Here is a 71,151-nt window from a genome sequence, read left to right as displayed (position 1 = left end):
GGCGTTTGTGGTTTCACTAGTAGTCTCTAGGGTTTTGTGTGCGGGGGTTGGAGGTTTCACTCTGTCCGCTTCCCCCCACCTAGAAAATATCCTTTTCTGTATTTTTAAAGAAAAAGAAAAAAAGCTATTTTTGGTTTTTGTCCATTTTATTTTTTTTAAAAAACATCAAATTGATCAGAAATACAGTTTAGTTTTGTAGATTCAAGTGTTAGTGTAATAGATGTTGTCAGACATTGTTTAAGTTTGTTGGGTTTCTGTAAACAAAGGAATATTGTAGCTGGAATCAACGGTCTCCTGCCTGGCATTACCTGACTGCTAGATATTTTTAATTGGAATAATATCTGCTTAGGCCGTACCGACCGTACAGAAGAGGCCCCCCATTCAATTTTCCCATAAGGACCATTTAGAGGCCAATTCCCATTCCATTACCATTTGAGAGAGGGACAGAGTGGCCCATCTCACATTTATTCCCCCTTTAGTGAGGGGCCCCCCCAAATTTATAAATCACATTATTATCAGCAAACCATATCACTACTGTGTTCAAAAGGCCCATGTTGTTTGTAGGTCTATCCAAAGTTGATCATTTTTTTAAAAGGCTACTACAATTGATAGTGATCATTAGAAAAACCCTTTATGGAATTATTGTTTAGGGCATAGCACAGTGACTTGAACTGTTTGGATGGGCTTGACATCTCCTGCACTTGTTGCTGTGATGAAATGAATCTGTGAATGGAAGAATGGATTGAAATTGCTATGGTTTTGGGAATGACTTCTGATGGACTTGGAGGGAATGTCCTGAGTGATGATCTGGTTGTGAAGGCCTGCTTGAATGTCCTGTGAATGTGTTTCTGGTGAAGGAATGGAAGAAAGATGAATGTTTGAAAAGGATTGGTGAGAAGATTGCTGGGGAGAATTGGGGTGGGTGCTGGGACATTGAACTGGCTGAGAGGAATGAAAAAACTGCTGGGAACTGGAAACCGTCTTTTTCCCTCGTTTTCTGATTTTTTTTTAAAGAAGGAACCTATTAATTATAAAATAATAATAATTGAGAGGACGGAAGGAGAGGAGGGGGAGAAGGGAAAGAAGAAGGGGAAGACGAAAGAAGAAAATATTATAAAATTGAGAAAATGGAAAGAGGGGGAACAAAGAAAGAAACCAGACTCCCAAACTCAGAATGGCCAATAAAAAGAAAAAGAATTAAAGATTTTAGATGGGCACAAAAATCAAAACAAAATAAAATAACACAGGACACGGACAGAAGGCGAACTCTGCCTAGAAGGCCAAGCATACCCGGAAGAATGTTAGGTCTAAAAAAGTTCTAGTCGCCTCTTAACTGCTTGACGTTGAGGCTGGGTTGGTTGTGTTGTTTTGTGGGTAATTACTACTATTTAATGAAGCTGCAGTAGTTTTGGGTTTGAGGGACTTGTGTTGTGATGGCCGTTCACTAAGTTTTCTCCAACTCGACACTCGAATGAAATGTACATATTCTAACGTGTGACCCCTTTTGAAAGGGTAGTTAGAGTGTTTGTAGAGAGTAGAGTCTTGTCAGAGAACAGTGGAGTTAAAAAGTTATCGAGCGGGATATAAGGATTTAAAAAAAAACTGGACTAATGTGGGGAAGGTGTTTTGTCTTCTCTGTTCCTCTGTAGTTATTGTGTGTCGTCCTGTCTGTCTGTACCCTGTTCCATGTGTGTTGTTTAGTAATGTTGTCTGTCTTCTGGGCTTGTCTCGGTCGTCCTGCTGTGTTTGTGTCCTGTCTGTCGTCTGTTCTTCCTATGTTGCATTGTCGTGTTGTGTCCTCGTTCTGTCCTGTCTGTCTTCATCTTGTGTTGTGTAGTCCTGTCTCTGTCTGTCTTCTGTCCTCTGTGTCGTGTCTGTTTGTCCTGTCTGTATGTTCTGGCCTTCTGTGTGTCGTTGTTTTTGTCTCCTGTCATTGCTGTCGTCGTACTGTCTGTTGTCTGTCGGTCGTCTCTGTCTGTCTGTTGTTGTCTGTCTGTCTGTTTTTTGTGTCCGGTCTCCTGTTCTGTGCTGTCTGTGTTCTGTCTGTGTCTTGTCTGTGTCCTGTCTGTCTGTGTTCTGTCGTCGTGTATGTCTAGTGTATCTGGGTGTGTGTTTGTTGGTGGTTTGTGTGTTGTGTGTTGGTGGGGGTGGGGTTGGTTTTTGTTGCCTCGCGTTTTCGTGTGTGTCTCTCACCCTTTTTGGGCAGCGGGAGAATTGTGAGCAGGGAGAGGAAAGTTCGTTTGGAACTGACGGCTCAACAACATGCCTGCATCATGTGCTTCACCTGATTGGACTCACAGCTGTCAATCAAGTCATCCAGAGCCAATAGACGCTCAGGACCACTCCACGCTCCTCCCTAACTCCTCTCTAAAGGATTTTAGTGTTGGGGTGTAAGTTGGGGTTGGGGGAGGGAAAGTAAGAGGGAGAGAGCGGGGAGAGAGGGAGAGAAGAGAGGTAAGCAGAGAGAGATGGCGAAGCAGAGAAGCAGAGAGACGAGAGGTAGAGCAGAGCAGACGAGAGGAGCCAGAACGAGTGAGAGTGGAGAGGGGGGAAGGGCGCTTAGAGAGAAGAGAGCGGAGGAGAGGAGGGGGGGGAGGAGAGAGAGAGCGGAGGGAGAAGAGAGGGAAATGTGGAGGGGAGTGGACGGAAGGAGGGGGAGAGGAGAGAAGATGAGCGGAGGGATGGGAGAAGACGAGGGGAGAAGACAAGGAAAGAAGAAGAGAATGGAAGAAAAAAGAAGAAGGGGAGAAGAGAGGGAAGTGAGTGGAGAGGAGGGCGGAGAGAGCAGAGGAGCAGAGAGGAGGAGAGGAGGGAGAAGGGAGAAAGGAAAAGGGGAGAGGGAGAAGAAGAGGGAGAGGAGAGGACGAGGGGGGGTGAGAGAGGGAAATATAGAATACATTGATTGAGGAAGAGAGACGGGAGCAGGATAGGAGAGAGTAGAAAAGAGAGAGGATAGACGAGGGTAGTTAGGAAAACAGTTAGGAAGAAACAGAGGGAGAGAGAGGGGCGAGAGGGGAGAAGTAGAAAGGGAACAGCAGCAGAGAGCGAGAGTGAGCAGAGAGAGAAGAGGGAGCAGAGAGCAGAAGAAGAGAGTGAGATGAGGGAGCAGGCGACGAGAGGGGGGGAAGAGAGCGACCCCGCATGCTGAAAGTTTTTGAGAGAGGGGCACGACAGAGCGGATCTGAGAGGGGAGAGACGGGAGGCAGCAGCGAGCAAAGCTGACAGCGAGGAGAGGATCAGCGAGAGATTCGGGGAAGCAGAGATGAGTAGGGGGAGAGAGGGGGCAGCGACGAGAGAGACTCGATGAGGAGAGCGATCTGATCGGGGAAAGCAAGCGAGCTGAGAGAGGGAAGCAGCCAGGAGAGGTAGCGAAGGAGAGAGAGGAGGGAAGCAGCCGAGAGACGGGAAAAGCATGAGGAGAGAGGGGAGGGGGAGACGAGAGGGTATGATGAGAGGGAGAGAATGGGCAGCAGAGAGAGGAAAGCAGGAGAGAGAGGGGACCGATTGAGGGCAGTAGCGAGCAGAAGCGCGAGAGGGAGCAAGACAGGAAAAGCGAGCAGAGAGAAGCCAGCAGCGAGAATGGAGATGAGAGATAGAGAAAGCAGATGATGGACGAGGGAGGGGAGTGAGAAGAGAGAGGGAAAAGCAGGAGTGGAGAGGGAGCAGATAGAGAGGGAAAGAGATGGGAGCAGCATCGAGAGATGGGGGAGGAGGATGGAGATGAGAGCTGAGGTAGATGAGAGGGAGCAGAGAGAGAGTATCTGGAGAGGAATGAGAGGGAGCAGAAGAGGAGAGAGAGAGAGAGGGAGAGGGAGAGGAGAAGAGAGGGAGCTGGGAGCCAGCAGCGAGAGTGAAGCACAAGCAGCGAGGAGATGAGGGGAGATGAGAGCGAGGCGCGACTGAGGAGGAAGCAGCGAGAGAGGGGGAGAGGGTTATTAATAAAAACAGACTGGGAGGTAGGGAAAGAAAAAAGAGAGGCCACAGAGAGAGAGGGAGCAGAAAGACAGCAGAGAGAAAGAGCAGAGAGTAGGCCAGAGGAGAGAAGGGAGAGATGAGAAGCGAGCAAGCAAGAGAGAGAGGGGAGAACGTGTGAGGAGAGGGAAAGAAGGGAGAAGAAAGGGGTAGCAGCGGAGGGAGAGGAGAGAGAGGGGAGAAGGGTAGCAGCGGAGGGAGAGGAGAGAGAGGGGAGAAGGGTAGCAGCGGAGGGAGAGGAGAGAGAGGGGAGAAGAAGGGTAGCAAGCAGCGGAGGGACGGAGGGAGAGTTGAGAGGAGGGGAGAACGGAAGAAAGAAGGGTCAGCAGCGGAGTAGGAGAGGGAGAGAGGGAGGAGAGAGGGGATGAGAAGTGGAAGATGATAGAGGGTGGGGAGAAGGGAGACGAGGTTAGCAGCGGAGGGAGAGGAGAGAGAGGGGAGAAAACAGAGTGAGAGGGGAAGAGACCAATAAATAAATATTTGATACAAAACCAGGGGGTTTACACACATACACAAACAAATAGTATATATATATATATATATATATAGACAAGTGAACATCTTGATCACGTCTTCTGTTGAGGAGACCTGCCAGTGGTCTATACAGGGGTAACATCTTGGATCCCAGTTTCTTCTGTTGAGGAGACCGCAGCTGTCTATCCACGGTCAAATCCTTGTGATTCCATTCTGGGTGATGCCAGTTGGAACACGGGGAATCAGAAGGATAAACATTACTTCCCAACGGCATTACGGTCTGTTCCTTAATACTCTGGAACCACAGAGAGGAGAGGAGAGGAGAGGAGAGGAGAGGAGAGACAGAACCCTCGAGCAGTTCACCAGATCCTGTTTTCTGGCAGGAGGAGAATGAAAAGAGGGGATGGAGGAAATATGGGAGGAGGGGATGGAGGAAATATGGGAGGAGAGGAGAGGATGGATGGAATATGGGAGGAGAGGATGGATGGAATATGGGAGGAGAGGAGGGGATGGAGGGAATATGGGAGGAGGGGATGGAGGAAAAAAATATGGGAGGAGAGGAAGAGGCCATGGATGGAATATGGGATGAGAGGAAGGGAATGGCATATGGGGAGGAGACGGAGAGGATGGAGGGAGAGAATATGGAGGAGAATGAACAGAGGAGGGGAGATGGAGGGAATATGGGAGGGAGAGGATAGAGTATGGAGGGAATAGGGAGGAGGAGAGGAGGGGATGGACGGGAATAAAGGAGGACGAGGAGAGGAGGGGATGGAGGGAATAATGGAGGAGAGGAGGGGATGGAGGGAATATGGGAGGAGAGGATGGGATGGAGGGAATATGGGAGGAGAGGATGGATGGAGGGAATATGGGAGGAGAGGATGGATGGAATAGGGAGGAGAGGATGGATAGGAATATGGGATGGACGAGGAGGTGAGGGATGGAATATGGGATGGTGAGAGGACCGAGGAGAGGGGAATATGGGAGGAGAGGAGGGGATTGGCGGGAAATATGGAGAAGGGGATGCGGGAAATAAATATGGTGAGGAGAGGAGAGGATGGAATATGGGGGGAGAGGAGAGAGATGGAGGGAAATCTGGAGGAGGAGGAGGATGGAATATGGGAGGACGAGGAGGGGGATGGAGCGGAATATCGGGAGGAGGGGAGAGGGATGGATGGGAAATAGGGAGTGAGAGGAGGGGATGGAGGGGAATATGGGAGGAGAGGAGGGGAGGGAGGGAATATGGGAGGAGAGGATGGAGAGAAGAGAATAATGGGAGGAGGAGGAGAGGGGATGGAATAATGGTAGAGAGGAAGAGGATGGAGGGACTATGGAGGAGAGGAGCGGGATGGAGGGATATATGGGAGGAGAGGGAGGGAGGAAATATGGGGAGGAGAGGAGAGGATGGATTGGAAATGGGAGAGAGGATGGATGGAATATGGGAGGAAGAGGAGAGGATGGAGGGAAATGGGAGCGAGAATGAACAGAGGAGGGGCCTGGAGGGAATAGGAGGAGAGTGAGAGGATGGAGGGATATGGGAGGAGAAGGAGGGGATGGATGTGGGAATAATGGAGGACAAGGAGGGGAGGATGCGGAATAATGGAGGGAGAGGAGGGTGAGAGGGAAAAATATGGGAGGAGAGGATGGGATGGAGGGAATATGGGAGGAGAGGATGGATGGAGGGAATATGGGAGGAGAGGATGGATGGAATATGGGAGGAGAGGATGGATGGAATATGGGAGGAGAGGATGGATGGAATATGGGAGGAGAGGAGAGGATGGAGGGAATATGGGAGGAGAGGAGGGGATGGAGGGAATATGGGAGGAGGGGATGGAGGGAATATGGGAGGAGAGGAGAGGATGGAATATGGGGGGAGAGGAGAGGATGGAGGGAATCTGGGAGGAGAGGATGGATGGAATATGGGAGGAGAGGAGGGGATGGAGGGAATATGGGAGGAGGGGAGAGGATGGAGGGGAATTATGGAGGTGGAGACAGAGGAGGGGATGGAGGAATATGGAGGAGAGGAGGGGAGGGAAGGGAAATATGGGAGGAGAGGATGGAGAGAATATGGGAGGAGAGGAGAGGATGGAATATGGGAGGAGAGGAGAGGATGGAGGGACTATGGGAGGAGAGGATGGATGGAATATGGGAGGAGAGGAGGGGATGGATGGAATATGGGAGGAGAGGAGGGGATGGAGGGAATATGGGAGGAGGGGAGAGGAGAGGAGAGGATGGATGGAATATGGGAGGAGGGGATGGATGGATGGAGGGAATATGGGAGGAGGAGGAGAGGATGGAGGGAATATGGCGGAGGGGCTGGAGGGAATATGGGAGGAGAGGAGAGGACGGGGATGGAGGAATATGGGAGGAGAGGAGAGGAGAGGATGGATGGAATATGGGAGAGGAGAGGAGAGGAGGGGGATGGAGGGAATATGGGAGGAGAGGAGAGGAGGGGATGGAGGGAATATGGGAGGAGAGGAGAGGATGGAGGGAATATGGGAGGAGGGGATGGAGGGGAATAGGGAGGAGGGGATGAGGGAATGGGAGGAGAGGATGGATGGAATATGGGAGGAGAGGAGGGGATGGAGGGAATATGGGAGGAGGGGAGGGGAGGGAGGGAATAGGGAGGAGAGGATGGGGAGGAGGGGACTATGGGAGGAGAGGAGGGAATATGGGAGGAGAGGATGGGATGAGGACTATTGGAAAGGAGAGATGGATGGATATGGGAGGAGAGGAGGGGATTGAGGAATATGGGAGGAGGGGAGAGGAGAGGAGAGGATGGATGGAATATGGGAGGAGGGGATGGATGGATGGAGGGAATATGGGAGGAGGGGAGAGGAGAGGAGAGGATGGAATATGGGAGGAGAGGAGAGATTTGGAAGGGTGAAAAAAAAACAATAAAATCCAATATGGGAGGAGGGGATGGAGGGCGTAGGGGAGAGATGAGAGGAGGGGATGGAGTGGAGTATGGGAGGAGAGGGAGAGGAGAGGATTGCGAGGAATAGGGAGGAGAGGAGAGGAGGGGATGGAGCGGAATATGGGAGGAGGGGATGGAGGGAATATGGGAGGAGGGGATGGAGGGAATATGGGAGGAGAGGATGGAGGGAATATGGGAGGAGAGGAGAGGATGGAGGGAATATGGGAGGAGAGGAGAGGATGGAGGGAATATGGGAGGAGAGGAGAGGATGGAGGGAATATGGAGGAGAGAGAGGAGGAGAGGGCAATGGGAAGGAGAGGAGGGGAGGGGATGGAGGGAATATGGGAGGAGAGGAGGGGATGGAGGGAACTATGGGAGGAGAGGAGGGACGGGGATGAAGGGAATATGGGAGGAGAGGAGAGGAGGGGATGGAGGGAATATGGGAGGAGAGGAGAGGATGGACGGAATATGGGAGGAGAGGAGAGGATGGACGGAATATGGGAGGAGAGGAGAGGAGGGAGGGAATATGGGAGGAGGGGATAGATGAGAATATGGGAGGAGAGGAGGAGGATGGATATGGGCGGAGAGGAGAGGATGGAGGGACCTATGGGAGGGAGATGGATGGAATATGGAGGAGAGGAGCGGGATGGAGGGAATATGGGAGGAGGGGAGAGGAAGGAGAGGAGAGGATGAGGAATATGGGAGGAGGGGATGGATGGATGGAGGGAATATGGGGGAGGGAGGAGAGGAGGAGGCAGAGATGGAGGGGAATATGGAGGAGGGGAGAGGAGGAGGAGAGGATGGAATATGGAGGATGAGGAGAGGATGGGAGGGAATATGGGAGGAGAGGAGAGAGGGGATGGGAGCGGAATATGGGAGGAGAGAGAGGAGAGATGGATGGAATATGGGAGGAGAGGAGAGGATGGATGGGACTATGGAGGAGAGGAGAGGAGGAGGGGAATATGGGAGGAGAGGAGAGGATGGAGGGAATATGGAGGAGAGGCAGAGGATGGAGGAATATGGGAGGAGAGGAGAGGATGGAGGGAATATGGGAGGAGAGGAGAGGAGGGAGGAGGGAAGTATGGAGAGAGGAGAGGAGGGGATGGAGGGAATATGAGGAGGAGAGGAGAGGAGCGGGATGGAGGGGAAATGGGAGCGAGAGGATGAGGAGAGGGATGGAGGGAATATGGAGGAGAGGAGAGGATGGACGGAATATGGGAGGAGAGGAGAGGATGGACGGAATATGGGAGGAGAGGAGAGGAGGGAGGGAATATGGGAGGAGGGGATGGAGAGAATATGGGAGGAGAGGAGAGGATGGAATATGGGAGGAGAGGAGAGGATGGAGGGACTATGGGAGGAGAGGATGGATGGAATATGGGAGGAGAGGAGGGGATGGAGGGAATATGGGAGGATGGGAGAGGAGAGGAGAGGATGGATGGAATATGGGAGGAGGGGATGGATGGATGGAGGGAATATGGGAGGAGGGGAGAGGAGAGGAGAGGATGGAGGGAATATGGGAGGAGGGGAGAGGAGAGGAGAGGATGGAATATGGGAGGAGAGGAGAGGATGGAGGGAATATGGGAGGAGGGGATGGAGGGAATATGGGAGGAGAGGAGAGGAGGGGATGGAGAGGAATATGGAGGCGATATGGGAGGAGAGGATGGAGGAATATGGGAGGAGAGGAGAGGGATGGAGGGAATATGGGGGCGGGGAGAGGAGAGCGAGGGATGGAGGGAAATAGGGAGGAGAGGATGGAGGGAATATGGAGGAGAGGATGGAGGGGAATATTGGGAGGAGAGGAGAGGATGGAGGGACTATGGGAGAGGAGAGGAGAGGATGGAGGGAAAGGGAGGAGAGGAGAGGATGTGTGAGGAATATGGGATGAGAGGAGAGGATGGAGGGAATATGGGAGGAGAGGAGGGGATGGAGGGAATATAGGGAGGAGAGAGAGGAGAGGGAGGATGGAGGGAATATGGGAGGAGAGGAGAGGATGGAGGGAATATGGGAGGAGAGGAGAGGATGGAGGGAATAGGGGAGGAGAGGAGAGGATGGAGGGAATATGGGAGGAGAGGAGAGGATGGAGGGAATATGGGAGGAGAGGAGAGGAGGGGATGGAGGGAATATGGGAGGAGAGGAGAGGATGGAGGGAATATGGGAGGAGAGGAGAGGATGGAGGGAATATGGGAGGAGAGGAGAGGAGGGGATGGAGGGAATATGGGAGGAGAGGAGAGGAGGGGATGGAGGGAATATGGGAGGAGAGGAGAGGATGGACGGAATATGGGAGGAGAGAGCGGTAATGACGGAATATGGGAGGAGAGGAGAGGATGGACGAATAGGGAGGAGAGGAGAGGATGGACGGAATTGGCAGAGGAGAGGAGAGGAGGGAGGGAGGATTGGGAGGAGGGGATGGAGAGAATATGGGAGGAGAGGAGAGGATGGAATATGGGAGGAGAGGAGAGGATGGAGGGACTATGGGAGGAGAGGATGGATGGAATATGGAGAGAGAGGAGGGGATGCGCCGGGAATATGGGAGGAGGGGAGAGGAGAGGAGCGGATGGAGGGAATATGGGAGGGGGATGGATGGATGGATGGAGGGAATATGGAGGAGGGGAGAGGAGAGGAGAGGATCGGAGGGAATATGGGAGGAGGGGAGAGGAGAGGAGAGGATGGAATAATGGAGGAGAGGAGGGATGGAGGAATAGGGAGGAGGATGGAGGGATATGGGAGGAGAGGAGAGGGAGAGGATGGGATGCGTAATATGGGAGGAGAGAGAGGATGGGGGAATATGGGAGGAGAGGAGAGGAGAGGATGGACGGGAATAGGGAGGAGGGGAAGCGGATGGGAGGGACTATGGAGGAGGGGAGAGGATGGAGGAATATGGGAGGAGGGAGCGGATGGAGGGAATATGGGAGGAAGGAGAGGATGGAGGGAATATGGGAGAGAGAGGAGAAGGAGGAGGAAATGAGGAGAGGAGAGGGATAGGGAAAGAGGACGAGGTTGAGAGGAGGGACAATGGGGGAGAGGAGAGTGATGAGGGAAATGGATGGAGAGGAGAGGGAGGAGGGAAAGGGGAGGAAAGAGGAGAGGTATGGAGGAATAGAGGAGAGAGGATGGAGGGATGGGAGGAGAGGAGAGGGAGGGATGGAGGGAAGGAGGGAGGAGAGGAGCGGATAGGAGAGGAAGAGCGATGGTGGAACTATGAGGAGAGGAGGAGGGAGGAGGGAATGGAGGAGAGGAGAGGAGGGGATGGAGGGAATATGGGAGGAGAGGAGAGGAGGGGATGGAGGGAATATGGGAGGAGAGGAGAGGATGGACGGAATATGGGAGGAGAGGAGAGGAGGGAGGGAATATGGGAGGAGGGGATGGAGGGAATATGGAAGGAGAGGTGTTTAATTATGTAATTTGCTGCCGTTTGTTTTCCTCTCCTCTAATCGCATCACTCCATCCCATAATACTACTCAGAATGCTTCTCTATGTCTGTAAAGCGCTTGCAGCTCCCAGTGCTTCCTGGCTGCAGTTAATTGCAGGGAGACGCACCACCAGTTTGTTTACGAGAGAGGGGCTGGTAGGACAGACGTGACTGTGTTCTAGGTGTGTGTGTCTCTCACCTGGAAGGTGTGCAGCCAGTCCTGAAGGCCGGAGGGAGGCGGGCCTAAAGTCACACGTCTCCGCTGAGCTGAATGCCCATTGGCTGCTCGCAGGTCCCCAAAGGTAGTGGGCGTGGTCTGGAATGGGACGAAACTGGAGGGACTAGACGGACGGAGAGGGGGGGAGAGAGAGAGAGAGAGAGAGGGAGAGGAGGCGAGAGAACAGAGAGACGAGAGACAGAGAGAGACAAGAGAGATGAGAGAGAGAGAAGGAGAGAGAGAGGAGATTACAGAGAGAGAGATACAGAGAGAGAGAGACAGAGAGAGAGAGAGAGAGAGAGGATGGAGACAGAGAGAGAGAGCGAGGGAGAGGGGGTGAGGGGGAGGGAGAGAGAGAAAAGGAGATTTGAAAGGAAAGAGGGAGGTAAAGTATTAGTAATTAGCCAGAGTTTAGCTCAATGTTACTCTGCTTCCCACAGTACCTGAATAAATGTTCAATATACCAGACTTTCTGCTTCCCACAGACACTGAATAACTGTTCAATATACCAGACTTTCTGCTTCCCACAGTAACTGAATAAATGTTCAATATACCAACTTCTGCTTCGCACCCAGTACCTGAATAAATGTTCAATATACCAGACTTTCTGCTTCCCACAGTAACTGAATAACTGTTCAATATACCAGACTTTCTGCTTCCCACAGTAACTGAATAAATGTTCAATATACCAGACTTTCTGCTTCCCACAGTAACTGAATAAATGTTCAATATACCAGACTTTCTGCTTCCCACAGTACCTGAATAAATGTTCAATATACCAGACTTTCTGCTTCCCACAGTAACTGAATAAATGTTCAATATACCAGACTTTCTGCTTCCACAGTACCTGAATAAATGGAGTTGATATGACTCACACTAGAGACGGAATTATATGGAGTGAGTGTTTTACCTGAGTCTGTGTGTGTGTGTTACCTAGGTGTGTGTGTGTGTGTGTGTGTGTGTGTGTGTGTGTGTGTGTGTGTGTGTGTGTGTGTGTGTGTGTGTTACCTGAGGTAGTTGGAACCTTTGCAGTGTTTCTTGCCTGAAGAGAACGGCCTGACGTCTGGTCCATGGTCCAACTTCCTCTTCATCTGATAGGGAAGAGAGAGAGATGGAGGAATGAGAGAGAGAGAGAGAGATGGAGAGAGAGAAAGAGAGAGAGAGAGAGAGAGAGAGAGAGAGAGAGACAGGGAGGTTGGGAACAGCCAACAGACAGATATACAGACTGTTCCAGGTTGGGAATAGCCAACAGAACGCTCTACTATACATGCTGTTCCAGGTTGGGAACAGACAGAACTACTATACAGACTGTTCCAGGTTGGGAACAGCCAACAGACAGCACTACTATACAGACTGTTCCAGGTTGGGAACAGCCAACAGACAGCACTACAGACTGTCCAGTTGGGAACAGCCAACAGACAGCACTACTATACAGACTGTTCCAGGTTGGGAACAGCCAACAGACAGCACTACTATACAGACTGTTCCAGGTTGGGAATAGCCAACAGACAGCTCTACTATACAGACTGTTCCAGGTTGGGAACAGACAGAACTACTATACAGACTGTTCCAGGTTGGGAACAGCCAACAGACAGCACTACTATACAGACTGTTCCAGGTTGGGAACAGCCAACAGACAGCACTACTATACAGACTGTTCCAGGTTGGGAACAGCCAACAGACAGCACTACTATACAGACTGTTCCAGGTTGGGAACAGCCAACAGACAGCACTACTATACAGACTGTTCCAGGTTGGAACAGCCAACAGACAGCACTACTATACAGACTGTTCCAGGTGGGAATAGGCCAACAGAAGCTCTACTATACAGACTGTTCCAGGTTGGAACAGACAGAACTACATACAGACTGTTCCAGGTTGGGAACAGCCACAGACAGCACTACTATACAGACTGTTCCAGGTTGGGAACAGCAACAGACAGCACTACTATACAAGACGTGTTCCAGGTTGGGAACAGCCAACAGACAGCACTACTATACAGACTGTTCCAGGTTGGGAACAGCCAACAGACAGCTCTACAGACTGTTCCAGGTTGGGAACAGCCAACAGTGGAAGAGAGGACAGTAACAGGAGACACTATGAGCTGAATTTAAGGAAATATTTCTTATAGTTACAGAAGATAAAATACTTTATCCAAAAGTAAATACAAGTATTGATATTAGTTGGCTGGGGTCTTTAGGTCAGCAGTATTGTTGATACTAGTTGGCTGGGGTCTTTAGGTCAGCAGTATTGTTGATATTAGTTGGCTGGGGTCGTTAGGTCAGCAGTATTGTTGATATTAGTGGTTGGGGTCTTTAGGCAGCAGTATTGTTGATATAGTTGGCTGGGTCTGTATTACGTTATGTATTTATAATCTCAATCTGGTCAGGGTAACCGTTATGTATTTATAGACCATCTCTGGTCAGTGGTAACATTATGTATTTATAGTCCCAGCTGGTCAGGGTAACGTTATGATATTTATAATCCATCTGGTCAGGGTAACCGTTATGTATTTATAATCCATCTGGTCAGGAAGGGTAACGTTATGTAATTTATAGAACCCATCTGGTCAGGGTAACATTATGTATTTATATAATCCATCCTGGTCAGGAGTAAAAAAACCATCCCCTTATGTATTTATAGACCTGATGCTGGTCAGGGTAACATTATGTATTTATGAGTCCATCTGTGTCAGTGTAACGTTATGTAATTTATAGTCGGCATCTGGTAAGTGGGTAACGTTTATGTATTTATAGGCCATCTGGTCAGGGTAGACTGTATATGTATTTATCATCCATCTGGTCAGAGGTAACGTTATGTATTTATAAATCCATACTGGTCAAGAGGTACGTTTATGTATTTATAGATCCATCTGGTCAGGGTAACGTTATGTATTTATAATCCATCTGGTCAGTGGGTAAACGTTAGGTATTTATAATCCATCTGGTCAGGGTAACGGTTATGTATTTATAGTCCATCTGGTCAGGGTAACGTTATGTATTTATAGTCCATACTGAGTACAGTGGTAACGTTATGTATTTATATTCCATGCTGGTCAGGGTAACGTTATGTATTTAATAATGTCCATCTGGTCAGGGTAAACTATTGGTAACAGTCATGTAGTTTATAGGTCCATCTGGTCAGGGTAAACTAATTGGTAACGGTCATGTATTTATAGTCCAGCTGGTCAGGGTAAACTAATTGGTAACGTCATGTATTTATAGTCCAATCTGGGCAGGGTAAACTAATTGGTAACGTCATGTGATTTATAAGGTCGGCGATACTGGTCAGGGTAAACTAATTGGTTAACGTCATGTATTTATAGTCCATCTGGTACAGGGTAAACTAATTGGTAACGTCATGTATTTATAGTCCATCTGGTCAGGGTAAACTAATTGGTAACGTCATGTATTTATAATCCATCTGGTCAGGGTAAACTAATTGGTAACGTCATGTATTTATAGTCCATCTGGTCAGGGTAAACTAATTGGTAACGTCATGTATTTATAGTCCATCTGGTCAGGGTAAACTAATTGGTAACGTCATGTATTTATAGTCCATCTGGTCAGGGTAAACTAATTGGTAACGTCATGTATTTATAATCCATCTGGTCAGGGTAAACTAATTGGTAACGTCATGTATTTATAGTCCATCTGGTCAGGGTAAACTAATTGGTAACGTCATGTATTTATAATCCATCTGGTCAGGGTAAACTAATTGGTAACGTCATGTATTTATAGTCCATCTGGTCAGGGGTAACGTTATGTATTTATAGTCCATCTGGTCAGGGTAAACTAATTGGTAACGTCATGTATTTATAATCCATCTGGTCAGGGTAAACTAATTGGTAACGTCATGTATTTATAGTCCATCTGGTCAGGGTAAACTAATTGGTAACGTCATGTATTTATAGTCCATCTGGTCAGGGTAAACTAATTGGTAACGTCATGTATTTATAATCCATCTGGTCAGGGTAAACTAATTGGTAACGTCATGTATTTATAGTCCATCTGGTCAGGGTAAACTAATTGGTAACGTCATGTATTTATAGTCCATCTGGTCAGGGTAAACTAATTGGTAACGTCATGTATTTATAGTCCATCTGGTCAGGGTAAACTAATTGGTAACGTCATGTATTTATAATCCATCTGGTCAGGGTAAACTAATTGGTAACGTCATGTATTTATAGTCCATCTGGTCAGGGTAAACTAATTGGTAACGTCATGTATTTATAATCCATCTGGTCAGGGTAAACTAATTGGTAACGTCATGTATTTATAGTCCATCTGGTCAGGGTAACGTTATGTATTTATAGTCCATCTGGTCAGGGTAAACTAATTGGTAACGTCATGTATTTATAGTCCATCTGGTCAGGGTAAACTAATTGGTAACGTCATGTATTTATAGTCCATCTGGTCAGGGTAAACTAATTGGTAACGTCATGTATTTATAGTCCATCTGGTCAGGGTAAACTAATTGGTAACGTTATGTATTTATAGTCCATCTGGTCAGGGTAAACTAATTGGTAACGTCATGTATTTATAGACCATCTGGTCAGGGTAAACTAATTGGTAACGTCATGTATTTATAGTCCATCTGGTCAGGGTAAACTAATTGGTAACGTCATGTATTTATAGTCCATCTGGTCAGGGTAAACTAATTGGTAACGTCATGTATTTATAGTCCATCTGGTCAGGGTAACGTTATGTATTTATAGACCATCTGGTCAGGGTAAACTAATTGGTAACGTCATGTATTTATAGTCCATCTGGTCAGGGTAACGTTATGTATTTATAGTCCATCTGGTCAGGGTAACATTATGTATTTATAGTCCATCTGGTCAGGGTAACGTTATGTATTTATAATCCATCTGGTCAGGGTAACGTTATGTATTTATAATCCATCTGGTCAGGGTAACGTTATGTATTTATAGACCATCTGGTCAGGGTAACATTATGTATTTATAATCCATCTGGTCAGGGTAACGTTATGTATTTATAGACCATCTGGTCAGGGTAACATTATGTATTTATAGTCCATCTGGTCAGGGTAACGTTATGTATTTATAGTCCATCTGGTCAGGGTAACGTTATGTATTTATAGTCCATCTGGTCAGGGTAACGTTATGTATTTATAATCCATCTGGTCAGGGTAACGTTATGTATTTATAATCCATCTGGTCAGGGTAACGTTATGTATTTATAGTCCATCTGGTCAGGGTAACGTTATGTATTTATAATCCATCTGGTCAGGGTAACGTTATGTATTTATAATCCATCTGGTCAGGGTAACGTTATGTATTTATAGTCCATCTGGTCAGGGTAACGTTATGTATTTATAGTCCATCTGGTCAGGGTAACGTTATGTATTTATAGTCCATCTGGTCAGGGTAACGTTATGTATTTATAGTCCATCTGGTCAGGGTAAACTAATTGGTAACGTCATGTATTTATAGTCCATCTGGTCAGGGTAAACTAATTGGTAACGTCATGTATTTATAGTCCATCTGGTCAGGGTAAACTAATTGGTAACGTCATGTATTTATAGTCCATCTGGTCAGGGTAAACTAATTGGTAACGTCATGTATTTATAGTCCATCTGGTCAGGGTAAACTAATTGGTAACGTCATGTATTTATAGTCCATCTGGTCAGGGTAAACTAATTGGTAACGTCATGTATTTATAGTCCATCTGGTCAGGGTAAACTAATTGGTAACGTCATGTATTTATAATCCATCTGGTCAGGGTAAACTAATTGGTAACGTCATGTATTTATAGTCCATCTGGTCAGGGTAAACTAATTGGTAACGTCATGTATTTATAGTCCATCTGGTCAGGGTAAACTAATTGGTAACGTCATGTATTTATAGTCCATCTGGTCAGGGTAAACTAATTGGTAACGTCATGTATTTATAATCCATCTGGTCAGGGTAAACTAATTGGTAACGTCATGTATTTATAGTCCATCTGGTCAGGGTAAACTAATTGGTAACGTCATGTATTTATAATCCATCTGGTCAGGGTAAACTAATTGGTAACGTCATGTATTTATAGTCCATCTGGTCAGGGTAACGTTATGTATTTATAGTCCATCTGGTCAGGGTAAACTAATTGGTAACGTCATGTATTTATAATCCATCTGGTCAGGGTAAACTAATTGGTAACGTCATGTATTTATAGTCCATCTGGTCAGGGTAAACTAATTGGTAACGTCATGTATTTATAGTCCATCTGGTCAGGGTAAACTAATTGGTAACGTCATGTATTTATAATCCATCTGGTCAGGGTAAACTAATTGGTAACGTCATGTATTTATAGTCCATCTGGTCAGGGTAAACTAATTGGTAACGTCATGTATTTATAGTCCATCTGGTCAGGGTAAACTAATTGGTAACGTCATGTATTTATAGTCCATCTGGTCAGGGTAAACTAATTGGTAACGTCATGTATTTATAATCCATCTGGTCAGGGTAAACTAATTGGTAACGTCATGTATTTATAGTCCATCTGGTCAGGGTAAACTAATTGGTAACGTCATGTATTTATAATCCATCTGGTCAGGGTAAACTAATTGGTAACGTCATGTATTTATAGTCCATCTGGTCAGGGTAACGTTATGTATTTATAGTCCATCTGGTCAGGGTAAACTAATTGGTAACGTCATGTATTTATAGTCCATCTGGTCAGGGTAAACTAATTGGTAACGTCATGTATTTACAGTCCATCTGGTCAGGGTAAACTAATTGGTAACGTCATGTATTTATAGTCCATCTGGTCAGGGTAAACTAATTGGTAACGTTATGTATTTATAGTCCATCTGGTCAGGGTAAACTAATTGGTAACGTCATGTATTTATAGACCATCTGGTCAGGGTAAACTAATTGGTAACGTCATGTATTTATAGTCCATCTGGTCAGGGTAAACTAATTGGTAACGTCATGTATTTATAGTCCATCTGGTCAGGGTAAACTAATTGGTAACGTCATGTATTTATAATCCATCTGGTCAGGGTAAACTAATTGGTAACGTCATGTATTTATAGTCCATCTGGTCAGGGTAAACTAATTGGTAACGTCATGTATTTATAATCCATCTGGTCAGGGTAAACTAATTGGTAACGTCATGTATTTATAGTCCATCTGGTCAGGGTAACGTTATGTATTTATAGTCCATCTGGTCAGGGTAAACTAATTGGTAACGTCATGTATTTATAGTCCATCTGGTCAGGGTAAACTAATTGGTAACGTCATGTATTTATAGTCCATCTGGTCAGGGTAAACTAATTGGTAACGTCATGTATTTATAGTCCATCTGGTCAGGGTAAACTAATTGGTAACGTTATGTATTTATAGTCCATCTGGTCAGGGTAAACTAATTGGTAACGTCATGTATTTATAGACCATCTGGTCAGGGTAAACTAATTGGTAACGTCATGTATTTATAGTCCATCTGGTCAGGGTAAACTAATTGGTAACGTCATGTATTTATAGTCCATCTGGTCAGGGTAAACATATTGGTAACGTCATGTATTTATAGACCATCTGGTCAGGGTAAACTAATTGGTAACGTCATGTATTTATAGTCCATCTGGTCAGGGTAAACTAATTGGTAACGTCATGTATTTATAGTCCATCTGGTCAGGGTAACGTTATGTATTTATAGTCCATCTGGTCAGGGTAACGTTATGTATTTATAGTCCATCTGGTCAGGGTAACGTTATGTATTTATAGTCCATCTGGTCAGGGTAACGTTATGTATTTATAGTCCATCTGGTCAGGGTAACGTTATGTATTTATAGTCCATCTGGTCAGGGTAACGTTATGTATTTATAGACCATCTGGTCAGGGTAACGTTATGTATTTATAGTCCATCTGGTCAGGGTAACATTATGTATTTATAGTCCATCTGGTCAGGGTAACGTTATGTATTTATAGTCCATCTGGTCAGGGTAACGTTATGTATTTATAGTCCATCTGGTCAGGGTAAACTAATTGGTAACGTCATGTATTTATAGTCCATCTGGTCAGGGTAACATTATGTATTTATAGTCCATCTGGTCAGGGTAAACTAATTGGTAACGTCATGTATTTATAGTCCATCTGGTCAGGGTAACGTTATGTATTTATAGTCCATCTGGTCAGGGTAACGTTATGTATTTATAGTCCATCTGGTCAGGGTAAACTAATTGGTAACGTCATGTATTTATAGTCCATCTGGTCAGGGTAACATTATGTATTTATAGTCCATCTGGTCAGGGTAACGTCATGTATTTATAGTCCATCTGGTCAGGGTAAACTAATTGGTAACGTTATGTATTTATAGTCCATCTGGTCAGGGTAAACTAATTGGTAACGTCATGTATTTATAGTCCATCTGGTCAGGGTAACGTTATGTATTTATAGTCCATCTGGTCAGGGTAACGTTATGTATTTATAGTCCATCTGGTCAGGGTAAACTAATTGGTAAAGTTATGTATTTATAGACCATCTGGTCAGGGTAAACTCATTGGTATGCCTTTCTTAAAATCAATACACAAGTATATATTTTTTTAAACCTGCATATTTAGTTAATATTGCCTGCTAAGATGAATTTCTTTTAACTAGGGAAATTGTGTCACTTCTCTTTCGTTCTGTGCAACAGACTCAGGGTATAATGCAGCAGTTTGGGCCGCCTGGCTCGTTGCGAACTTACGGATGCCACCCGTTAGATAAAATACGTAACTGTTCCGTATTTCACTGAAAGAATAAACGTTTTGTTTTCAAGATGATAGTTTCCGGATTTGACCATATTAATGACCAAAGGCTGGTATTTCTGTATGTTTATTATATTATAGTTAAGTCTATGATTTGATAGAGCAGTCTGACTGAGTGGTGCTGGTTAACAGCAGCAGGCTCGTAAGCATTCATTCAAACCGCACTTTACTGCGTTTGCCAGCAGCTCTTCGCTGTTTATGACTTCAAGCCTATCAACTCCCGAGATTAGGCTGGCAATACTAAAGTCCCGTGTGGCTCAGTTGGTAGAGCATGGCGCTTGCAACGCCAGGGTTGTGGGTTCATTTCCCACGGGGGGACCAGGGTTCAATTCCCACGGGGGGACCAGGATGAATATGTATGAACTTTCCAATTTGTAAGTCGCTCTGGATAAGAGCGTCTGCTAAATGACTTAAATGTAAAGTGCCTATAAGAATATCCAATAGTCAAAGGTCTATGAAATACAAATGGTATAGAGAAATAGTCTTATAATAACTACAACCTAAAACTTCTTACCTGGGAATATTGAAGACTCATGTTAAAAGGAACCACCAGCTTTCATATGTTCTCATGTTCTGAGCAAGGAACTTAAACGTTAGCTTTCTGACATGGCACATATTGCACTTTTACTTTCTTCTCCAACACTGTGTTTTTGCATTATTTAAACCAAATTGAACATGTTTCATTATTTATTTGAGACTAAATTGATTTTATTTATGTATTATATTAAGTTAAAATAAAAGTGTTCATTCAGTATTGTTGTAATTGTCATTATTACAAATATACATATATAAAAATCGGCGTCGGCTTTTTTGGGCCTTCATTAATCGGTATCGGCGTTGAAAAATCATAAATTGGTCGACCTCTAGTTCATAGACAGTATAAATAAAATAGAAATTTATTTAAAGTCAATCACACACATTTGGGCAACAAGGAAAGATGAACAAAAGAAAAAAAGAACACTTATAAAATCACAAAGACAAATTCACTGCACTAAACCTAAAGCATGCCCTCCTGCATTCAGAGCTTAAACTGCAGAATCAATCAAATGTATTTATAAACCCCTTCTAACATCAGCTGATATCTCAAAGTGCTGTACAGAAACCCAGCCTAAAACCCCAAACAGCAAGCAATGCAGCTGTAGAAGCAAGGTGGCTAGGAAAAACTCCCTGGAAAGGCCAGAACCTAGGAAGAAACCTAGAGATGAACCAGGCTATGAGGGGTGGCCAGTCCTCTTCTGGCTGTGCCGGGTGGAGATTATAACAGAACATGGCCAAGATGTTCAAATGTTCATAGATGACCAGCAGGGTCAAATAATAATAATAACAGTGGTTGTTGAGGGTGTAACAAGTCAGAACCTCAGGAGTAAATGTCAGTTGGCTTTTCATAGCCGATCATTGAGAGTATCTCTACCGCTCCTGCTGTCTCTAGAGAGTTGAAAACAGCAGGTCTGGGACAGGTAGCACGTCCAGTGAACAGGTCAGGGTTCCATAGCCGCAGGCAGAACAGTTGAAACTGGAGCAGCAGCACGGCCAGGTGGACTGGGGACAGCAAGGAGTCATCATGCCCGGTAGTCCTGACACATGGTCCTAGGGCTCAGGTCCTCTGAGAGAGAAAGAAGGAGAGAATTAGAGAGAGCATACTTAAATTCACACAGGACACCGGATAAGACAGGAGAAGTACTCCAGATATAACAGACTGATCCTAGCCCCCAACACAAACTATTGCAGCATAAATACTGGAGGCTGAGACAGGAGGGGTCAGGAGACACTGTGGCCCCATCCGATGACACCCCCGGACAGGGCCAAACAGGAAGGATATAACTCCACCCACTTTGCCAAAGCACAGCCCCCGCACCACTAGAGGGATATCTTCAACCACCAACTTACCATCCTGAGACAAGGCCGAGTATAGCCCACAAAGATCTCCCCTACGGCACGAACCCGAGGGGGCGCCAACCCGGACAGGAAGACCACGTCAGTGACGCACCCCTCCTAGGGACATCATGGAAGAGCACCAGTAAGCCAGTGACTCAGCCCCTGTAATAGGGTTAGAGGCAGAGAATCCCAGTGGAGGGGAACCGGCCAGGCAGACAGCAAGGGCGTTTCGTCGCTCCAGAGCCTTTCTGTTCACCTTCACACTCCTGGGCCAGACTACACTCAATCATAGGACCTACTGAAGAGATGAGTCTTCAGTAAAGACTTAAAAGTTGAGACCGAGTCTGCGTCTCTCACATGGATAGTCAGACCATTCCATAAAAATGGAGATCTATAGGAGAAAGCCCTGCCTCCAGCTGTTTGCTTAGAAATTCTAGGGACAATTAGGAGGCCTGCGTCTTGTGACCGTAGAGTACGTGTAGGTATGTACGGCAGGACCAAAATCGGAAAGATAGGTAGGAGCAATCCCATGTAATGCTTTGTAGGTTAGTAGTAAAACCTTGAAATCAGCCCTTGCCTTAACAGGAAGCCAGTGTAGAGAGGCTAGCACTGGAGTAATACGATCAAATATTTTTGGTTCTAGTCAAGATTCTAGCAGCCGTGTTTAGCACTAACTGAAGTTTATTTAGTGCTTTATCCGGGTAGCCGGAGAGTAGAGCATTGCAGTAGTCTAACCTAGAAGTGACAAAAGCATCAATTAATTTTTCTGCATAATTTTCAGACAGAAGGTTTCAGATTTGTGCAATGTTACGTAGATGGAAAAAAGCTGTCCTTGAAACAGTCTTGATATGTTCGTCAAAAGAGAGATCAGGGTCCAGAGTAACGCCGAGGTCCTTCACAGTTTTATTTGAGACGACTGTACAACCATCAAGATTAATTGTCACATTCAACAGAAGATCTCTTTGTTTCTCGGGACCTATAACAAGCATCTCTGGAAGATTCGATAGAGGCCGATAGTTTTTTATATTTTCTGGGTCAAGGTTTGGCTTTTTCAAGAGAGGCTTTATTACTGCCACTTTTAGTGAGTTTGGTACACATCCGGTGGATAGAGAGCCGTTTATTATGTTCAACATAGGAGGGCCAAGCACATGAAGCAGCTCTTTCAGTAGTTTAGTAGGAATAGGATCCAGTATGCAGCTTGAAGGTTTAGAGGCCATGATTATTTTCATCATTGTGTCAAGAGATATAGTACTAAAAAACTTGAGTGTCTCTTTCTGTATACCAGGGAGCTAGTTTCTTGTGACAAATGTTTTTTGTTTTTAATGCGACTGCATCTAGGGTATTACACAAGGTTAAATTTAGATCCTCAGCTCGGTGGTTAACCGATTTATGTACTCTTTATCTGAGAAATTATAGCAAGGCTTTTGATGATCCTTGCTTGGGGTCTGAGCAGATTATTTGTTGCGATTGCAAACGTAATAAAATGGTGGTCCAGGATTTTGAGGAAAAACATTAAGATCCACAATATTTATTCCACGGGACAAAACTAGGTCCAGAGTATGACTGTGGCAGTGAGTAGAACCCACTGAGTCGATGATGGCTCCGAAAGCCTTTTGGAGTGGCTCTGTGGACTTTTCCATGTGAATATTAAAGTCACAAAAAATGTGAATATTATCTGCCGTGACTACAAGGTCCGATAGGAATTCTGGGAACTCAGTGAGGAACGCTGTATACGGCCCAGGAGGCCTGTAAACAGTAGCTATGAAAAGTGATTGGCTGCATAGATTTCATGACTAGAAGCTCAAAAGACAAAAACGGAGTCATTTTTCTTTTGTAAATTGAAATTTGCTATCGTAAATGTTAGCAACACCTCCGCCTTTGCAGGATGCGCAGTGGATATGGTCACTAGTGTAACCAGGAGGTGAGGCCTCATTTAACACAGTAAATTCATCAGGCTTAAGCCATGTTTCAGTCAGGCCAATCACATCAAGATTATGATCAGTGATTAGTGCATTGACTATGACTAACTTGGAAGTGAGGGATCTAACATTAAGTTTTGCCATTAAGTCATGTTTAGTTTTGCCCAACCTAGGTCGAGGCACAGACACAGTCTCAATGGGGATGGCTGAGCTGACTACACTGACTATGCTAGTGGCAGACTCCACTAAGCTGGCAGGCTGGCTAACAGCCTGTTGCCTGGCCTGCACCCTTTCTCACTGTAGAGCTAGAGCCCTGTCTATGTTGGTAGATAAGATGAGAGCACCCCTCCAGCTAGGATGGAGTCCGTCACTCCTCAGCAGGTCAGGCTTGGTCCTGTTTGTGGGCGAGTCCCAGAAAGAGGGCCAATTATCTACAAATTCTATCTTTTGGGAGGGGCAGAAAACAGTTTTCAACCAGCGATTGAGTTGTGAGACTCTGCTGTAGAGCTCATCACTCCCCCTAACTGGGAGGGGGCCAGAGACAATTACTCGATGCTGACACATCTTTCTAGCTGATTTACACGCTGAAGCTATGTTGCACTTGGTGACCTCTGACTGTTTCATCCTAACATCGTTGGTGCCGACGTGGATAACAATATCTCTATACTCTCTACACTCGCCAGTTTTAGCTTTAGCCAGCACCATCTTTAGATTAGCCTTAACGTCGGTAGCCCTGCCCCCTGGTAAACAGTGTATGATCGCTGGGTGATTCGTTTTAAGTCTAATACTGTGGGTAATGGAGTCGCCAATGACTAGGGTTTTCAATTTGTCAGAGCTAATGGTGGGAAGCTTCGGCGTCTCAGACCCCGTAACGGGTGGAGGAGAGACCTGAGAAGGCTAGGCCTCAGACTCGCTACTTAATGTGGAAAACCGGTGGAAAGTTTGTTGGCTGAATGAGCGACACCAGTTGAGCATTCCTACAGCATTTCCTTCCAGAAGCCATGAGAAAGTTGTCCGGCTGCGGGGACTGTGCGAGGGGATTTTTACTAACGTTACTATCTGTACTTACTGGTGGCACAGAAGCTGTTTCATCCTTTCCTAAACTGAAATTACCCTTGCCTAACGATTGCGTCTGAAGCTGGGCTTGCAGCATGAGCGAGGGAAAAATTCAAATATAAAAAGGTAATTAAAAACCGTAAAGTTGGCAGGTAGCAAAGTAACGTTATCAACAAACTGCACAGCAGCACGTAAACAAGTCCCTTGGCTGCGAAGCAACTCCACACATGAATGGTCTCAGGATGCTTTACTGTTGGCATGACACAGGACTGATGGTAGCGCTCAACTTGTCTTCTCCGGACAAGTGTTTTTTCAGATGCCCCAAACAATCGGAAAGGGGATTCATCAGAGAAAATGACTTTACCCCAGTCCTCAGCAGTCCAATCCCTGTACCTTTTTTCAGAATATCAGTCTATCCCTGATGTTTTTCCTGGAGAGAAGTGGCTTCTTTGTTGCCCTTCTTGACACAAAGCCATCCTCCAAAAGTCTTCGCCTCATTGTGCGTGCAGATGCACTAACACCTTCCTGCTGCCATTCCTGAGCAAGCTCTGTACTGGTGGTGCCCCGATCCCGCAGCTGAATGAACTTTAGGAGACGGTCCTGGCGCTTGCTGGACTTTCTTGGGCGCCCTGAAGCCTTCTTCACAACAATTGAACCGCTCTCCTTGAAGTTCTTGATGATCCGATAAATGGTTGATATAGGTGCAATCTTACTGGCAGCAATATCCTTGCCTGTGAAGCCCTTTTTGAGCAAAGCAATGACGACAGCACATGTTTCCTTGCAGGTAACCATGATTGACAGAGGAAGAACAATGATTCCAAGCACCACCCTCCTTTTGAAGCTTCCAGTCTGTTATTCGAACTCAATCAGCATGACAGAGTGATCTCCAGCCTTGTCCTCATCAACACTCACACCTGTGTTAACGAGAGAATCACTGACATGATGTCAGCTGGTCCTTTTGTGGCAGGGCTGAAATGCAGTGGAAATGTTTTTTGGGGATTCAGTTCATTTGCATGGCAAAGAGCGACTTTGCAATTAATTGCAATTCATCTGATCACTCTTCATAACAGTCTGGAGTATATGCAAATTCTCATCATACAAATTGAGGCAACAAACTTTGTGAAAATTAATATTTGTGTCATTCTCAAAACTTTTGGCCACGACTGTAGGCTTTGCCAGACCAAGAACATTGACACCTGAATATCTAAATACAATGAAAAGAGATGTGATGTTCCTCAGATCTGTTTATTTACATTTCCAGGTAACTAATTTCGATAGGAACACACAACTAAACACAACTGATGCCTTTTGCGAAATAGCAGATGACAGACTTCAACAACTCTCCTTTTTTTAAATCAAATTAAATTACGACTCAAACTCATCATTGTTAAAATTAACTTTACTGCTGTTTTTTTGTTGATTAGACGGTCTCTGCTTCAATCGCCATTCAACCGTAAAGCTGTTGGGATGCTGAAAAACGCCACATTGCGATTGCGCAAATATAGCGCTGATGATTGGTCGTGAGCCTGCGGGGCAAAGCGATATGTTGGTTTCTCCATTCATTTCCCGCCGGGATTCTAATCTCCTCTTTTCTCTAAAATCTCCGCCAACCTGCTACAGAAACTACATTGAAACTTATGAGTGGCAATAAAACTTAACCCCGGCTTCATAGTAAAGTCCCTAGAGGTGGTGGTATAGACACAGATCTAGAATCAGATTAATTTAACTCGACCGTTTTCTAACCCACTCGGGGTGGGGAACACAAAACTGACCCACAATCAGTCTCTAGAGGCGAGGTGAACTATTGTTGTCTCTATGTCAAATTGATTGTGTATCATATAGGCAGAGATGCATATGTGTATACAGGTAACTGCCAAAATAATGGAAACACATCCCGTCATGTTTAGGATCACGTATAAATGATGGGCAGGCCATTGTTCCTGCTACCTTGGCCCCCATTGGATGACATTGTCCCCCTCCACAGGGCACGACTGGTCACTGAATGGTTTGATGAGCATGAAAATGATGGAAACCATTATGTCATGGCCGTCTCAGCCACCAGATCTCAACCCAATTGAACACTGATGGGAGATTCTGGAGCGGCGCCTGAGACAGCGTTTTCCACCACCATCAACAAAACACCAAATGATGCAATTTCTCATAGAAGAATGATCCTCAACCAGGTGAGGAGAGGAGAGTTCCTTACTGAGCCCTAGACAACCAGGTGAGGAGAGTTCCTTACTGAGATCTAGACAACCAGGTGAGGGGAGTTCCTTACTGAGACCTAGACAACCAGGTGAGGAGAGTTCCTTACTGAGATCTAGACAACCAGGTGAGGGGAGTTCCTTACTGAGACCTAGACAACCAGGTGAGGGGAGTTCCTTACTGAGACCTAGACAACCAGGTGAGGAGAGTTCCTTACTGAGATCTAGACAACCAGGTGAGATGAGTTCCTTACTGAGATCTAGACAACCAGGTGAGGGGAGTTCCTTACTGAGATCTAGACAACCAGGTGAGATGAGTTCCTTACTGAGATCTAGACAACCAGGTGAGATGAGTTCCTTACTGAGATCTAGACAACCAGGTGAGGGGAGTTCCTTACTGAGACCTAGACAACCAGGTGAGGAGAGTTCCTTACTGAGATCTAGACAACCAGGTGAGGGGAGTTCCTTACTGAGACCTAGACAACCAGGTGAGAGGAATCCCTTACTAAGACCTAGACAACCAGGTGAGGAGAGTTCCTTACTGAGCCCTAGACAACCAGGTGAGGTGAGTTCCTTACTGAGATCTAGACAACCAGGTGAGGGGAGTTCCTTACTGAGCCCTAGACAACCAGGTGAGGGGAATTCCTTACTGAGACCTAGACAACCAGGTGAGGAGAGTTCCTTACTAATCAGTGACCTTTATTCATCAATCAAGTAACAAGGGATGCACATTGTTGTTTTTGCCCTAGCACTCGCACACTTTATTCAATTCAAAGGATTGATGATGAGTTGCTAAGTTGCATCATGAGTGGGAGGGCCCCTTTGATCCTCAGGACCAGGAAACACTGCAGTACAGAGCCAATGAGAGGGATGATGCTAATGATATGATAATTTCTCTCATTTGTGTCATCATCACTGTTTGCTCTGTACTGAAAGTGCCCCATGCTGAACATTTGATTGCTAACATGCACAATTGTACTATTTTGTATTGTAGTGGACTTAAACAAAATACTACAAGAAATAATTTTAAAAACATCCCATTCATTGCACCTACCACTCCATTCAGGAAAACTGTGTCGAGTAACTTTTGCTCCATCGCCTCCACATCCTGGACAGTATTCATAGAGAAACAGCACCGCCGGGTTCATAGGGAAACAGCACCGCCGGGTTCATAGGGAAACAGCACCGCCGGGTTCATAGGGAAACAGCACCGCCGGGTTCATAGGGAAACAGCACCGCCGGGTTCATAGGGAAACAGCTCCGCCGGGTTCATAGGGAAACAGCACCGCCGGGTTCATAGGGAAACAGCTCCGCCGGGTTCATAGGGAAACAGCACCGCCGGGTTCATAGGGAAACAGCACCGCCGGGTTCATAGGGAAACAGCACCGCCGGGTTCATAGGGAAACAGCACCGCCGGGTTCATAGGGAAACAGCTCCGCCGGGTTCATAGGGAAACAGCACCGCCGGGTTCATAGGGAAACAGCTCCGCCGGGTTCATAGGGAAACAGCACCGCCGGGTTCATAGGGAAACAGCACCGCCGTGTTCATAGGGAAACAGCACCGCCGGGTTCATAGGGAAACAGCACCGCCGGGTTCATAGGGAAACAGCACCGCCTGGTTCATAGGGAAACAGCACCGCCGGGTTCATAGGGAAACAGCACCGCCGTGTTCATAGGGAAACAGCACCGCCGGGTTCATAGGGAAACAGCACCGCCGGGTTCATAGGGAAACAGCACCGCCGGGTTCATAGGGAAACAGCACCGCCGGGTTCATAGGGAAACAGCACCGCCGTGTTCATAGGGAAACAGCTCCGCCGGGTTCATAGGGAAACAGCACCGCCGGGTTCATAGGGAAACAGCACCGCCGGGTTCATAGGGAAACAGCACCGCCGGGTTCATAGGGAAACAGCACCGCCGGGTTCATAGGGAAACAGCACCGCCGGGTTCATAGGGAAACAGCTCCGCCGGGTTCATAGGGAAACAGCTCCGCCGGGTTCATAGGCAAACAGCACCGCCGGGTTCATAGGGAAACAGCACCGCCGGGTTCATAGGGAAACAGCACCGCCGGGTTCATAGGGAAACAGCTCCGCCGGGTTCATAGGGAAACAGCTCCGCCGGGTTCATAGGGAAACAGCTCCGCCGGGTTCATAGGGAAACAGCACCGCCGGGTTCATAGGGAAACAGCACCGCCGGGTTCATAGGGAAACAGCACCGCCGGGTTCATAGGGAAACAGCACCGCCGTGTTCATAGGGAAACAGCACCGCCGGGTTCATAGGGAAACAGCACCGCCGGGTTCATAGGGAAACAGCACCGCCGGGTTCATAGGGAAACAGCACCGCCGGGTTCATAGGGATACAGCACCGCCGGGTTCATAGGGAAACAGCACCGCCGGGTTCATAGGGAAACAGCACCGCCGTGCTGCTGTCACGGTGTTACCACTGTCAGGTCCTGACTCTTCTTCATCCATGTCTGAGTCAGTCTGAGATCAGAAGTCTCTTCTGCCTTTTTTAAAAGTTTAATCCGGGCCTGTTCAGAGGGGAAAGAAAACATCATTATTTAGACTATTGATCTTGTGCAACATTTTGTCTTTATCCAAGGACTCTAAATGGACATTTTACCAAGTACCTAGTTGGGTTTATAACCTTTTGAACCAGACAAGAACAAACCTATGTGGGCTACAACATTGTTCCCTTTGGCTGCGTTTACACAAGCAGCCCAATTCTGATCATTGTTTCCACTAAATTGGTCTTTTGACCAAATCAGATCAGCTCTTTTGCCAATAAAAGTGGGCAAAATATCAAAATTGGGCTGCTTGTGTAAACGCAGCTAAATGGACCCTTTAGCATTTTTAATGGGCTGCAGTTGACAAAGTAACCTTTTTCGCATATATAAATCATTATTTATTTAATTTGAAAGACCATTCAGAATAAATTTAAGATTATGTCATTTGAATTTTTCTGGTCAGTCTGTAACAAACCGAGTTAGCCAGCTCAATAATTTAACATGGTATTTAATTTCAGTTAGTCTAAGAGAACGTTTCTAGTTTATATTTAGTTTCAGGTTTTTCAATTTTTACGAAACTATAATTAACCTTTATAAAATTAAACATTCCGCTAAAAAACTTGATCCCTTAAAAATAGATTCCCAACATATTACAGCATGTGAATAATGTCCCAATGGATTCCTAAACATTTCAATAGCAGCAGTCATCAGTCCTGTCAAATTGTATTTGCCTCGGTTCAAACATGGCAGGAAACCAACATCCGACAAATACAGCGGAGACAGTATGATTAACTAACTACTGAGAAGTTTACACTCAAACCAAAAATTAACTCAGCGGTTCAAACACGACTCTCCTTTACTACTAAGGCAAAGTTGTTCAACAAGCAAACTATTTGTTAACGTTAGCTCCCATGCAAAACAAGCTGGCTAGCCGACGTTAGCTAGATAGCACAACAGGGCCGGCTTTAGGTTTAGCATGGCTGGCTAGTTAGCTAACTCGACACATAATATGGGGGGGTGATAAATTAGTTACATAGCGCTAGTTAGTAACCATGCCAAACATTAGCTAGTTAACTATACGAATCTGCAGCAGAAAATACCAAAACGGATTAGCTAACAACACGGAACAAACATTACATTTAGTCAGTTCCACTTACCAGTCGAATCACTCTGTAGATGTCCAGCTCCCGTAGTCTTGCATGGACTTGATGTAGCTACAATCCCAATGTTTATACTGTACAATCTATGGTTTAGCGCCTGAATACTAAACCCCCCCAAAAAAGAAAACTCGCCATTCAAAATGTGACATCACGCACTAGATACAGGCTTTTCAGGCAAACACACTGAATAAAGTTGCCAGTTCACTCAGCATATTTGCAGAGGAATTTCACAAGCATTACAGGATATGTTCTCAGTTAAACCCACACAAACATGAAAATGTTGACAACTTTATTTTAGCTTCTCAAACATTTCATTAGTTGCCGTTTTTAACAATCCATTAAAACATTATTCAGGGTCTCATACATGACCCGGGTAGTATGTCCAATAGAGTCCCAGAGACAATCCCTGACCATATTCACAGCAGATAGCCCATTTCGTACCACATGTTGTAGACCACATGGGTTTTCCCATGTGTTACTCAGTTGGTATGCCCGACTCAAGTTTTACATTTAAATGTCAAGTAAAGTGAAATGCCTTTCTACCCAGCTCTTTTCCCCAACAATGCAGTAATCAATATCAATCTAGTACTGCGTCCCATAGACAGTGCCTGACCATATTCACACCAGATAACCATGTATAAATGGGCTGTAAAGTAGGCCAAGGGCCAACACTATAAACTACACAGGTTTGTCCATGTCTGTCCCAAAATGTTAACCCACTCGGTACCACCTAAGGCACTGGCTTACCAGGGCCCTATATAGTGCACTACCTTACCAGGGTCCTATATAGTCCACTACCTTACCAGGGCCCTATATAGTCCACTACCTTACCAGGGTCCTATATAGTCCACTACCTTACCAGGGCCCTATATAGTCCACTACCTTACCAGGGTCCTATATAGTCCACTACCTTACCAGGGTCCTATATAGTCCACTACCTTACCAGGGTCCTATATAGTCCACTACCTTACCAGGGCCCTATATAGTCCACTACCTTACCAGGGTCCTATATAGTCCACTACCTTACCAGGGTCCTATATAGTCCACTACCTTACCAGGGTCCTATATAGTCCACTACCTTACCAGGGTCCTATATAGTCCACTACCTTACCAGGGTCCTATATAGTCCACTACCTTACCAGGGTCCTATATAGTCCACTACCTTACCAGGGTCCTATATAGTCCACTACCTTACCAGGGTCCTATATAGTCCACTACCTTACCAGGGTCCTATATAGTCCACTACCTTACCAGGGCCCACATGTAGCAAGTGTCAAAATACAGTACTGAAAATACAGTACTGAAAATACAGTACGCTGCACCTCAAAATGATCAAACGTAACAAAATTAAATTAAATTATCGTCAAATGTGATTTTATTTGTTTTTTTTTTCTGCAGAAAGATAGTTTCATTCAAGAGTCCATCTGGCAGAAGACCGTCAAATAACGGTTAAAGACCGTCAAATAACGTTTAAAGACTGTCAAATAACGGTTAAACAACCTCAGCATATTCAAATGGTGTGTGTGGCAGTTCAAGTGTGCGTGACTGTGCCAGAATGTGTGTGTGTGTGTGTGTGTGTGTGTCCAGGTGATCAGTCAGTGCTGTATACTGTGTTAGTGTATTGGCCCCTCCTGATCATGTCTGGCCGATACAGGACTGGCCGATACAGACGATCCAGTGCTAGAAGGTAAGCGGGGGTTTTCTACCGATATAGAGCCAGCTATGGGTGATGATAAAGGACTGTTAGAAGGGTGGACAACGGGTGATACTGCATTAGAGTTCTGATGTACAGGACTAGCATAGTGACCTACAGGAGATATAGGACCGGCAGAGTGACCGAGAGGAGATATAGGACCGGCAGAGTGACCTATAGGACTAGCATAGTGACCTACAGGAGATATAGGACTAGCAGAGTGACCAACAGGAGATATAGGACTAGCAGAGTGACCAACAGGAGATATAGGACTAGCAGAGTGACTTACAGGAGATATAGGACTAGCAGAGTGACCTACAGGAGATATAGGACTAGCAGGGTGACCTACAGGAGATATAGGACCAGCAGAGTGACCTACAGGAGATATAGGACCAGCAGAGTGACCTACAGGAGATATAGGACTAGCAGAGTGACCTACAGGAGATATAGGACTAGCAGAGTGACCTACAGGAGATATAGGACTAGCAGAGTGACCTACAGGAGATATAGGACTAGCAGGGTGACCTACAGGAGATATAGGACTAGCAGGGTGACCTACAGGAGATATAGGACTAGCAGAGTGACCTACAGGAGATATAGGACTAGCAGGGTGACCAACAGGAGATATAGGACTAGCAGAGTGACCTACAGGACTAGCAGAGTGACCTACAGGAGATATAGGACTAGCAGGGTGACCTACAGGAGATATAGGACTAGCAGGGTGACCAACAGGAGATATAGGACTAGCAGAGTGACCTACAGGACTAGCAGAGTGACCTACAGGAGATATAGGACTAGCAGGGTGACCTACAGGACTAGCAGAGTGACCTACAGGAGATATAGGACTAGCAGGGTGACCTACAGGAGATATAGGACTAGCAGAGTGACGTACAAGACTAGCAGAGTGACCTACAGGAGATATAGGACTAGCAGAGTGACCTACAGGAGATATAGGACTAGCAGAGTGACTTACAGGAGATATAGGACTAGCAGGGTGACCTACAGGAGATATAGGACTAGCAGGGTGACCTACAGGAGATATAGGACTGGCAGAGTGGTAGTCTGTGAATGATTCAGAACTCAGAGAGTGATTGGCTGTAGGTGAAACAGGGCTGTTGAAGTTAGTCTCTCCCTCAGAGGACCAAGGAGTCGGTGTGGTCTCTCTGGCCGGCCTGGCGTTCTCTCTCTCAGAGGACCAAGGAGTCGGTGTGGTCTCTCTGGCCGGCCTGGCGTTCTCTCCCTCAGAGGACCAAGGAGTCGGTGTGGTCTCTCTGGCCGGCCTGGCGTTCTCTCTCTCAGAGGACCAAGGAGTCGGTGTGGTCTCTCTGGCCGGCCTGGCGTTCTCTCTCTCAGAGGACCAAGGAGTCGGTGTGGTCTCTCTGGCCGGCCTGGCGTTCTCTCTCCCAGAGGACCAAGGAGTCGGTGTGGTCTCTCTGGCCGGCCTGGCGTTCTCTCTCCCAGAGGACCAAGGAGTCGGCGTGGTCTCTCTGGCCGGCCTGGCGTTTTCACTGTGGTCCGGTGTGGTTGAATTACGGCTGTGGTTAGGGTTTTGGTTCAGGTTGGGGAAAAAGGACAGGTTAGGGAGCGCGATGTGTTCCAGGTCCTGTAGGATTGTCGCTAGGAGACGAGAGTCAGAGGTCGCGACCCCAGGGTCACAGCTAAGATTGACCTGGGGGAGAACATGGCCGCCCGCGTTCTGGGGACGGTCGACCGCATTTGCATTAGTGTTTGTGTTCAGAACGCGGTCCTTGACGTTGACAGAAACGTCAACCACACAGTCGTCGTCGACATTAGTTTTATGGTCGATGACGTCATCGTGGTCAATGTCCGAGTTACGGTCCGAAACGCTCAGAAAACGGTCGAGAATATCGACCGCTAAATCGCTGATATCAACCCCCATGTCCAGGTTGTTGTGGTCGCCTAGTGGAAGACCAGGCGCGGTCAGAGAACGGTCGGAGAAATCGACCGTGGCACGGTCGGATAAATCCAGAGCGCGGTCATCTTCCAGCGTGGTCGTTTGGACCGTGTGTTTGTTGTCGCTGTCGCTGTCTATGGTGATGACCACGGGAGAGTGTTGGAGGGCGTGGTCGTGACGCTGCTTTCTCCGGTGGTTGCCACGGCGTTTGTGGTTGTGTTTGGGTCGTAAGGGGCTAGCAGCGGTCACAGTCATCCCTTCATAGATGATTTCAACACTGGGGCTGCGGGACTGACGTCTCCTCTTCTTCACACTGGGGACGGACACAAAGACAGACAAAGACAGACAGGCGGACACAGTCAGAAATGACATACCTAGTCAGAACACACTACAGGAGACATTTGTTAGGAATACAAATCAACAGTGGATGTGTACCAAATAGCACCCTAGCCCCTCAAACTACCCTTTGGACCTCCAAGCCAGTTCCATCGCATTTTTTACATTGTTCCCCTCTAATCAGGGCCTGATTTAGACCTGGGACACCAGGTGGGTGATTCCCCTCTAATCAGGGACTGATTTAGACCTGGGACACCAGGTGGGTTATTCCCCTCTAATCAGGGACTGATTTAGACCTGGGACACCAGGTGGGTGATTCCCCTCTAATCAGGGACTGATTTAGACCTGGGACACCAGGTGGGTGATTCCCCTCTAATCAGGGACTGATTTAGACCTGGGACACCAGGTGGGTTATTCCCCTCTAATCAGGGACTGATTTAGACCTGGGACACCAGGTGGGTGATTCCCCTCTAATCAGGGACTGATTTAGACCTGGGACACCAGGTGGGTTATTCCCCTCTAATCAGGGACTGATTTAGACCTGGGACACCAGGTGGGTGATTCCCCTCTAATCAGGGACTGATTTAGACCTGGGACACCAGGTGGGTGATTCCCCTCTAATCAGGGACTGACTTAGACCTGGGACACCAGATGGGTGCAATTAATTATCAGGTAAAACAGAAATCAGCAGGCTCTGGACCTTGTGGGGTAAGAGGTGAATACCCCTGCCCTACATAGTGCACTACCCACAGGGCTCTGGTCTAAAGTAGTGCACTACCCATAGGGCTCTGGTCTAAAGTAGTGTACTACCCATAGGGCTCTGGTCTAAAGTAGTGTACTACCCATAGGGCTCTGGTCTAAAGTAGTGCACTACCTTAGGGCTCTGGTCTAAAGTAGTGCACTACCCATAGGGCTCTGGTCTAAAGTAGTGCACTACCTATAGGGCTCTGGTCTAAAGTAGATAGATAGAGACTATAGGACTAACCTACACATCATCATATTTTTGAATGACTGACCACAACAGATATAGATATATATATATATAGAGAGAGAGATATATAGATATATACAGTGCCTTCAGAAAGAATTCAGACATCTTGACTTTTTCCACATTGTGTTAGGTTACAGCCTTATTCTAAAATGGATTAAACAAATTTTTCCCCTTAATCAAAGCAAAAACAGGTTTTTCAAAATTGTTAATTTATAAAAAATAAAAACTGTAAATATCACATTTACATAAGTATTCAGACCCTTTACTCAGCACTTTGTTGAAGCACCTTTGGCAGCGATTACAGCCTCGAGTCTTCTTGGGTATGACTGTTACGTTCCCCAGTTTCTGTGTTGTATTTGAGTGTGTGTGTTTCAGGAGATGGCTTCCTGGAAACCTCCCCAACCAGCTGATTGGTCGACTCAATGGCTAATGGATGATTAGAGAGCTGACCCCGCCCCCTCGTCAAGATGCAGCTGTATCCAATTAGACTCCTGAAGCTATATAAAAGCCAGTGTTCTGTTCAGGAGGAGAGAAGATTGAATATTTTGGAGAGATTAGAGAGAGAGAGATTTTTTCTGGAGAATTTGATAGTGATAAAGTGTTGGTTGTTTCTCAAAGAGATTTGGTATGTACTATGTAAGTTGTTGCTGAGGGAGCTGATTGGTTATGTCTGTTATGTGTTATAGGACGCACTGTTTTGATTATTGAAATTGTTTGTTGTTCTGTTTCATTTGTTCCCAGGGGGGAAGGGGAAGGCACCTAGGGAGTGCTTAGGCAAGAGGCCCGCGGGCATACATATACCCGTAGTATATTCAATGTCTATACACACTAGGTAAGGTGTGGGGGTGGCCCAGGACCACCCCCTGTATTTTGGTTAGGGCACCAGGTGGTGCTAAGATAAGTAAGTAGTGGGTAGGCAGGTTAGATAGGAGAGGGGGAAGCTTTGATATTTACTTTCTTTGCTTTGGTTCCCTCCAGCCCCTTTTCCCCATATTAACGTGTAAAGGAAATAAATCCTAGTTAACGGTCAATTCTGCCTTTGTCGTCCTTTCTCGCACCTACAGTTCATACCTCTTTCACTTCACGGGGAGTTGATTTGCAGCAGGGTGTTGCGTTCCCTCTTCATAGAGGCGTGCATAACAATGACGCTACAAGCTTGGCACACCTGTATTTGGGGAGTTTCTCCCATTCTTCTCTGCAGATCCTCTCAAGTTATGTCAGGTTGGATGGGGAGTGTCGCTGCACAGCTATTTTCAGGTCTCTCCAGAGATGTTCGATCGGGTTCAAGTCCGGGCTCTGGCTGGGCCACTCAAGGACATTCAGAGACTTGTCCCAAAGCCACTCCTGCGTTGTCTTGGCTGTGTGCTTAGGGTCGTTGTCCTGTTGGAAGGTGAACCTTCGCCCCAGTCTGAGGTCCTGAGCGCTCTGGAGCAGGTTTTCATCAGGGATCTCCCTGTACTTTGCTCCGTTCATCTTTCCCTCGATCCTGACTAGTCTCCCAGTCCCTGCCGCTGAAAAACATCCCCACAGCATTATGCTGCCACCACCATGCTTCACCGTAGGGATGGTGCCAGGTTTCCTCCAGACGTGACGCTTGGCATTCAGGCCAAAGAGTTCAATCTTGGTTTCATCAGACCAGAGAATATTGTTTCTGATGGTCTGAGAGTCTTCAGGTGCCTTTTGGCAAACTTCAAGCAGGCTGTCATGTGCCTTTTACTGAGGAGTGGCTTCCGTCTGGCCACTCTACCATAAAGGCCTGATTGGTGGGGTGCTGCAGAGATGGTTGTCCTTCTGGAAGGTTCTCCCAGCTCCACAGAAACGCTGGAGTTCTGTCAGAGTGACCATCGGGTTCTTGGTCACCTCCCTGACCAAGGCCATTCTCCCCAGATTGCTCAGTTTGGCCGGGCGGCCAGCTCTAGGAAGAGTCTTGGTGGTTCCAAACATCTTCCATTTAAGAATGATGGAGGCCACTGTGTTCTTGGGGACCTTCAATGCTGCAGAAATGTTTTGGTACCCTTCCCCAGATCTGTGCCTCGACACAATCCTGTCTTGGAGCTCTACGGACATTTCCTTCGACCTCATGGCTTGTTTTTGCAGTTACATGCACTGTCAACTGTGGGACCTTATATAGACAGGTGTGTGCCTTTTCAATTAATGTCCAATCAATTTAATGTACAACAGTTGGACTCCAATCAAGTTGTGGAAACATCAAGGATGATCAATGGGAACAGGATGCACCTGAGCTCAATTTCGAGTCTCATAGCAAAGAGTCTGAATACTAATGTAAATAAGGTATTTTAGATTTGTATTTTTTTTTAGCAAAAATTTCAAAATAACCTGTTTCCGCTCTGTCATTATGGGGTATTGTGATGTCATTATGGGGTATTGTGATGTCATTATGGGGTATTGTGTGTAGATTGATAAGGAAATGTTTTATTTAATCCATTTTAGAATAAGGCTGTAAAGTAACAAAATGTGGAAAAAGTCAAGGGGTTTGAATACTTTCTGAAGGCTCTGTATAAGGAATACAGTAACATTTCCCCAGTATGTTATGGTATAGCCCCTCTCCAAGCTCCAGTCCTCCTCACCTCTCTTTCAGACTGCCTCTGCTCTTCCGGGGGCTAGCGGTGGCCTCTGTCCCGCCTCTCCCCCTCTCTCGCTCACCGCCTCTCCCCTTCTCTCGCTCCCCGCCTCGCCCCTTCTCTCGCTCCCCGCCTCGCCCCTTCTCTCGCTCCCCGCCTCGCCCCTTCTCTCGCTCCCCGCCTCGCCCCTTCTCTCGCTCCCCGCCTCGCCCCTTCTCTCGCTCCCCGCCTCGCCCCCTCTCTCTCCGTGCAGAGCTGGATGGCTCCCAGGAAGGGTCTTCCAGATGCCGTGTCTTATATTTCCTCTTTCCTCCCGGCTTGTCGGAGCGTGGGGAATGTCGGGAATGCTGTCTGTCTGTAGAGAGATGGGACAGGGAGCTGGAGGAAGAGAGGCTGTCGGAGCGTGGGGAATGTCGGGAATGCCGTCTGTTTGCAGAGAGATGGGACAGGGAGCTGGAGGAAGAGAGGCTGTCGGAGCGTGGGGAATGCCGGTGTTCCCCAGGAGATTCTGGTCCTCGCTGGCTACTCCGGGATAAGGACGGGGAATGGGATAGGACGCAGTTTTCCGGACTAAAGAATATTCCTGTGTTAGAATATTGGGACCTGGCTGGTTCATACGGAATCTTTTCTCTCTCTCTACCTCTGTTCCTGTCACTTCCTCCACTGTGCTCTCTGCTGTGTTGTCTATAGGAGCCTCTGTCGTGGGAGTCTCTTCCTTTCTCCTGTCTCCTTTTCGCCCGCTCTCTCGCCAGTCTCTTCCGGCGCCGTTCCTGGCTGCTGTCATCGCTCCGTACGGACACGGGGCTCCGTGCTGACCAGCTCCGTTCAGAACTCCTGGACCGACCGGACCGTGACCACACGCTCGCTGACCGATGTCTGCTTCTAGACCGCGACCCTGAACACGACCGTTCTCGCTGTCTGCCCTCCCTTCTCTCCCCTAGAGGGCAATAGAGGAGTCTCTCTTCTACCTGCTCGCTCTCTCTGTCTAGATGTCTTACTCCCACTCCTCTCTCCCCCCCTCCTCCCTGTCTCTCCCCCCCTCCTCCCTGTCTCTCCCCCCCTCCTCCCTGTCTCTCCCCCCCTCCTCCCTGTCTCTCTGTGCTGGTGTTTTTAAACAGAGAGATGGGGGGAACTGGAATGGAGAGGGGAGAGATAACGAGAGAGAGAGGGGTTAACGCTGTTTGTTGAACAGACTTCTCCTGTTTCTCCCCCTCTTCGTCTGAGGGGTCAGAGGAGAGTTGGACCAGTTCAGGAGTTCTCTCAGCCATGGCTTTTACAAACCCTACTATCATACATTGTTCCCCCTCCTCTTCCTCTCCTCCCTCCTCAACCCTCTCTCCATCTCCTGCCGCTGTCATGTCCTGAGCAGGATTCTGATTAGCCCCCGCTGGGCCAGAGTCCCGCCCCCCTGGGCTGATCGACAGCGGCATGGGGGATTGGGACGGCTCAGCTGTAGAGTAGGAGGGTCCTGGTGTTTCATCGTCCCAAGCAGATTGGCTCAGAGCGTTACTTCCTGCTACCGACACCGGCCGTCTCTCTCGTTCTCCCTCCGACCCTCCTTCCTCTTCCTAGATAGACAGACAGACATATTCCTGAGGGGAAATATCTTACTTCCTCCTTCCTAGATAGACAGACAGACATATTCCTGAGAGGAAATATCCTCCTTTTCCTCAAATGAAATGCACAGGATACAGCGTAGTGTCCACAGTACAGTGACATGATAACTCACCAACTCTTCTCTCAAGGGGTGAAACAACTATTTAAAAAGTAGTAATAAAAAAAACCTCTTCATCCGAGATGGCGATGACAGAGTCGTCAGTGTCGCTAGATGATGATGTCATCCTGTCCTCGTAGGACGGCGCTGGAGGGTCGTAGATGGACAGCTGGTCATACACTTCCATACTGAGAGGGGAACGCGCAAAACTGATCTGGAGGGACACACACACACACACACACACACACACACACACACACACACACACACACACACACACACACACACACACACACACACACACACACACACACACACACACACACACAAGGGTTAGTGAGGGTGTGAGTGAGTACGTGATTGGTTTAGGGAGAGGGTGTGTGTGTGCGCGCACTCACAAGCTCGTGAAGGAAGTGATCAGTCCTCGCCAGCAGGAAGGGACGGAGTTCGTCCTGGATGGCCCCACCCCCTCCCTCCATGTCGTGACGTGCGATTCGCGAGGTGATGATGCGTTGGACGATGTTGACCAATGAGCCATGGGCGCCGTACAGCACCGTCAGCTCCCGCTGTAACCAGGGGTCAAGGGTTATAGGTCAAGGGTCTAAGTTTCAATTAATCAAATATGCAGACTAAAAACACGCTCTGAAAGACTTCATACTAGCAGCAGTAAAATGTGAGAGCTTACTGGCTTGGCCCTACAAAAATCCCCCTACGACCCCAAAAAAATCAAAGACACAGAAAACACTGACGGAATCACGGAAACCAGACATTAAAACAGATTTCTACAATATTAAAAAATGTATTGAACTTAGTAGGGAATCAACTAAATGTATTGAACTTAGTAGGGAATCAACTAAATGTATTGACCTTAGTAGGGAATCAACTAAATGTATTGAACTTAGTAGGGAATCAACTAAATGTATTGAACTTAGTAGGGAATCAACTAAATGTATTGAACTTAGTAGGGAATCAACTAAATGTATTGAACTTAGTAGGGAATCAACTAAATGTATTGAACTTAGTAGGGAATCAACTAAATGTATTAAACTTAGTAGGGAATCAACTAAATGTATTAAACTTAGTAGGGAATCAACTAAATGTATTGAACTTAGCAGGGAATCAACTAAATGTATTAAACTTAGTAGGGAATCAACTAAATGTATTAAACTTAGTAGGGGATCAACTAAATGTATTGAACTTAGTAGGGAATCATCTAAATGTATTAAATTTAGTAGGGAATCAACTAAATGTAAGGAATCAACTAAATGTATTGAACTTAGTAGGGAATCAACTAAATGTATTGAACTTAGTAGGGAATCAACTAAATGTATTGAACTTAGTAGGGAATCAACTAAATGTATTGAACTTAGTAGGGAATCAACTAAATGTATTGGAAATGAATTTGCCCAAGTTGATCCAAGGCATCAGTGATACATATTTCCTGAATCTTTCTGAAGAGACAAACAGAATTCTGATTTCAATAGGTCCTTGTGCGACAGTATTATTGTGATGCGTAATAAATCGTAATGTTCAGTCAATGAGTATTATGGGTGTGTAAACTCAGCAAAACAAAACGTCTCTTTTTCAGGAACCTGTCTTTCAAAAGATAATTCGTAAAAAATCCAAATAACTTCACAGATCTTCATTGTAAAGGGTTTTAAACACTGTTTCCCATGGTTGTTCAATGAACCATAAACAATTAATGAACATGCACCTGTGGAACGGTCGTTAAGACACTAACAGCTTATAGTCGGTCGGCAATTAAGGTCACAGCTATGAAAACGTAGGACACTAAAGAGGCCTTTCTACCGACTCTGGAAAAACACCAAAAGAAAGACCCTGCTCATCTGCGTGAACGTGCCTTAGGCATGCTGCAAGCAGGCATGAGGACTGCAGATGTGGCCAGGGCAATAAAATTACAATGTCCGTACTGTGAGACGCCTAAGACAAGAGTTACAGGGAGACAGGACGGACAGCTGATCGTCCTCGCAGTGGCAGACCACGTGATGTGAGCCATGACCAGCCTTTCCAAGCATTTTCATGGCTACAGACGTGAGTGCTACGGGTCGGTAGTCATTTAGGCAGGTTACCTTAGTGTTCTTGGGCACAGGGACTATGGTGGTCTGCTTGAAACATGTTGGTATTACACACTCGGACAGGGAGAGGTTGAAAATGTCAGCGAAGACACTTGCCAGTTGGTCAGAGCATGCTCAGAGTACACGTCCTGGTAATCCGTCTGGCCCTGCGGCCTTGTGAATGTTGACCTGTTTAAAGGTCTTACATCGGCTGCGGAGAGCGTGATCATACAGTCATCCGGAACAGCTGATGCTCTCATGCATGTTTCAGTGTTACTTGCCTCGAAGCGAGCATAGAAGTAATTTAGCTCGTCTGGTAGGCTCGTGTCACTGGGCAGCTCTCGGCTGTGTTTCCCTTTGTGGTCTGTAATAGTTTGCAAGCCCTGCCACATCCGACGAGCGTCGGAGCCGGTGTAGTACGATTTGATCTTATCCCTGTATTGACGCTTTGCCTGTTTGATGGTTCGTCGGAGGGCATAGCGGGATTTCTTATAAGATTCCGGGTTAGAGTCCCGCTCCTTGAAAGCGGCAGCTCTACCATTTAGCTCAGTGTGAATGTTGCCTGTAAACCATGGCTTCTGGTTGGGGGATGTACGTACAGTCACTGTGGGGACGACATCCTCGATGCACTTATTGATAAAGCCAGTGACTGATGTGGTGTACTCCTCAATACCATCGGAAGAATCCCGGAGCATATTCCAGTCTGTACTAGCAAAACAGTCCTGTAGCTTAGCATCTGCTTCATCTGACCACTTATTTTAATAGACCGAGTCACTGGTGCTTCCTGCTTTAATTTTTGCTTGTAAGCAGGAATCAGGAGGATAGAATTATGGTTTTATTTGCCAAATGGAGGGCGAGCTTTGTATGTGTCTCTGTGTGTGGAGTAAAGGTGGTCTAGAGTTCTTTTTAAATCTGATTGCATATGTGACATGCTGATAGAAATGAGGTAAAACTGATTAAAGTGTCCCTGCATTAAAGTCCCCGGCCACTAGGAGCACCGCCTCTGGATGGGAGTTTTCCTGTTTGCTTATGGCCTTATACAGCTCATTGAGCGCTGTGTTAGTGCCAGCTTCGGTCTGTGGTGGTATGTAGACAGCTACGACAAATACAGATGAAAACTCTCTAGGTAGATAGTGTGGTCTACAGCTTATCATGAGATACTCTACCTCAGGCGAGCAAAACCTAGAGACTTCCTTAGATATTGTGCACCAGCTGTTGTTTACATATATGCATAGGCCACCGCCCCTTGTCCTGTCGATAGAGTGTATAACCCGCCAGCTGTATGTTCTTAATGTCGTCGTTCAGCCACGACTCGTGAAACATAAGATTACAGTTTTTAATGTCCCGTAGGTATTAAACACACACACACATTAAACACACACACACACACACACACACACACACACCTGTAACCAGGGGAGGAGTCTATGGAGCGCCACCGGGTTCCGCTGGTAAAACGCCGCAGTGATGTCACGGGGCCTCTCGCAGCCCCCGCGGGCGTTCCTGACACGTACGCCACTGCGGTAGAGCGCCCGGCGGAAAGAAAGCATCTCCCGTGGTCGGAGCAGTCTTACGGAGCGCCCCTCTCTCTGGGACCGTCGCCTAGCAGCCAGACGCACCATGAGACGCTGCACCCCTCGATCGTGAGGTGGGGGGGCGGACGCACCTGTCAGCCCATCAAAGATGACCCCCGGGTCCTCTCCATCCATCTCTCCTGAGAGGAAGGGGGAGGGAAGAGGGACAGAGAGAGAGAGAAAAAAAGCTTTTCACTCAATGTGGCATGAGAGTCTGCTACACAAATTGATGGAAAGTGGTGTTGGGGGAAAAAATACGACATTATAAAATCCATGTACACAAACAACAAGTGCGGGGTTAAAATTGGCAAAAAAATACACACATTTCTTTCCACAGGGTCGTGGGTGAGACAGGGATGCAGCTTAAGCCCCACCCTCTTCAATATATATATCAACGAATTGGCGCGGGCACTAGAACAGTCTGCAGCACCCGGTCTCACCCTACTAGACTCTGAAGTCAAATGTCTACTGTTTGCTGAAGATCTGGTGCTTCTGTCACCAACCAAGGAGGGCCTACAGCAGCACCTAGATCTTCTGCACTGATTCTGTCAGACCTGGGCCCTGACAGTAAATCTCAGTAAGACCAAAATAATGGTGTTCCAAAAAAGGTCCAGTTGCCAGGACCACAAATACAAATTCCATCTAGACACCGTTGCCCTAGAGCACACAAACTATACATACCTCGGCCTAAACATCAGGAACTGTATGTCCTACAGGCTGAGGTACCCACACTGGGGTGGTGTACAACCCCTACAGGTACCCACACTGGGGTGGTGTATAACTCCTACAGGTACCCACACTGGGGTGGTGTATAACTCCTACAGGCTGAGGTACCCACACTGGGGTGGTGTATAACTCCTACAGGCTGAGGTACCCACACTGGGGTGGTGTATAACTCCTACAGGCTGAGGTACCCACACTGGGGTGGTGTATAACTCCTACAGGCTGAGGTACCCACACTGGGGTGGTGTATAACCCCTACAGGCTGAGGTACCCACACTGGGGTGGTGTATAACCCCTACAGGCTGAGGTACCCACACTGGGGTGGTGTATAACTCCTACAGGCTGAGGTACCCACACTGGGGTGGTGTATAACCCCTACAGGCTGAGGTACCCACACTGGGGTGGTGTATAACCCCTACAGGCTGAGGTACCCACACTGGGGTGGTGTATAACTCCTACAGGCTGAGGTACCCACACTGGGGTGGTGTATAACTCCTACAGGCTGAGGTACCCACACTGGGGTGGTGTATAACCCCTACAGGCTGAGGTACCCACACTGGGGTGGTGTATAACTCCTACAGGTACCCACACTGGGGTGGTGTATAACTCCTATAGGTACCCACACTGGGGTGGTGTATAACTCCTATAGGTACCCACACTGGGGTGGTGTATAACTCCTACAGGCTGAGGTACCCACACTGGGGTGGTGTATAACTCCTATAGGTACCCACACTGGGGTGGTGTATAACTCCTACAGGCTGAGGTACCCACACTGGGGTGGTGTATAACTCCTACAGGTACCCACACTGGGGTGGTGTATAACTCCTACAGGTACCCACACTGGGGTGGTGTATAACCCCTACAGGCTGAGGTACCCACACTGGGGTGGTGTATAACTCCTACAGGTACCCACACTGGGGTGGTGTATAACTCCTACAGGTACCCACACTGGGGTGGTGTATAACTCCTACAGGTACCCACACTGGGGTGGTGTATAACTCCTATAGGTACCCACACTGGGGTGGTGTATAACCCCTACAGGTACCCACACTGGGGTGGTGTATAACCCCTACAGGCTGAGGTACCCACACTGGGGTGGTGTATAACTCCTACAGGCTGAGGTACCCACACTGGGGTGGTGTATAACTCCTACAGGTACCCACACTGGGGGGGTGTATAACTCCTACAGGTACCCACACTGGGGTGGTGTATAACTCCTATAGGTACCCACACTGGGGTGGTGTATAACCCCTACAGGCTGAGGTACCCACACTGGGGTGGTGTATAACTCCTACAGGTACCCACACTGGGGTGGTGTATAACTCCTACAGGTACCCACACTGGGGTGGTGTATAACTCCTACAGCCTGAGGTACCCACACTGGGGTGGTGTATAACTCCTACAGGTACCCACACTGGGGTGGTGTATAACTCCTACAGGTACCCACACTGGGGTGGTGTATAACTCCTATAGGTACCCACACTGGGGTGGTGTATAACTCCTACAGGTACCCACACTGGGGTGGTGTATAACCCCTACAGGCTGAGGTACCCACACTGGGGTGGTGTATAACTCCTACAGGCTGAGGTACCCACACTGGGGTGGTGTATAACCCCTACAGGCTGAGGTACCCACACTGGGGTGGTGTATAACTCCTACAGCCTGAGGTACCCACACTGGGGTGGTGTATAACTCCTACAGGCTGAGGTACCCACACTGGGGTGGTGTATAACCCCTACAGGCTGAGGTACCCACACTGGGGTGGTGTATAACTCCTACAGGCTGAGGTACCCACACTGGGGTGGTGTATAACTCCTATAGGTACCCACACTGGGGTGGTGTATAACTCCTATAGGTACCCACACTGGGGTGGTGTATAACTCCTACAGGTACCCACACTGGGGTGGTGTATAACCCCTACAGGCTGAGGTACCCACACTGGGGGGGTGTATAACTCCTACAGGCTGAGGTACCCACACTGGGGTGGTGTACAACCCCTACAGGTACCCACACTGGGGTGGTGTATAACCCCTACAGGCTGAGGTACCCACACTGGGGTGGTGTATAACCCCTACAGGTACCCACACTGGGGTGGTGTATAACTCCTACAGGCTGAGGTACCCACACTGGGGTGGTGTATAACTCCTACAGGCTGAGGTACCCACACTGGGGTGGTGTATAACCCCTACAGGCTGAGGTACCCACACTGGGGTGGTGTATAACTCCTACAGGCTGAGGTACCCACACTGGGGTGGTGTATAACTCCTACAGCCTGAGGTACCCACACTGGGGTGGTGTATAACTCCTACAGGTACCCACACTGGGGTGGTGTATAACTCCTATAGGCTGAGGTACCCACACTGGGGTGGTGTATAACCCCTACAGGCTGAGGTACCCACACTGGGGTGGTGTATAACTCCTACAGGCTGAGGTACCCACACTGGGGTGGTGTATAACTCCTACAGGCTGAGGTACCCACACTGGGGTGGTGTATAACTCCTACAGGCTGAGGTACCCACACTGGGGTGGTGTATAACCCCTACAGGTACCCACACTGGGGTGGTGTATAACTCCTACAGGTACCCACACTGGGGTGGTGTATAACTCCTACAGGCTGAGGTACCCACACTGGGGTGGTGTATAACTCCTACAGGCTGAGGTACCCACACTGGGGTGGTGTATAACTCCTACAGGCTGAGGTACCCACACTGGGGTGGTGTATAACTCCTACAGGTACCCACACTGGGGTGGTGTATAACCCCTACAGGTACCCACACTGGGGTGGTGTATAACTCCTACAGGTACCCACACTGGGGTGGTGTATAACTCCTACAGGCTGAGGTACCCACACTGGGGTGGTGTATAACCCCTACAGGCTGAGGTACCCACACTGGGGTGGTGTATAACTCCTACAGGCTGAGGTACCCACACTGGGGTGGTGTATAACCCCTACAGGTACCCACACTGGGGTGGTGTATAACCCCTACAGGCTGAGGTACCCACACTGGGGTGGTGTATAACCCCTACAGGCTGAGGTACCCACACTGGGGTGGTGTATAACTCCTACAGGTACCCACACTGGGGTGGTGTATAACTCCTACAGGTACCCACACTGGGGTGGTGTATAACTCCTACAGCCTGAGGTACCCACACTGGGGTGGTGTATAACTCCTACAGGCTGAGGTACCCACACTGGGGTGGTGTATAACTCCTACAGGCTGAGGTACCCACACTGGGGTGGTGTATAACTCCTACAGGCTGAGGTACCCACACTGGGGTGGTGTATAACTCCTACAGGCTGAGGTACCCACACTGGGGTGGTGTATAACCCCTACAGGCTGAGGTACCCACACTGGGGTGGTGTATAACTCCTACAGGTACCCACACTGGGGTGGTGTATAACCCCTACAGGTACCCACACTGGGGTGGTGTATAACTCCTACAGGTACCCACACTGGGGTGGTGTATAACTCCTACAGGTACCCACACTGGGGTGGTGTATAACTCCTACAGGTACCCACACTGGGGTGGTGTATAACTCCTACAGGTACCCACACTGGGGTGGTGTATAACTCCTACAGGTACCCACACTGGGGTGGTGTATAACTCCTACAGGTACCCACACTGGGGTGGTGTATAACTCCTACAGGTACCCACACTGGGGTGGTGTATAACTCCTACAGGTACCCACACTGGGGTGGTGTATAACTCCTACAGGTACCCACACTGGGGTGGTGTATAACTCCTACAGGCTGAGGTACCCACACTGGGGTGGTGTATAACTCCTACAGGCTGAGGTACCCACACTGGGGTGGTGTATAACTCCTATAGGTACCCACACTGGGGTGGTGTATAACTCCTACAGGTACCCACACTGGGGTGGTGTATAACTCCTACAGGCTGAGGTACCCACACTGGGGTGGTGTATAACTCCTACAGGCTGAGGTACCCACACTGGGGTGGTGTATAACTCCTACAGGCTGAGGTACCCACACTGGGGTGGTGTATAACTCCTATAGGTACCCACACTGGGGTGGTGTATAACTCCTACAGGTACCCACACTGGGGTGGTGTATAACTCCTACAGGCTGAGGTACCCACACTGGGGTGGTGTATAACTCCTACAGGCTGAGGTACCCACACTGGGGTGGTGTATAACTCCTACAGGTACCCACACTGGGGTGGTGTATAACTCCTACAGGTACCCACACTGGGGTGGTGTATAACTCCTATAGGTACCCACACTGGGGTGGTGTATAACTCCTACAGGTACCCACACTGGGGTGGTGTATAACTCCTACAGGTACCCACACTGGGGTGGTGTATAACTCCTATAGGTACCCACACTGGGGTGGTGTATAACTCCTACAGGTACCCACACTGGGGTGGTGTATAACTCCTACAGGCTGAGGTACCCACACTGGGGTGGTGTATAACTCCTACAGGTACCCACACTGGGGTGGTGTATAACTCCTACAGGTACCCACACTGCGGTGGTGTATAACTCCTACAGGTACCCACACTGGGGTGGTGTATAACTCCTACAGGCTGAGGTACCCACACTGGGGTGGTGTATAACTCCTACAGGTACCCACACTGGGGTGGTGTATAACTCCTACAGGTACCCACACTGGGGTGGTGTATAACCCCTACAGGCTGAGGTACCCACACTGGGGTGGTGTATAACTCCTACAGGCTGAGGTACCCACACTGGGGTGGTGTATAACTCCTACAGGCTGAGGTACCCACACTGGGGTGGTGTATAACTCCTACAGGTACCCACACTGGGGTGGTGTATAACCCCTACAGGCTGAGGTACCCACACTGGGGTGGTGTATAACCCCTACAGGCTGAGGTACCCACACTGGGGTGGTGTATAACTCCTACAGGCTGAGGTACCCACACTGGGGTGGTGTATAACTCCTACAGGCTGAGGTACCCACACTGGGGTGGTGTATAACTCCTACAGGTACCCACACTGGGGTGGTGTATAACCCCTACAGGCTGAGGTACCCACACTGGGGTGGTGTATAACTCCTACAGGCTGAGGTACCCACACTGGGGTGGTGTATAACTCCTACAGGCTGAGGTACCCACACTGGGGGGGTGTATAACTCCTACAGGCTGAGGTACCCACACTGGGGTGGTGTATAACCCCTACAGGCTGAGGTACCCACACTGGGGTGGTGTATAACTCCTACAGGTACCCACACTGGGGTGGTGTATAACCCCTACAGGCTCAGGTACCCACACTGGGGTGGTGTATAACTCCTACAGCCTGAGGTACCCACACTGGGGTGGTGTATAACTCCTACAGGTACCCACACTGGGGTGGTGTATAACTCCTACAGGTACCCACACTGGGGTGGTGTATAACTCCTACAGCCTGAGGTACCCACACTGGGGTGGTGTATAACCCCTACAGGCTGAGGTACCCACACTGGGGTGGTGTATAACTCCTACAGCCTGAGGTACCCACACTGGGGTGGTGTATAACCCCTACAGGCTGAGGTACCCACACTGGGGTGGTGTATAACTCCTACAGGTACCCACACTGGGGTGGTGTATAACCCCTACAGGCTGAGGTACCCACACTGGGGTGGTGTATAACTCCTACAGGCTGAGGTACCCACACTGGGGTGGTGTATAACTCCTACAGGTACCCACACTGGGGTGGTGTATAACCCCTACAGATGAAGGTACCCTCTAGTCTAGACCAACCTCAGGCACTGAATTTAATTTATTTGGATTAAAAAACAAAGAGCACTTAAAAATATGAATGAAATGACATCTTTCCAAAGTGGTCCTCAAAAGGCAACAAATCACACCTAAGGATTAAAAGACAAGGTTACCTCTCATCCCTCCATCCTCAGGCCTGGGTAGAAGAGGAGGATGAAGAGGGGGGAGAGGAGGAGCAGAAGAGAGGCCCCTCCCTCTCCACAGTCGTCCTGACTGTCTCCTCTCTCTCCCTCCTCTCCCCTGCCCCACCCCCCCTCCTCTTCTCCTCGTCCTCCTTCGTTCTCCGTGACTACCATCTACCCTGGCGGTCACCAAGGCAACGGCGGCTGCTTCGGCAGCTGCGATCATTGCGGTCCCGTTCTCTCCAGGAACAGGCGGTGGTCTGAGAGTGAACTCTTTAAAGTTGTCCTGGGCCTTGATCGAGTGAAGGATGGAGGAGAACGGCTGCTTACACAGAGGGCACTCCACCTGGAGATAGGATCAGAAATAACATAAGAAATTATTTTTTAATCCCAGAGGGCAAATCGGTTTGTCCATCATTTCAGTAATCAAAATGCTACTCAGAGCTATGCTATTATAAAACACACAAAAGTCTAACCTAGTACTTGTTCTGTGCACAAAAATGTAGTGCACTACATAGGGAATAGGGTGCTATTTGGGACGTATAGGGTCTGATCAAAAGTAGTGCACTACATAGGGAATAGGGTGCTGTTTGTGACGTATAGGGTCTGGTCAAAGGTAGTGCACTACATAGGGAATAGGGTGCTATTTGTGACGTATAGGGTCTGGTCAAAGGTAGTGCACTACATAGGGAATAGGGTGCTGTTTGTGACGTATAGGGTCTGGTCAAAGGTAGTGCACTACATAGGGAATAGGGTGCTATTTGTGACGTATAGGGTCTGGTCAAAGGTAGTGCACTACATAGGGAATAGGGTGCTGTTTGGGACACTCATACCTTGTTGTTGCTCCACTCCTGTATGCATCGGAAGCAGAAGCGATGGAGGCACCTGTTCAGGTAATGAAGAAACGGGTGAAAAGGGGTGACATCCTAAAACTGAGAATACTGGTGCTGGGCTAAAATAATATACTACAAAAAAATATACACATTTAGAATTCACTCAAGTCTTCGTCAGGTGAAGTCTGCTGAAGTCAGAACTTATATTTGGGTAAAGCACTAGGGAGCAGCAATATGCTTGGTCTCTCATTTCTTTACCTAGGCCCTAGTTTTGGCGCACCAGGACTACTGTTCAGTTGTGTGTTTATGTAACCGGTGTGAAATGGCTAGCTAGTTAGCGGTGGTGCGCGCTAATAGCGTTTCCAATCGGTGACGTCACTCGCTCTGAGACCTTGAAGTAGTTGTTCCCCTTGCTCTGCAAGGGCCGCGGCTTTTGTGGAGCGATGGGTAACAATGCTTCGAGGGTGGCGGTTGTTGATGTGTGCAGAGGGTCTCTGGTTCGAGCCCAGGTAGGGGTGAGGAGAGGGATGGAAGCTATACTGTTACATTCAGGCGCAGCAAAGACGGACTTACGCAAATAGCAGTTGGTCCAAAACTTAGAAGCACAAATTGATTGCACTAAGATGTACACGGAGGGAAAACGTCAATGACATGCATGTGTCATGACGTTGGGTTGGGGGTAGGTTTATGACAGTCATAAATACCTCTTTCCCCCTTTTTCTCTCTCCCTACTATAACTGATGTGACATAAGAAAACCCCTTGGAGATCATAGAGATTCTGGGTAACATCAGAAGTGGGGGGAAATGAACTATATTCTGGTAATCCGACCAACTGAACATATGCGGTGGTACTTAAGGTATATTATGTCAGTTCGGTTGCCCTCTGACACATTCTCATCAATGATAGAATGACATAAACTCTACTGTGGAAAGTCTAAACGTCAGAGGTATCGGATTCACATGGAATTGTTGTTTAATTGAAATGTTTGAATATGACATTATTTGTGAAGAGGTGAAATGTAATTTTAGCTTCCAAATGAGAGATCTGTGCTTTCATAAGTTTTCCTCTGCTCACAGTGGCCCGCCCCTGTGAAGAGGCATGGGTTATAAACTTTTCAGACACACCCCTCTCCCTCCACTATAAAGGCCATGGACAAGAATATAACTTCCTGTTCCGGGTACACCAGGATGACGGTCCGGTGTCATAATGGTTCAGATAATAACTACAGAAGTGATAAAGCCAACATCAGCATGGACTTTGATTGTGAATGGTATGAACTTTGAACTCGTATTCACTACAGAAGTGATATCTCCTAGCCGTTGAGTTAGCAACAGCTAAACGCAGGTTAGGAAGGACAGTCCAAGTATCCCGTCTACTACACACAACGTATCCCGTGACTACCAGAGACATTCTTCAAAGGACAGAGGACTCGGGTTGGCGACACGGTCCATCTACCACCAACCTACGGAAGCGCAGCTCAGAGTAAATATGTATTGCATTTTCCTCTTCAAATGGGCGGTAATTTAGAATGCATAAGATACTGTATTTACGATAGTACAGCTCGCCTATGTTCAAGTCTCCCGCTCTTTCACTAGGACAGCCCCTTCCCTTTGTGTAACAAGCTGTCATATCTATTCCGCCCGCTAGGGACGTTTTTCTGTGTGACGTAATTTGTGATCAAGTTATGATTTAATTGTATATGTGTGATTCTGTGTGATTAGTTAGGTATTTAGTAAATAAATAATGAAACCCAATTTTGTATTGCTGATTCAACTTGTTAGCCAGGATTCTTGCAGATAATCAAGGATTTACAACTTTCAGATGAGACTGAATAAAATGACGATTAATGTGACTGTTATGGATGTAAAATCTTACTAAATCTTTAAGAGTTTATTCGGAAGATAACAGCTCTATAAATATTATTTCGTGGTGTCCCTCTCTAGTTAATTAACATTTACATGATTAGTTCAATCAGGTGATATTAATTACGGAGAAATTATTTTATAGAATAGCATGTCATAGCAATTAATCTGGCCTAGCCAAAGACACGACACATGTCATTCTCTCCCGGGTCAAAGTTCAGGAGAGATTGACTGCGTCACCATTGGTCTTTGTGAGGTGTTGATGGTACTAAACAGGACTGTTCAAGCAGCTGGCATACAGTTCAGACACTCATCTGTACAACACAAGACATGCAACCAGAGGTCTCTTCACAGTTCCCAGGTCCAGAACAGAGGCTGGGAAACAAACAGTATTAAATGCATTTTGCATTGTATTATGTATGTGATATGTGGGTGTCTCGCTGCACTAGCTGGGGGGGAATGGCTAAATTGCAATGTAAATGTAGTGATATGTATGTTATGCATTTTATTTATTGTTTCCTGTTTGGACCCCAGGAAGCCTCGGGCAGCGGCTAATTGGGATCCTAATACCTGTCCAGATAAGACATGTTGTTGAAGCGGTCCAGACAGATTGGGCATTTAGAGTCAGGAGACGCCTCGGCCGAAACCGACTGAGAGGAGGCCTTCGAGGTTTCTTCCTGTTCCTGGCCGGCTCCTCCGCTCTCCCTCCGCCGGACACGCAGTTTCATCTTAGTGGGGGCCATCTTCTAGAGAGGGGGGGGGGAAGTGTCAAGACAGTGGATACACCTCCCAGACACATCAACTGGAAACATTTTGCTACAGTGCATGTATGCTAGTTTGAGATGAATGTAAGTTAGCCTACTATGGGGATGTGAGTGAATACACATGCTACCAGTGGCTAGTCTAGGGCCTAACCCTTCACCATGACTCTCTGTTCCATTACACTACACATAGAGTCATTGGACGAAGGCTACAACGCTTGGATCTGAACAATAACAGGCATCGCTTGGGGTATGGTTTTGGAAACATAACGACCTTATCAGCGAGAATATATTTTTTTAAAGGGTTAAATTGATACACACTTTTATAGGGTTCCCACACGGACATATTTCCATGTTACAGCGCTTGTTCATGTAAACGTCAACTACCTTTGCTAATTAGCTATCTGCGTCTCCGAACAACTGTGTGTAAACGGAAGACAGACGCCAAACGTGTTGTCACTGGAAAAACACTGTTGGCAGCAACTGTGTTAAAACGGTGTACAGTAAAACGCGCTGCATTGTCAATCCGAAGTCTGCATTGGCCGCACAGCATTTCCGGTGATACGGCCTCTGCAGAACTCAGGGTATTCATACTTATTGCGCTTGTTGAGAAGGAAGTTGTCAAGATAGCAAGTTTGTGTTTTTACAGGACCCCCCGCATTCACCTACCGTCAACGCGTAACTATACAGAACCCTCCGCGTTGTTACAACATTTGAGAGGCGCACGGCGATGCGGTTCAGAGTTCAAGTTGGCCTATGCGTGCCTACGGAGGCTCCGCATTGCGTCACACCAACCATACGGTGCCTCCGACCACATTTTCAGATCTTATTGTGTTTTTAGCGACCAGATCTAGCATATATATATAATTCACAGCTGGCTTTGGTAACGACGTGCTGCTTCCGCTTCCGTGTCTGTCCAGCTAGCTAGTTAGCGTACCAACCCTGAATGCTAACCATCCGTGCCCTGGTTCTTCGCTCACCAATCCCAGTCACTCACTACCTACAAAGATAGCTAGGTAGCTGCATCACTAGCTAACACTAATGATGATAATCAAACGATACAAAACAAAAGAGGTTGATAGCTAGCTCGTCAGCTGACAGGCTAGCCGGGTAACGTTAGCCAGCTAACATAGTTAGCTAACGTCTCTCTTCCTACCTGACAACTCGAATCCCTGCAGAGATCTCCGGTTCACGGTCAAAACATCACAACACCTAACGTTACCACCGAATCCGTTAGTGTCGCTCATCAGCTAGCTATCTGACGACATTACGGCGAATTCAGACCTAAAGAAAGGTATAAATTGTAAAATGTATGGTAGGATGTCGGCGAGCTATCAAACTTGGTATTGTTAATCAGAAAGCAGAGCGCAAATCGGTAACAAAGAGGATTTCGGGATACTGGAGGACTTTATCCTCGCGCAGCCGCACGCTTTACTAATGGCCAGGGAAGATAAGAGGTTGATTGACTGCGTCCACATTTGTTGTTGTTGGTAGAAACTATTTCATCTTGCCTTCTTCGTATTACACGTCCACTTCCCATCTATAAATGAGCAAATTGTCATGTTATTGTTAGATTTCAGACCTGGGCCCAGTTTCCCGATAGTGATGGAATTTAGGAGACGATGTGACTGACACCCGTTTGCCAAAACACCACGCAGGGCGCTCGTTTCAAAGTGTCCTTACAGGAGCTGTCCTGTGCTGAAAATTATTCCAGAATGTAGACTAAAGAGCTTGCTGTAGCTCGTAAATGATTTATGGCTATTTAAAGTATTTTCTTTATTTTTAACACAATACAGTTTTCCCACCAAGAGAAGAAATGTTCTGTATGCTATTATGTATCGAGGTGTTTGTATTATGTTTGACAAGTTCGTTATCATGCTATTTTGTATGCAGTGTTTTGAATATGTAAATGATGCATTTCTTCTGTTTGTCTAAACTGAGCATGAATCAATAAGGCCAAAGTCAGGGTCGCTCGTTCCATCATTCACTATAGAAAATATCAACGTGACTTAAAAATAGGATGAGTACACATATATGAAAGTGAATATTTAGCCTAATAATCTAGCTATTATACAATGCGGTTATCTCGGGTTTCTTTATTTTATTTTATTATCCTTGCTTCGCTTGTTTATAACTTTGCAAATTTTTTTGGGGGGGGGTATTCATATTCAACACTGAAGTTTTCAGTGGTCACAGACAAATGAACATATACATTTAATGTTTAGCAGAGATTTTCTGTGTGTAAAGTGACGACGGGAAACGATGATCTAACGGCGCACTTAGCTCTTCTCCGTGTGGTCATAATGCGTTTATAGCCAATCAGTTGTGTTGTGACAAGGTAGGGGCGGTATACAGAAGATAGCCAATCAGTTGTGTTGTGACAAGGTAGGGGCGGTATACAGAAGATAGCCAATCAGTTGTGTTGTGACAAGGTAGGGGCGGTATACAGAAGATAGCCAATCAGTTGTGTTGTGACAAGGTAGGGGCGGTATACAGAAGCCCTATTTTATGAGTAGTGATTGACCCTAGGATGGCAACAGGTGAATTCTAGGTGGTGTTACTGTCTTCCTCTATTCAGATTGTTTAATACTCAACACAACACTGACAGTTATTTCTTTAGCACTGTATCAAAACACCGTTATAGACTGTATTGGAAAGATCCATACCAGTATGTTGACCAATACTGGTATACTTTAAAATACAATGTATCGCCCAGCCCTAGTCTGTGTGTCTGTATCTCTCTCTGTGTGTGTGTGTGTGTGTGTGTGTGTGTGTGTGTGTGTGTATCTTTTTCTGTGTGTGTGTTTGTACCCCGGTTGAGAGGTACAGTATCTCTTTGTTGAGCAGGACATCGTTCAGACTTCCTTAAGGACAATACTCAGTGATGATGGCAACGTTAGGAATCTCCACACAACTTTTAAAATAATTTTCACAGGTTAGGGTGGCCCAGTATCACATTGGACAGAGGCAGTGGTTAATTTGTCATTTGGGAGGTATCGGAACAGAAAGTGAGCGCGAGAGGAGGTTGACCCGCGGGCCTCTGAGGTACCAGAACGCATGATAAAAAAATACCTTTATAATAAAGCATTGCATATCATCGCTTTTGCGTAGTGACATAGAGCAGTAGAGTAGAGGGACGTACACAAGTTGCATACATGAGGAACATTTTTAGTAGTCTAGGATCCGGGGAAAAATGTGTCCTCTTATAAATGCGATTCATGCAATTTTACATAATTTTACTGGAGACTATGGCAGAATCTTTTTTTTATACCACACAAATGATAGAAACGACAGGCTACTTTGACTCTGACAAACTGAGAATCTGAGATCAATAAAAACGACTTGGTCTTGAATCCGTCAATAGTCTAGGCCTGGGTGTGTGGAGGTAACTACAATATGAGGAGGAAATTATAAGTTATAGTGATTAAACAGTGGAGGCTCCTCAGAGGAGGAAGGGGGAGGACAGCGAATTAAAAATAAAAATAGTGCAACATAAAAAAAGGATAAAACTATACCCTTTACTCAATACTTTGTTGAAGCACCTTCGGCAGTGATTACAGCCTCGAGTCTTTTTTTATTTATTTTTTATTTCACCTTTATTTAACCAGGTAGGCTAGTTGAGAACAAGTTCTCATTTGCAACTGCGACCTCGCCAAGATAAAGCAAAACAGTTCGACACATACAACAACACATGGAATAAACAAACATACAATCAATAATACAGTAGAAAAATATACAGTGGGGAGAACAAGTATTTGATACACTGCCGATTTTGCAGGTTTTCCTACTTACAAAGCATGTAGAGGTCTTTCATTTTTATCATAGGTACACTTCAACTGTGAGAGACGGAATCTAAAACAAAAATCCAGAAAATCACATTGTATGATTTTTAGGTAATTCATTTAATTAATTTATACAGCGTGTGCAAATGAGGTAGGATAAGAGAGGTAAGGCAATATGCCATGTTGGCAAAGTAATTACAATATAGAAATAAACACTGGAATGGTAGAATGTGCAGAAGATGAATGTGCAAGTAAAGATACTGGGGTGCAAAGGAGCAAGATAAATAAATAAATACAGTATGGGGATGAGGTAGATTGGATGGGCTATTTACAGATGTGCTATGTACAGGTGCAGTGATCTGTGAGCTGCTCTTACAGCTGGTGCTTAAAGCTAGTGAGGGAGGTAAGAGAATCCAGCTTTAGTGATTTTTGCAGTCTTCTTGGGTATGACGCTACAAGCTTGGCACACCTGTATTTGGGGAGTTTCTCCCATTCTTCTCTGCAGATCCTCTCAAGCTCTGTCAGGTTGGATGGGGAGCGTTGCTGCACAGATATGTTCAGGTCTCTCCAGAGATGTTCGATCGGGTTCCAGTCCTGGCTCTGGCTCGGCCATTCAAGGACATTCAGAGACTTGTCCCGAAGCCACTCCTGCGTTGTCTTGGCTGTGTGCTTAGAGTCGTTGTCCTGTTCGAAGGTGAACCTTCACCCCAGTCTGAGGTCCTGAGTGCTCTGGAGCATGTTTTCATCAAGGATCTCTCTGTACTTTGCTCCGTTCATCTTTCCCTTTATCCTGGCTAGTCTCCCAGTCCCTGCCGCTGAAAAACATCCTTACAGCATGATGCTGCCACCACCATGCTTCACCGTAGGGATGGTGCCAGGTTTCCTCCAATCTTGGTTTCGTCAGACCAGAGAATTTTGCAAACTACTTTAACTTCTTATGGCTGAAGGGGCAGTATTGAGTAGCTTGGATGAAAGGTGCACAGAGGTGCCCATATTAAACAGCCTGCTCCTCATTCCCAGTTGCTAATATATGCATATTATTATTAGTATTGGATAGAAAACACTCTGAAGTTTCTAAAACTGTTTGAAGTATGTCTGTGAGTATAACAGAACTCACATGGCAGGCAAAAACCTGAGATGTTCCATCTCATATTGCTCATATAAACAGTAAACCTGTTTAAAAAAACAAACAGATAAAGCAACGTCTCTCCCCTATTTGACCTAGCTAGTTTGTGTGTATGTATTGATATGTAAGCTATTTGACCTAGCTAGTTTGTGTGTATGTATTGATGTGTAGGCTATTTGACCTAGCTAGTTTGTGTGTATGTATTGATGTGTAGGCTATTTGACCTAGCTAGTTTGTGTGTATGTATTGATATGTAGGCTATTTGACCTAGCTAGTTATAGATTATATTAGATTATAGATTATAGATTATATTATATACATAGATTTAGCCGGTGGTGATAGACACTGGCTAGAATGTGTTTTTATTAACCTATCAGCATTCAGGATTAGAACCACCCTTTGTATAATGACCTATATACTTGGGATAAATGCAAACAGCTCAGTGCCTTAACGGAGCGGATCACTGAGCTACTGAGAATAGGGTCGTAAGAGAACATCCATCCAGGGTCTCTGGCTCTTTGCGACCAATCAACAAGCCCCTCCTCCCAAGGTAGCCATTTTCCTGAGTTACATTGTCCGGGATATGGTGGTTACCGGGGCAAAGACTTTCTGCTTCTCTGGAGCCATGGGGCGTGACATTACCCTGGAACTTACAACATTACCCTGGAGCTTACAACATTACCCTGGAGCTTACGACATTACCCTGGAGCTTACGACATTACCCGGGAGCTTACAACATTACCCCGGAGCTGATGACATTACCCTGGAGCTTACGACATTACCCTGGAGCTTACGACATTACCCTGGAGCTTATGACATTACCCTGGAGCTTACAACATTACCCTGGAGCTTACGACATTATCCTGGAGCTTACAACATTACCCTGGAGATTACAACATTACCCTGGAACTTACGACATTACCCGGGAGCTTACGACATTACCCGGGAGCTTACAACATTACCCCGGAGCTGATGACATTACCCTGGAGCTTACGACATTACCCTGGAACTTACAACATTACCCTGGAACTTACAACATTACCCTGGAACTTACAACATTACCCTGGAACTTACAACATTACCCTGGAACTTACAACATTACCCTGGAGTTTACGCAGTGGTAGAAAAAGTACGCAATTGTCATATTTGAGTAGAAGATAACTTCATAGAAAATGACTCAAGTGAAATTGAAAGTCACCCAGTAAAATACTACTTGAGTAAAAGCCTAAAAAGATTTGGTTTAAAATATACTTAAGTATCAAAACTAAAAGTGAAAGTATAAATAATTTTATATCAAGCAAAAATGTTCTTGTTTTTTTTGGAGTAAAAAGTACATTCTTTTCTTTAGGAATGTAGTGGAGTAAATGTGAAAACATAAATAGTAAAGTACAGATACCTCCAAAAAATGACTTAACTAGTAATATATTGTTACTTACACGATGGTCATGCATGCTGGTACTAATGACATCAGGCTGCAGGAATGCGGGGAGTTAAGACAGGATTTAGAACACCTGAGGAAACGGCTATTGGCTATCGCAAGCAGACTAGGGGCCTATTCCTACACGCGATCGTGGAGTTGATCGTTTCTCCCGGCTATTTACACTGGACTCTTGGATGAAGTCGAAACTCTACCTCGAAAGAGCTGTGGGGGAATTATTCTAATCAAATCAAAGTTTATTTGTCACGTGCGCCGACTACAACAGGTGTAGACCTCACAGTGAAATGCTTACTTACAGGCTCTAACCAATAGTGCAAAAAAGGTATTAGGTGAACAATAGGTAGGTAAAGAAATAAAACAACAGTAAAAAGACAGGCTATATACAGTAGAGAGGCTATAAACAGTAGAGAGGCTATATACAGTAGAGAGGCTATATACAGTAGAGAGGCTATATACAGTAGAGAGGCTATATACAGTAGAGAGGCTATACAGTAGTGAGGCTATATACAGTAGAGAGGCTATATACAGTAGTGAGGCTGTATACAGTAGAGGCTATATACAGTAGAGAGGCTATATACAGTAGAGAGGCTATATACAGTAGAGAGGCTATATACAGTAGAGAGGCTATATACAGTAGAGAGGCTATATACAGTAGAGGCTATAAACAGTAGAGAGGCTATATACAGTAGAGAGGCTATAAACAGTAGAGAGGCTATATACAGTAGAGAGGCTATATACAGTAGAGAGGCTATATACAGTAGAGAGGCTATAAACAGTAGAGAGGCTATATACAGTAGAGAGGCTATATACAGTAGAGAGGCTATATACAGTAGAGAGGCTACATACAGTAGAGAGGCTATATACAGTAGAGAGGCTATATACAGTAGAGAGGCTATATACAGTAGAGAGGCTATAACAGTAGAGAGGCTATATACAGTAGAGAGGCTATATACAGTAGAGAGGCTACATACAGTAGAGAGGCTATAACAGTAGAGAGGCTATATACAGTAGAGGCTATATACAGTAGAGGCTATATACAGTAGAGAGGCTATATACAGTAGAGAGACTATATACAGTAGAGAGGCTATAACAGTAGAGAGGCTATATACAGTAGAGGGGCTATATACAGTAGAGAGGCTATATACAGTAGAGAGGCTATATACAGTAGAGAGGCTATATACAGTAGGGAGGCTATATACAGTAGAGAGGCTATATACAGTAGAGAGGCTATATACAGTAGAGAGACTATATACAGTAGAGAGGCTATAAAAGTAGCGAGGCTATATACAGTAGTGAGGCTATATACAGTAGAGGCTATATACAGTAGAGAGGCTACATACAGTAGAGAGACTATATACAGTAGAGAGGCTATAAAAGTAGCGAGGCTATATACAGACACCGGTTAGTCAGGCTGATTGAGGTAGTATGTACATGTAGATATGGTTAAAGTGACTATGCATATATGAGGAATATATGAGAGTAGCCGTAGCGTAAAAAGAGGGGTTGGCGGAGAGACTTTCAGATTTCCTGAAAACAATTAAACTTTCATATTCAATTAGTGCAGTAATGGAGTTGGTCGGTAATCCCCCCCTGGAGGTGATCCCTGAGAACTCAGAGTTAAAGCTCTTTGTGTAGCAAAGACACATCCTTCTGAATACATGACAAACAACAGATGTGTGGAATGGGTCAAAAGGTTAGGATTTTTATGAAGGAAATTAATAATTCACAGCAGACAGTATCTGCTGTGAAGACTATTCTCAATGTAAGGACACTAGAGTTTGGCCGCCTAAACGAGGTTCCTCTCAACCCAAGCCATTTCTCTCCTGGTACCTTCCAGTCAGACTGGAGCCATCTCTCTCTGGTTCCTTCCAGTCAGACTGGAGCCATCTCTCTCTGGTATCATCCAGTCAGACTGGAGCCATCTCTCTCTGGTATCATCCAGTCAGACTGGAGCCATCTCTCTCTGGTTCCTTCCAGTCAGACTGGAGCCATCTCTCCCTGGTTCCTTCCAGTCAGACTGGAGCCATCTCTCTCTGGTACCTTCCAGTCAGACTGGAGCCATCTCTCCCTGGTACCTTCCAGTCAGACTGGAGCCATCTCTCTCTGGTTCCTTCCAGTCAGACTGGAGCCATCTCCCCCTGGTTCCTTCCAGTCAGACTGGAGCCATCTCTCTCTGGTTCCTTCCAGTCAGACTGGAGCCATCTCTCTCTGGTTCCTTCCAGTCAGACTGGAGCCATCTCTCTCTGGTTCCTTCCAGTCAGACTGGAGCCATCTCTCTCTGGTTCCTTCCAGTCAGACTGGAGCCATCTCTCTCTGGTTCCTTCCAGTCAGACTGGAGCCATCTCTCCCTGGTTCCTTCCAGTCAGACTGGAGCCATCTCTCTCTGGTTCCTTCCAGTCAGACTGGAGCCATCTCTCTCTGGTTCCTTCCAGTCAGACTGGAGCCATCTCTCTCTGGTACCTTCCAGTCAGACTGGAGCCATCTCTCTCTGGTTCCTTCCAGTCAGACTGGAGCCATCTCTCTCTGGTACCTTCCAGTCAGACTGGAGCCATCTCTCTCTGGTACCTTCCAGTCAGACTGGAGCCATCTCTCTCTGGTACCTTCCAGTCAGACTGGAGCCATCTCTCTCTGGTACCTTCCAGTCAGACTGGAGCCATCTCTCTCTGGTACCTTCCAGTCAGACTGGAGCCATCTCTCTCTGGTACCTTCCAGTCAGACTGGAGCCATCTCTCTCTGGTTCCTTCCAGTCAGACTGGAGCCATCTCTCTCTGGTTCCTTCCAGTCAGACTGGAGCCATCTCTCCCTGGTTCCTTCCAGTCAGACTGGAGCCATCTCTCTCTGGTTCCTTCCAGTCAGACTGGAGCCATCTCTCTCTGGTTCCTTCCAGTCAGACTGGAGCCATCTCTCTCTGGTACCTTCCAGTCAGACTGGAGCCATCTCTCTCTGGTACCTTCCAGTCAGACTGGAGCCATCTCCCTCTGGTACCTTCCAGTCAGACTGGAGCCATCTCTCTCTGGTACCTTCCAGTCAGACTGGAGCCATCTCTCTCTGGTACCTTCCAGTCAAACTGGAGCCATCTCTCTCTGGTACCTTCCAGTCAGACTGGAGCCATCTCTCTCTGGTACCTTCCAGTCAGACTGGAGCCATCTCTCTCTGGTACCTTCCAGTCAGACTGGAGCCATCTCTCTCTGGTACCTTCCAGTCAGACTGGAGCCATCTCTCTCTGGTACCTTCCAGTCAGACTGGAGCCATCTCTCTCTGGTACCTTCCAGTCAGACTGGAGCCATCTCTCTCTGGTACCTTCCAGTCAGATTGGAGCCATCTCTCTCTGGTACCTTCCAGTCAGATTGGAGCCATCTCTCTCTGGTACCTTCCAGTCAGACTGGAGCCATCTCTCTCTGGTACATTCCAGTCAGACTGGAGCCATCTCTCTCTGGTACCTTCCAGTCAGACTGGAGCCATCTCTCTCTGGTACCTTCCAGTCAGACTGGAGCCATCTCTCTCTGGTACCTTCCAGTCAGACTGGAGCCATCTCTCTCTGGTACCTTCCAGTCAGACTGGAGCCATCTCTCTCTGGTACCTTCCAGTCAGACTGGAGCCATCTCTCTCTGGTACCTTCCAGTCAGACTGGAGCCATCTCTCTCTGGTACCTTCCAGTCAGACTGGAGCCATCTCTCTCTGGTACCTTCCAGTCAGACTGGAGCCATCTCTCTCTGGTACCTTCCAGTCAGACTGGAGCCATCTCTCTCTGGTATCATCCAGTCAGACTGGAGCCATCTCTCCCTGGTACCTTCCAGTCAGACTGGAGCCATCTCTCCCTGGTACCTTCCAGTCAGACTGGAGCCATCTCTCTCTGGTTCCTTCCAGTCAGACTGGAGCCATCTCTCTCTGGTACCTTCCAGTCAGACTGGAGCCATCTCTCTCACATGAATGGAAAATATCTTGTTAGGTTTATCCCCTAAGGCATCGTCAATCTACTGTCAGCATTAACACAGGCACATGAGAGTTCTAGAACCTATTCTATTACATAAAACATGTCTAGGCCTTGGACCCCTAGACATAATGAGTCAGGTTACAATCCATGTAACTAGGCCTTGGACCCCTAGACATAATGAGTCAGGTTACAATCCATGTAACTAAGCCTTGGACCCCTAGACATGATGAGTCAGGTTACAATCCATGTAACTAGGCCTTGAACCCCTAGACATGATGAGTCAGGTTACAATCCATGTAACTAGGCCTTGAACCCCTAGACATGATGAGTCAGGTTACAATCCATGTAACTAAGCCTTGGACCCCTAGACATAATGAGTCAGGTTACAATCCATGTAACTAAGCCTTGGACCCCTAGACATGATGAGTCAGGTTACAATCCATGTAACTAGGCCTTGAACCCCTAGACATGATGAGTCAGGTTACAATCCATGTAACTAAGCCTTGGACCCCTAGACATGATGAGTCAGGTTACAATCCATGTAACTAGGCCTTGGACCCCTAGACATGATGAGTCAGGTTACAATCCATGTAACTAGACCTTGGACCCCTAGACATGATGATTCAGGTTACAATCCATGTAACTAGGCCTTGGACCCCTAGACATGATGAGTCAGGTTACAATCCATGTAACTAGGCCTTGAACCCCTAGACATGATGAGTCAGGTTACAATCCATGTAACTAGGCCTTGGACCCCTAGACATGATGAGTCAGGTTACAATCCATGTAACTAGGCCTTGGACCCCTAGACATGATGAGTCAGGTTACAATCCATGTAACTAGGAATTGGACCCCTAGACATGATGAGTCAGGTTACAATCCATGTAACTAGACCTTGGACCCCTAGACATAATGAGTCAGGTTACAATCCATGTAACTAGACCTTGGACCCCTAGACATAATGAGTCAGGTTACAATCCATGTAACTAGGCCTTGGACCCCTAGACATGATGAGTCAGGTTACAATCCATGTAACTAGGCCTTGGACCCCTAGACATGATGAGTCAGGTTACAATCCATGTAACTAGACCTTGGACCCCTAGACATAATGAGTCAGGTTACAATCCATGTAACTAGGCCTTGGACCCCTAGACATGATGAGTCAGGTTACAATCCATGTAACTAGGCCTTGGACCCCTAGACATGATGAGTCAGGTTACAATCCATGTAACTAGACCTTGGACCCCTAGACATCAATCAATCAAGTTTATTTTATTTTATATAGCCCTTCGTACATCAGCTAATATCTCGAAGTGCTGTACAGAAACCCAGCCTAAAACCCCAAACAGCTAGCAATGCAGGTGTAGAAGCACGTAACTAGACATGATGAGTCAGGTTACAATCCATGTAACTAGACCTTGGACCCCTAGACATGATGAGTCAGGTTACAATCCATGTAACTAGACCTTGGACCCCTAGACATAATGAGTCAGGTTACAATCCATGTAACTAGACCTTGGACCCCTAGACATGATGAGTCAGGTTACAATCCATGTAACTAGACCTTGGACCCCTAGACATAATGAGTCAGGTTACAATCCATGTAACTAGACCTTGGACCCCTAGACATAATGAGTCAGGTTACAATCCATGTAACTAGACCTTGGACCCCTAGACATAATGAGTCAGGTTACAATCCATGTAACTAGGCCTTGGACCCCTAGACATGATGAGTCAGGTTACAATCCATGTAACTAGGCCTTGGACCCCTAGACATGATGAGTCAGGTTACAATCCATGTAACTAGGCCTTGGACCCCTAGACATAATGAGTCAGGTTACAATCCATGTAACTAGACCTTGGACCCCTAGACATGATGAGTCAGGTTACAATCCATGTAACTAGGCCTAGGACCCCTAGACATAATGAGTCAGGTTACAATCCATGTAACTAGACCTTGGACCCTTAGACTTAGCCAGTGCAACAATATTAGTAGGCTAGTTATAGGGCTACATAGGGCTACATAGGGCATTACCTCTGACCAGGGCCCATGGGGGTAGTTAGGGTATGAGACCATCGATAAGCCTCTGGTCTAAAGTAGTGCACTATATAGGGAATAGGGCTCTGGTCTAAAGTAGTGCACTATATAGGGAATAGGGCTCTGGTCTAAAGTAGTGCACTATATAGGGAATAGGGTTCCATAGGGCTCTGGTCTAAAGTAGTGTACTATATAGGGAATAGGGAGACCCATAGGGCTCTGGTCTAAAGTAGTGCACTACAAAGGGAATAGGGTTCCATTAAGGACACAGGCTGTGTCTTATAGATTCTGTAATGTCATTTTGTAACTACCAATGTTCTTTTGGAATACAGCCTGCATCTGTCTGTTTGAGGTCCATATGGCAGTTCTCTCTAATGTCCACAGGGCGGCAGCAGAGTGCCAGTTATGGTGCAGACCAACAGAATGGGATTGAAGATGTATTTTTATTTTAACTAGGCAAGTCACTTAAGAACAAATTCTTACTTACAATGACGGCCTACACCAGCCAAACCCAGACAACGCTGGGCCAATTGTTCACCACCCTACGGGACTCCCAATCTCAGCTGGTTGTGATTCAGCCTGGATTCGAACCAGGGTCTGTAGTAACATCTCTAGCGTTGATATGCAGTGCCTTAAAACACTGCGCCACTCGGGAACCCCAAAGATGTGTCACGAACCGGCTCAAAGCCCGTAACAAAAGGGAGACAACGTGGAGATAAGGAGTAACAAAATAAATGTATTAACTAAGGTAACCTAAATGAAATTAATGGTGTGTGTAATCAGTAATCAGTAGTGTAAGTGAGTGTTTTGCATGCATGAATGTGATAATGCAGGGTGTTGAAAGGTGCTAAAGCAAAAACCAAAAAATACCAAGATACACAACAAAATCTGTAAAGGTGTCTGCATGGAGAGAGTCTCCTCCATGAATGGGGAAGGGGTGTATTTATCCTGGGACACACTGGGCTCAGGTGTTTCCCATGTAGCTGACGACCCTCCCAACTCCGCCCACCGGCATCCTAATAAGGAAACAAGAACAAAGAGAGAATACGGCAGACAGAGTGGGAGGGTCGTCACAGATGCATGAACTCAAAAGTAAAGATTAGAAAGTGTGGAGGGAAGCCACGTAGATTACATCAAGATATGTCGGGGAGGAGAAGAGGACAGCAGAGGTGGAGAGGACAGCAGAGGAGAAGAGGACAGCAGAGAGTCAGGGAGGAGAAGAGGACAGCAGAGGAGAAGAGGACAGCAGAGAGTCAGGGAGGAGAAGAGGACAGCAGAGGTGGAGAGGACAGCAGAGAGTCAGGGAGGAGAAGAGGACAGCAGAGGAGAAGAGGACAGCAGTGGCGGAGAGGACAGCAGAGGAGAAGAGGACAGCAGAGGAGAAGAGGACAGCAGAGGAGAAGAGGACAGCAGAGGAGAAGAGGACAGCAGAGGCGGAGAGGACAGCAGAGGTGGAGAGGACAGCAGAGGAGAAGAGGACAGCAGAGGAGAAGAGGACAGCAGAGGAGAAGAGGACAGCAGAGAGTCAGGGAGGAGAAGAGGACAGCAGAGGTGGAGAGGACAGCAGAGGAGAAGAGGACAGCAGAGGTGGAGAGGACAGCAGAGGAGAAGAGGACAGCAGAGGTGGAGAGGACAGCAGAGGAGAAGAGGACAGCAGAGGAGAAGAGGACAGCAGTGGCGGAGAGGACAGCAGAGGAGAAGAGGACAGCAGAGGAGAAGAGGACAGCAGTGGCGGAGAGGACAGCAGAGGAGAAGAGGACAGCAGAGGAGAAGAGGACAGCAGAGGCGAAGAGGACAGCAGAGGAGAAGAGGACAGCATAGGAGAAGAGGACAGCAGAGGAGAAGAGGACAGCAGAGGAGAAGAGGACAGCAGAGGCGGAGAGGACAGCAGAGGAGAAGAGGACAGCAGAGGAGAAGAGGACAGCAGAGGCGAAGAGGCTTGTCAAAGAACTAGAGCAGGAAGTCACTGAGTTAAATAAAGGTTAAATCAAATTTTAAAAAATGAAAAGAGCTACGGAGAAGCACTGAACTGGAGCGACTCTTACAGCTGTTGTACACTGATGAACACCTCCATCTTTTACAGCGCTTCCCATTCCTCTGCAGCAGCCCCAGATACCCAGGTTAGGACCAGAGGGTTCTACTATCCCATTCCTCTGCAGCAGCCCCAGATACCCAGGTTAGGACCAGAGGGTTCTACTATCCCATTCCTCTGCAGCAGCCCCAGATACCCAGGTTAGGACCAGAGGGTTCTACTATCCCATTCCTCTGCAGCAGCCCCAGATACCCAGGTTAGGACCAGAGGGTTCTACTATCCCATTCCTCTGCAGCAGCCCCAGATACCTAGGTTAGGACCAGAGGGTTCTACTATCCCATTCCTCTGCAGCAGCCCCAGATACCCAGGTTAGGACCAGAGGGTTCTACTATCCCATTCCTCTGCAGCAGCCCCAGATACCCAGGTTAGGACCAGAGGGTTCTCCTATCCCATTCCTCTGCAGCAGCCCCAGACACCCAGGTTAGGACCAGAGGGTGCTACTATCCCATTCCTCTGCAGCAGTCCCAGACACCCAGGTTAGGACCAGAGGGTGCTACTATCCCATTCCTCTGCAGCAGCCCCAGACACCCAGGTTAGGACCAGAGGGTTCTACTATCCCATTCCTCTGCAGCAGCCCCAGATACCCAGGTTAGGACCAGAGGGTTCTACTATCCCATTCCTCTGCAGCAGCCCCAGACACCCAGGTTAGGACCAGAGGGTTCTACTATCCCATTCCTCTGCAGCAGCCCCAGACACCCAGGTTAGGACCAGAGGGTTCTACTATCCCATTCCTCTGCAGCAGCCCCAGACACCCAGGTTAGGACCAGAGGGTTCTACTATCCCATTCCTCTGCAGCAGCCCCAGACACCCAGGTTAGGACCAGAGGGTTCTACTATCCCATTCCTCTGCAGCAGCCCCAGATACCCAGGTTAGGACCAGAGGGTTCTACTATCCCATTCCTCTGCAGCAGCCCCAGATACCCAGGTTAGGACCAGAGGGTTCTACTATCCCATTCCTCTGCAGCAGTCCCAGATACCCAGGTTAGGACCAGAGGGTTCTACTATCCCATTCCTCTGCAGCAGCCCCAGATACCCAGGTTAGGACCAGAGGGTTCTACTATCCCATTCCTCTGCAGCAGCCCCAGACACCCAGGTTAGGACCAGAGGGTGCTACTATCCCATTCCTCTGCAGCAGCCCCAGATACCCAGGTTAGGACCAGAGGGTTCTACTATCCCATTCCTCTGCAGCAGCCCCAGATACCCAGGTTAGGACCAGAGGGTTCTACTATCCCATTCCTCTGCAGCAGTCCCAGACACCCAGGTTAGGACCAGAGGGTGCTACTATCCCATTCCTCTGCAGCAGCCCCAGATACCCAGGTTAGGACCAGAGGGTTCTACTATCCCATTCCTCTGCAGCAGTCCCAGACACCCAGGTTAGGACCAGAGGGTTCTACTATCCCATTCCTCTGCAGCAGCCCCAGATACCCAGGTTAGGACCAGAGGGTTCTACTATCCCATTCCTCTGCAGCAGTCCCAGACACCCAGGTTAGGACCAGAGGGTTCTACTATCCCATTCCTCTGCAGCAGCCCCAGATACCCAGGTTAGGACCAGAGGGTTCTACTATCCCATTCCTCTGCAGCAGTCCCAGACACCCAGGTTAGGACCAGAGGGTTCTACTATCCCATTCCTCTGCAGCAGCCCCAGATACCCAGGTTAGGACCAGAGGGTTCTACTATCCCATTCCTCTGCAGCAGTCCCAGACACCCAGGTTAGGACCAGAGGGTTCTACTATCCCATTCCTCTGCAGCAGCCCCAGATACCCAGGTTAGGACCAGAGGGTTCTACTATCCCATTCCTCTGCAGCAGTCCCAGACACCCAGGTTAGGACCAGAGGGTGCTACTATCCCATTCCTCTGCAGCAGTCCCAGATACCCAGGTTAGGACCAGAGGGTTCTACTATCCCATTCCTCTGCAGCAGCCCCAGATACCCAGGTTAGGACCAGAGGGTTCTACTATCCCATTCCTCTGCAGCAGCCCCAGATACCCAGGTTAGGACCAGAGGGTGCTACTATCCCATTCCTCTTTGAATAAACGCAGAAGAACTCTAAACAAAGGGACCTGTGATGCTAGTGATCAACAGCGCTGGTCCCATGAATCTGTGTATTTTATCTCGATTCCCTCCCAGTTTTTACTTTTTTTTGTATTGTATTGTGTCGAAAGACTTTCATATTTTAATTCCTGAAAATGTATTTATTCTGTGTTGTTGTTTTGGATATAATGTATTAATTATGTGTGTTGTTGTTTAAATATAATGTATTTATTCTGTGTTGTTGTTTTGGATATAATGTATTAATTCAGTGTATTGTTGTTTAAATATAATGTATTTATTCTGTGTATTGTTGTTTTGTATATTTTCGAGGCCTATATGACCACGACTGTTTTCTTAGTAAGAGATCATATAACTTTAACATTAAACCTTCTCCCTTTTACCACAGACTTTTCTGAAGCAATCAGAATGGAGAGCACCACGGATCTCCTCAGAGGGAGCTTCAATAGATTTAAACCTGTCTTCTCTTGAGATTCAAGTCTTATTTACAGTTTTACTCCAATATCAGATTTGCCACAATAATGTTTGTTCAAATGATCACTAACATAGAGTGGCTGCTACCAAAATACAGACTCAAATCTCTGGCCACTTCAATAAATGTAATAAATGGATTTAATAAAGGTATCACTAGCCACTTTAAAGAACACCACTTTAATAATGTCTAAATATCCCACATTACTCATCTCATATGTGTATACTGTATTCTATACCATCTATTGCATCTTGCCTATGCCGCACGGCCATCGTTCATCCATATATTTATATGTACAGTTGAAGTCGGAAGTTTACATACACTCAGGTTGGCGTCATTATAGCTCGTTTTTCAACCACTCCACAAATTTCTTGTTAACAAACTATAGTTTTGGCAAGTCGGTTAGGACATCTACTTTGTGCATGATACAAGTCATTTTTCCAACAATTGTTCACAGACAGATTATTTCACTTACAGTATAATTCACTGTATCACAATTCCAGTGGGTCAGAGGTTTACATACACTAAGTTGACTGTGCCTTTAAACAGCTTGGAAAATTCCAGAAAATGATGTCATGGCTTTAGAAGCTTCTGATAGGCAAATTGACATAATTTTAGTAAATTGGAGGTGTACCTGTGGATGTATTTCAAGGCCTAACTTCAAACTCAGTGCCTCTTTGCTTGACATCATGGGAAAATCAAAAGAAATCAGCCAAGACCTCAGAAAAAAAATGTAGACCGCCACAAGTCTGGTTCATCCTTGGGAGCAATTTCCAAACCCCTGAAGGTACCACGATCATCTGTACAAACAATAGTACGCAAGTATAAACACCATGGGACCACGCAGC

At 46.9% G+C, this 71,151-nt stretch overlaps 2 protein-coding genes and 1 long non-coding RNA gene across 3 annotated transcripts; all 3 read right to left on the bottom strand.

The window, feature by feature from the left end:
• Positions 1-21,291: 21,291 nt before the first annotated feature.
• On the bottom strand, positions 21,292-31,292 carry LOC120049533. Its single transcript, XR_005477115.1, has 3 exons — positions 30,451-31,292; positions 27,846-29,317; positions 21,292-21,340 (listed from the first exon to the last, which is right to left on the bottom strand). It is a non-coding gene; the product is annotated as an uncharacterized LOC120049533 (long non-coding RNA).
• Positions 31,293-31,622: 330 nt separating this feature from the next.
• LOC120049436 lies at positions 31,623-38,754 on the bottom strand. The gene is made up of 4 exons (XM_038995703.1): positions 38,574-38,754; positions 37,977-38,325; positions 33,056-34,374; positions 31,623-32,551 (listed from the first exon to the last, which is right to left on the bottom strand). Exons 1-4 carry the CDS (start codon positions 38,752-38,754, stop codon positions 32,067-32,069), a joined length of 2,334 nt encoding a protein of 777 aa, XP_038851631.1. The 3' UTR covers positions 31,623-32,066.
• Positions 38,755-39,064: 310 nt separating this feature from the next.
• Positions 39,065-54,772, bottom strand: LOC120049435 (E3 ubiquitin-protein ligase Topors-like; the record flags this gene model as incomplete). The annotated part of the gene is made up of 9 exons (XM_038995702.1): positions 54,531-54,772; positions 53,184-53,359; positions 50,751-50,802; positions 50,054-50,263; positions 49,909-50,020; positions 43,166-43,473; positions 40,083-40,250; positions 39,755-39,898; positions 39,065-39,538 (listed from the first exon to the last, which is right to left on the bottom strand). Coding segments are annotated over exons 2-9 (1,641 nt in total), but the record flags the coding sequence as incomplete, so codon positions are not given.
• Between the last annotated feature and the right edge of the window lie 16,379 nt (positions 54,773-71,151).

The sequence above is a fragment of the Salvelinus namaycush genome, chromosome 6 (genome assembly GCF_016432855.1).
Source record: "Salvelinus namaycush isolate Seneca chromosome 6, SaNama_1.0, whole genome shotgun sequence".
Lineage (NCBI taxonomy): Eukaryota > Metazoa > Chordata > Actinopteri > Salmoniformes > Salmonidae > Salvelinus > Salvelinus namaycush.
Note: the sequence above shows the minus strand (reverse complement) of the source record. Positions and strands in the feature narration are given on the sequence as shown.

Coding starts and splice junctions, on each gene's coding strand:
- LOC120049436 (XM_038995703.1), bottom strand. CDS start 38,754: ATGACAGCAGCCAGGAACGGCGCCGGAAGAGACTGGCGAGAGAGCGGG. Junction 34,375..37,976: donor AGAGGCAGTCTGAAAGAGAG/GTGAGGAGGACT, acceptor GTCCGTCCCCAG/TGTGAAGAAGAGGAGACGTC. Junction 32,552..33,055: donor TAGTCCTATATCTCCTGTAG/GTCACTCTGCTA, acceptor TATCTCCTGTAG/GTCACTCTGCTGGTCCTATA.